The sequence below is a fragment of the Notamacropus eugenii genome, chromosome 5 (assembly GCF_028372415.1).
Source record: "Notamacropus eugenii isolate mMacEug1 chromosome 5, mMacEug1.pri_v2, whole genome shotgun sequence".
Classification (NCBI taxonomy): Eukaryota; Metazoa; Chordata; class Mammalia; order Diprotodontia; family Macropodidae; genus Notamacropus; species Notamacropus eugenii.
The window spans coordinates 84,922,041-84,994,129 of NC_092876.1; positions in this window are offsets into that span (position 1 = coordinate 84,922,041).

The following is a 72,089-nucleotide window of genomic DNA, read 5'->3' on the forward strand; positions in this document are numbered from 1 at the left end:
TGAGGCAGTGTTCATTCAGTGATTATAGATTAATAAAAATGAGGCAAAGAATGACCTCTTTAAAAAAATCTGTGAAGGGAAGACTCTCACGGTTTCTAGCTAGAACAGAATAACTCTTCATGCAGTTCACATTCTGCAGAACCCTTGGGCCCCCCAGAATATCTTTATACTCCCTGGCTATATCCTGTATTGTTGAAAATGCATTTTTGAACTCAAATATAGAATTTATATCATATTTTCTCAGAATCAATTGGTTTAATATTTTAGCTTGTAGAGATCTTTTGGGATCCTGACTTCATTACCCAATGTGTTCTCAGCATTGTGTCAATTCTGGACATGACAAGCATACTCTTTATCCTTTAATCTAAATCGTTGATAAAATTGTTGAACATCATACGGGGCTAAAGACTGATCTCTGAGGCACTCTACTGACGACATCCTTTCAAGTTGACATTGAGTAGTTATTGACAATTGTTTGGGTCTGGTTATCTCACTAGTTCCAAATCCCACTAACTGCACTCTCTTCTAACCCTTATCTCTCTATTTTGTCCACAAGAATAGCATGAGAGACTTTGCTGAATGCAATGATGAAATCTATATTTCTATAGAATTCTCCTGAAATGTCAGTTTAGTTTTATGGGTTTTTTGATCCAGAGTTAGGATTTCATTGTAGTGAACTCCATTAGAATGTGAGCTCCTTGGAAGAAGGGACTGGCTGTTTTTTCCACTTGTATCCCTAGTGTTTAGTATATTGCTTTGCATACAGAGGCACTTAAAAATATTGCATTTATTCATCCATCCATTTATTCATTCCTAGTTATGAAATCCTCTCTGTCAAAGCAGATTGACAATTGTTCTGCAACTCATAGTCTTGAAGAGTTGATTGGAGACCTTGAAAGACTGAGTGATTTTCCCAGGGTCACATGGTCAAAGGTGAGTATCTGACCAAGTCTTCCTTACTCCAAAGGCAACTCTCTTCCTCCTTGGTCATGCTGTCTAGTTATATAAGGAAATTAGGTCTAGAACTCTGCCTGTTCATCTTCGCCTGAAAGGGCTGGACTCTCTGTGGTCAGTCGCAAGCAGCCTCAGATGGATTTTGAGCTCAGCTTTTCAGGCACATGGATAAATAACCAGACTTTGGAAAATGCACAAGGACTGCTATCTGTGGCAGTCTTGGCCCTGTGGAGGCAAGTTATGCCCACTTATTCACGTGGAAGACAGTCTGTGCTGCTTCCAATGATGGCTGATAGCATTCTGGAGTGGTATACTCTGGGGTCTGCCATGGTCAGAGGCCAGGGAATCTAAAGTTGGGAGAGACTTTAGAGTTCATTTAGTCCATTTTGCCGCGGAACCCACTGAGGCCCAGAGAGGTGACATAATTTGCTGAAGGTCATATAGTGACAGAGTTGGGATTCTAGCTTGGTGATTTTTTTTCTGCTATAACATTTATGGCACATCACACAGAGGAAGTGGTGATGCAGGCTTGAAAAGAAAAGAAAAGAAAAAGCAAAATGAGGTTATATTACTGGAAGCAAAAAATCCAAAATGGCAGCATGGAATAATGGAAATAGCCCTTGCTTAGGAGAAATCAATCCATGGTTCACATGGTTGACCTTGGGTAAATCACTTTTTGGGCCTTGATTTTCTCATGTGTAAAATGATCAGTTTAGGCTAGACTGTCTCTACGGATCCCTTTTAGCTCTAAAATGCTATGAGTACCAAACACTGTGAAGACATTAATGAAACTGGGCATATTCAAAATTAACCTACTTGAACCTAGAGCTTGGGAGGACTGTCTGTCACAACTATGACCCAGGCTGTCTTATGGCTTCTCAAGGCCCCTATCCTTGGTGTGATCCCAGCTGTGTTCATTAACAGCACCAGACAATCTGCTCAGATGGAGCCATGCAGGCCAGGCTAACCTTTTTTTCCCCTTCCTTCTGGCTCCAACAGGCTCATGTTGTCTTTCCTCTGATTTCAAACCTCCATGAGAAGAGGACCATGGGCGGATGGAGTTTGTCAGAGCCTGCTAATTTGGCCATACCTGCTCTGCCATGGAACTGCACTGTGACCACCTGGTAGAGAGGGTCTAATCAACCTGGAGACTTGTTGGGGGAACAAGAGCCTTCATAGAAGTCTGATTTCTTATCCTTTGCCTCATTCCTGTAAAAGCGAAACAAAAACTTCTCATGTTTGCAAAGAATTGGAAACAAAATGAATGCCCCTTGATTGGGAGATGGCTAAACAAATGGTGATACATAAATGTGAGAAAATGCATTGGAATGATGGAATGATAAAGAAAGCATTGATGAATATCAAGAATTCAGAGAAACAAGGGAAGACCTGGAGGAATTGAGAAAGAGAACAGTAAATAGAAACAGTAGAACTATATATGCAAACATAGGGAGCATTTATATAGTGCCTTAATATTTGCAAAATACTTCATTAACTTTTCTTTATTTAATCTTTACAATAACTCTGGGAGATAGGTGCTATTATAATCCCCACCTTGCAGATGATGAAATGGAGGCAAACAGAGGTTAAGTGACTTGTCTAAGGTCATACAGCCAAAGAGCGAGACTGGATTTGAACTCAGATCTCCTTGACTTCAGTTTCACATTTATGTTATGACAATAACCTAAACAAAAAGAACTCTAAAAGGAAATCTGAGTAATTGTAATGAGTAATCTTGGTGTCAGAGAACAGATAATAGACGTGGACTACATGGGAAGAATGTTGCCTGCTGCATGTGATATCAGATGGCTTCACTCACAAGTTTTCATTTCACTTTTTTTTCTTCTATTACAAGGGAGAGTCAATGCTGAGAGAAGGAGGAGGGGTGGGAGAGGGTGGATGCAGAATAAATATATCCGGAAAAGACTGTCATGTAATACATAAAAAGCAGTTGTTCCATGTCATGGAAGAAACAAAAGTATAGGGTATTCAAAAAAAAATTTAGAGCATTTTTAGTCATTAAAACTTAAGAGTTTTGGAAGTAAGATTCTAAACTAAGATTTTTGGACCGCCTGCATAACTTTCTTTTTAAATGGAGAAAAAAATACTTAAAAAATTGACAATTCACTGGATACATGCAGACATAAGCATACATACAGGCACATGGACAAATTTACCCAGAGATGCGTGTATTTACACAGAAAGACAGACACAGACACAGACATACAAAGAGCACCCCCCTCCCTTCTCTCTAGCTCAGTTCTCATGTTTCCTTTCAGCAGAGATCATTTGGTCAGATTTTGAGAAAGGAATGAGAGAAAGCCTAGGGGTTGAAGAGGCTCCTGCAAGGTCCTCCTGCTTTCCCAGGGAGCCCCCATAGTTCTCTTAAAAGCCCTGAACTCATTTCAGTTTTCACTAGTCAGTAGGCCCAGGGCCTTTCTTCAGTGCTGCCCAGGGACTGTGTCTGTCCCTGGTGAGGGCGGCAGTGACAGGACGTGCCATATCTGTATGCAGGGATGACAGCTGACAGCTGAGAGCTTGCTTTGCATCCTTCTTTGTAAACCAGGAGCAGTAAGAGACAACTGAGATGTTGGTGGAGGGGGTGGATTCTGGGAATTCCAGAGGGCTGTGACCTCTCCAACCTTGTCTCCCTTACAGATTGGAGGTTCTCAGAGTGTAGGGGCTGCATCTCCCCATCAGACTGGGGACTCCCAAAGGCAATGACTCTGGCTGTCTTTCAGACCTGGAGCTATCTGTGGACAAGGCTGTGTCTCCCACCTCAGAGCAGGGCATCTCTGAGGGACAGCGGCCAGGGTTTTCATAGGTCAGGGGCTAGTCTATTACTCACATGCCCCTTCCTGTCTGTCATCTCCATCCTTAGTGTCTAGCACAGGGCTCTAACTCTAGGAGTTTCCAGTCAAGATTGCTGAATGGAAGACAACTGACTTCTCTCAACATCTTTACCCTGGAGGCACTGACTGTGGAGCTTAGGTGAGGAAATGGCAGATTCCTGGTTTCTCTTCTCCAGGACTTTGAATTCTGTTGTAATGATTCACAGGCCTACCTCAATACATCAGGTGAGGATGTAGGTAAGTCTTTACCTAGTCTTGCTGTGTAAACAGCTCTGTGCTTCATAGTATGAGAGAGAGAGAGAGAGAGAGAGAGAGAGAGAGAGAGAGAGAGAGAGAGAGAGAGAGAGACAGACAGACAGACAGACAGACAGACAGACAGACAGAGACAGACAGAGAGAGACAGAGAGAGAGACAGGGAGACAGAGAGAGAGACAGAGAGACAGAGACAAAGACAGAGAGATGGAGACAGAGACAGATATATAGAGGGAGAGACAGAGACACAGAGAGAGACAGAGATGGAGACAGAAAGACAGAGAGAGACAGAGACAGAGAGAAAGGGAGAGAGAGATAGACAGAGACACAGACATAGAGAGGGAGAGACAGAGATACAGAGACAGCCCCACAGAGAGAGACAGAGACAGAAAGACAGAGAGAAACAGTGACAGAAAGACACAGAGAGAGAAACATGTAGAGAGAAAGAAACACAGAGAGATAGAGAGACAGAGACACACATACAGAGACAGAGAGACATAGAGACATACAGAGAGACAGAGACACACAGAGATAGAGGGAGATAGAGACACAGAGAGAGACAGAGAAGAAAGAGAGATACACAGAGACACACACAGAGGCTTGGAATCTAGAAGTTTTGATTCAAATTTTGTCATAAATATAGACTAGCTGTATGAATGAACTTGGGCAAGTTACTTAATTTCTTTCAGCTTCAGTTTCCTCAATTGCAAAAGTGAAGAGGTTGAACTCTGTGACTCCTTTCCAGTTCTAAATCTATGATCCTAAAATCCATGACCGAAGAAACAGATGAGGTTTCTGATGTTAGTGAGATAATAGAGATAATGACAATAACTCCCAATTCGATAGGACTTTAGAGTTTCTAAGAAGGAGGCAGCGCAGTGTATTTAGCAGCCTGCCTTAGAGCTAGAAAGGCCTTCCCAGCTAGACAATGCTGGCTGTCAAGTCAACAAGTATTTATTAAGCACTTATTATGTATCAGACACAGTGCCAGGAGCAGGGGGATACAAAGAGAGAAATATATTGAATGAGTCAAACTCTATCTTTCTAATTCCCAAGACTAGGGGCCTTTTTGCTATGTCATATGGCTGCTCTGGGGCAGAAAGGTGGTGCAGTGAATAAAATGCCAGTTGAGGACCTGAGTTCAAATACAGTCTCAGACTTCCTAGCTGTGTGACCCTGGGCAAGTCACTTACTTCTGTTTGCCTCAGTTTCCTCATCTGTAAAATGAGCTGGAGAAGGAAACCTCAGATAGAGTCCAGAGTTGGACAGGACTGAACCGACTATGCAACAATAATGAAAGGGTTTAGGGGAGGTTATACACAGAAGAGATGATAGAATCTAAGATTGAGTTAGAAGGGACTTCAGAGATCATCAGATGCCAATTCTTCCTATTACAGATGAGGAAATTGAGACACAGACAGTTTAAATAACTTTCCCATGTAGCTAGTAAGAATTTAAGCCTGGGTCTTCCTGATTCCAAGGCCAGTGCTCTAACCACTACACCACACTGCCTCTAAAGATGTTTCTCAGACACATAAATTCAGAGTTGGAAGAGACTTTAGCAATTACTCTCCTCGTCCAAATTCCCCAATCCAATCCAATCTAGTCTAATCCAGTTCAGTCCAATCTAATCCAGTCCCATCCATCCAATCCTATTTAATCCAAGCTAAGCCAAGCCAGCAAGCATTTTTTAAGCTTTTATTAAGTGCAAAACAATGTAAATGAAAAGACAAAAGGGAAAAAAAAGATCCTGCCTTCAAAGAGCCTTTTACTGGATGGATCCAAGAGGCAAACAGACAAAAATGTACTTTGAGGAGGGACAGAAAGCTAACAAGAGGGAAGATATGGAAAAGTTTCCCATGGGAGGTGATACCTGATTTGAAACTTGAAGGAAGCTTGGGAGGGGGTAGGGGGTAGGGCGGACAGCCTATGCAAAGGCTCAGGTGATGGGGAGCTCTACCTTAGAAACTGTGCATTCCTGAGAGTTCCGCTTTTAATTTGTACTCTTTAGGTTCCAGAGGAAATACGATCCTTTCTGTTTGGGCCCAAGGTCGACCCCTTCATCACAAATTGAAATTGATCTCCTCTAACTTACCTTAACTCAGAGTCGGAAGTGCCCCTGATTCTGCCTTCTTCTTGAAGGTAAGGATTCTTTTTCTTTTTAATAGTATTTTATTTTTTCCAATTCCTTTCCTTTCCTTCCCTTCCCTTTCCTCAGCTGATCCTTCTATGAAATGGTCTTCATTCCTTTCCCCACGCTGGCTTTCCTCTTCTGGAACTCTTCAATTTGTTTATATCCTTTCTCAAATATGCCCTCCAGAAGTAGATGTAATCCACCAGAAGTGATCTTACTAGGGAAGAGTCTAGTAGGCCTACTGTCCCCTTCATTACATTCACTTTATACAGAAATTACATTAGTCTTACGCAGTGGCATGCTGGTAAATATTTAATAGCCACCTCAGAATAAAATGTATACAGATACCCTTTAAAGTTTAATATTCATTATTAACATTTTCTGCATCACCTTCTTAAGTCACACAACACTAAGATAAATACTGACTTGTAGCTTTTGTTGATTCACAAGGTGTAAATGCTTACACTGAAAATTTAATGATTGGTTCTGGAAAGCCCATTAGAGTTTATTTTAAGGCATATCTGGCTTTATGCCTCATCCACATTGTTCCATTTTAACTGAAAAAATATTTATTAAGCAACGGATAGAGTGTTGGGCCTGGAGTCAGGAAAACTCATCATCCTAAGTTCAAATCTGACCTCAGACACTTAACTAGCTAGGCAATTGACTTAACCCTGTTTGCCTCAGTTTCCTCATCTGTAAAATGAGCTGGGGAAAGGAATGACATTCTAGTGTCTTTGCCAAGAAAACCTCAAATGAGGTCATGAAGTATCAGATATGACGAAAAAAGACTGAAATAACAGCAAAGTAAAGCTGTAAACACCAAAACCAAAGTGAAATAGTCCCTGCCTTCAAAGAGTTTGCATTATTTTTTTTCTCCCCTGGGAGCAGGGGGGTGAGGGGAAGGGATACAATGCCCAGTCACAAGATCATCAGATAACAAGATAATTTGAGGTCAAGAGCAATTGGAGGAAGCTGAGGATTCTAAGAGGGGAAGGTGAGGAAGGAATACATATCAAGCACAGATGATGGCTTGTGAAAAAGAGTGATGAAAGGAGATGGGATGTCAAGTGTAGGGAAGAGTCAGTAGGCTGGGTCGACTAGAATACAGAATATGAAGAGAAGAGAGGTGCAACAAAGCTGGAAAGGTAGGCTGGAGCCAGGTTGTGAAGGCATTTAAATGGCAATCTGAGTAGTTTGTATTTTACTCCAGAAGAAACAGGATTTAAGAGATATCATAGATGGAGAATCAATACATTTAGAAACTAATTGGATCTGGAAGGTGAGAAGGAGAGTGGAGTTTTAAGGATAATTCCAAAGCTAAGATCTTGGGTGACTTGAAAGATGCTGGAACCCTTGACAGAAATAGGAGTTTAGATGAGGAGTGGGTTAAGTGGGGAAGATAATGAGTCCTGTTTTGGACACACTGAGTTTGTGAGCCTGATGAAACATTTAGGTGGATGGCTCCAGCATGCAGTTGGTGATGCCAGACTAGAATTCAGGGGAGATCAGGAGTAGATCTGTAAATCTGGGTCTAATCTTTGTAGATATAGAGGCAAGGATATGGCACAGTAGGCAGAGCACTTAGCCTGGAATCAGGAAGACCTGAATTCAAAACCAGTCTCAGATACTTACTAACTGTTTGACACCTTGGGCAAGTCACTTAACTTCTTCCTATCTCAGTTTCCTCATCTGTAAAATGGGGGAATAATAAGGTACCAACTTCCCCCCGGTTTTTGTGAGGATCAAATGAGACAATACTTATAAAATGCTTTGTAAAACTTAAAGTCCTATACAAATGATAGTGATTGATGATGAGGTAGCAGTGGTGTTGGTTAGACTGAGCTGATGCAGTCAGGTAAAGTGGAACTCTTCTAGCTTACTTTTCCCTACTTTTATGTGACCCAGGCTCCCTCCTTTCTCTTTAACCATTCCTTGGCACCTCCTTCCTATAGGAGTGGTTTTCCTTTGAAACCAGGCCATAGTAATGGTTAATGCCTGCTCCCATGCCAGCTCAACCAATTATGTGGCCAGGCACTGCTGCTAGCTCATTCGTCCAGAGGGATTGTAATAAATGCACTCTCTTTGCCCTGGAAAATTGTGAAAATAAAAAGAAAAAGAAAGGAAAGGAAAAAATAAATCAATACCCTTTCTGCCCCCCCCCCCCTTTCCCCCAAGCTCTGAACCCCCAGTCAGAAATCTCACTTTGGCAAAATACAGCAGCTTTCAATCTATCTTTCTTCCCTTCCAGGTAATTCCCAACCACTCCACTCAACATTTCGTGAAAGCAATAGCACACACAATTTAGCAGATCTTGATCTATTGCTTCACCACATTTGCCTAAGAAAAAAGTAAACAAACACCTAAGGGTAAACCAACTTTTAAGAAACAAGGATACAGTCTCTTATGCCCTAGGGAGACATCACTCAAAAAGTACACTCACCTTCTCAGGGAGAGGGAAAGAGGAGGGGAGAAATGAAAAATCTCTGGCCCCTGACTTCAACCCAAAGGGATTTCAGGGATGCATGATTCATCCTGATGGAGCTTTTGCAGGATTTCTCGGTACCACTTTGGTTCTGGATTCCCAGTTCTGGGGAGTTCTTGGCAGCAAGTCTTCTGTGGCCTCCACCTCTTCTGGATAACTGAGCTTCTGCTCTTTTCTTTTCCATGAATGCAGCAGCAAGTTTGTGAGACTGAGTCAGCCCCTCTACCAGTCCCAAGGGCAGGGCAAAACTTGCCCTGTGGAGTGAGGCTGAGGAAGAGGAGACTGAGAAATATCTATCCAACCAATGGGCATCCAACTCTAATATTCTGATTCTCTGGATAAAGCCTAATGCAGGTGTGGCCTAGTCAGGGTTTCATTCAGATAATGAATGAATCAATGTGTTTTGATAGGATAGAGAAAGGAAGAGGAAATAAAGAACATGGGCTCAAATGCTGACTTTGCCATGCTACTTGTGTTGCTTTGATAAGTCACTTTGGACCCAGATTTCATCATCCATAAAATCAGCAAGCAGATAGCCTTCCCCTTTCCCCCTCCCACTTAACAGTATTTTATTATTTTCCAATTACATGTAAAAAATAGTTTTCAAAATTCACTTTTATGAGATTTTGTTTCACATTTTCTCCCTCTCTCCACTTTTCCTCCTTCCCCCTCCCCAAGATAGCAAGCACTGTGATGTAGCTTATACATGTATAATCATATCGAACATATTTCCATATTAATCATGTTGTGAAAGAAGAATCAGAACAAAAGGGAAAAACCATGAGAAAGGGAAAAAAACGGTAAAAAAAGTGAAAATATGTATGAATACATGTAACCAAAAAATATATGAAAAGTATGCTTTGATTTGCATTCAGACTCCACAGTTCTTTCTCTACATGTAGATAGTATTTTCCAGGTAGATGACTTTCCATGGTCTCTCTTCCAGTTCCAAATCTAAGTATGATTCTTAGAGAAGGTCCAGGATAGAGTCTCAGCTTCGCAGTTCACTGGAATCCCCAGATATTTTTCAGTTTAGCTGACCTGCTTTGTGCTTTGTGATAAGACTAAGAGAGCTTTGGATTTGCCAACTCTCAGTCTGTCAAGAAATTATCCCTTTTAGCTATCTTAAGAGTAACTCCTGTTTACAGTGTCTGTCAACAGTTACCAAATTAGGGCAAGTGGGTAGATAGAGGCCTATTAATATAACCACAGAGACCTAGATTAGATTGCCTCTCTTGCCTCTAATTTTTTAAATTTAAATTTAAATTTTGAATTTAATTTAATTTTACTTTCAGTTCCAGATTCTCCATCGATGGGGTACTAGTGTACTTATGTTTTTCTGTATCCCTTCCAGCATTTGTTATTTTTCCTTTCTGTCATCTTAGCCAATCTGATAGGTGTGAGGTGGTCCTTTAGAGTTATTGTAATTTTTATTTCTCTAATAATTAGTAATTTGGATTACTTTTTTTTCATGTGATTATTGATAGCTTTGATTACTTCCTCTGTCTGTTCATATCCTTTGACCATTTATCAGTTGGGAAATGGCTCTTATTCTTATAAATTTGATTGAGTTCCATACATATATTAGAAGTGTGACCTTTATCATAGAAACTTGTTGCAAAAATTCCCCTCCTCCAGTTTCTCGCTTTTCTTCTAATTTTAGTTGCATTGGCTTGTCCTCAAGCAGCTTAAGCTCTAATAGGACAGACAGTATTACTAGGAGAGTGGTAGCCCTATCATGGAGCTGTAGTTTGGTTTGGAAAATTATAGGAATGGTGAGTGGAGCCATAGGGGAGTATCTATTCTGATACTAGGATCAATGACATAATTGATTTGATTATGTTTCTGGAACTAGTAAGTAATATGGGAAGTGGTGATGGGGTGGGGGGGGGTTGGTCTGGTAACAAGGTGATTGGAGAGATGTAGATGGTGGGGTCAGGTAGCGAAGCAAAGCATGGCTGGAATTGGACCTCAATGTCTTGGGGCCCATGATCTGCATAGCATCTGTGTGGCACAGTTGGGACTGGAGTCAGGAAAACTTGATTTAAAATCTAGTCTTGAACACATTCTAGCTGCATGACTCTGAGCAAGTCATTTCATGTCTGTCTACTTCAGTTTCTTCAGCTGTAAAATGGGGATAATAATAGTACCTACCTCCCAGGGTTGTGAACATCAAATAAGGTATTATTTGTAAAATGTTTAGCATGGTTCCTGGTGGGATATAAGTCTTAATACATGTTTATTTCCTTCCCTGGATAGATACTCTGTACACATGTGCTCCACAACATGTACATTCACATACATGGGCTCCTCCCACTTCCTGCTGTATCCAGAAGAAGGCAAAGTCTCCTGTGTCATTTCCTACACTTGTCTCCAGACTTTTTTCCTCCTAGGTCTCACATTTTCCATCTTTAAAGCTCCAAAAAAAATGTAACTGTCTGAAACTTTGAGGGGTTTTTCAGTTCTGACAAGTATTGCAGATGGAATAGATCAAGCCAGCCATCTGGACTTAATTCCCTTAAGAGTTTGTAAAAAACACCGTCTGGTCTGTCCCGTGTGACCAATAAAGACGCAAGAGATTGCTTGGGTGGTAGCTGTGATGAGCTGCCAGGAGCTTGGGTCAGGAGAGGAAGATGACAGACAGAGGGGCTACTCCTCCTTGCTTAGATCTTTTGGGAGAGAGGGACAGACAGGGAGGGCTCAGGGATAGGGCAAGAGCTTAGGTTAGGGGCAGGTTCAAGATTAGGGTTAAACACAGGGTCAGGGCTGAGCTGTCACTGGTATTTTTGGGTCCTGAGACAAACCTTGTGAAATATGTCCCTCAAATGGATTTTATAATGAAAATTAAGGAGAGATAGACTCTAGGACACTGTCCAAGGGGGAAAACAATGGGGCATTATGAGGATGCTGCTGGGGGCCATGAAAGGTGGGGCCTAAGGCCAAGGAAAGCTCATCTGTGGTTCAGTTTTGGTAGTGGTGTGGTCAGGAAGGGACCATATCATCTGGTAGCTTCCTTTTTTAAACAAATTGCTTTGCTGAGCCATAAACTTAGTTGTCCATACATTGTTGAAGTAGAGTAAATGCTTTCTCTGTTCTCAAAATTGAGTACCCTAGAGGCAAAGCCCTGGTTGCCCTGACCTAGTTATAGCTCTGGGCTTGAGTTAGGTTAGAATTAGTAAGGTCAAATTAAGAGTTAAACTTTAGTTTAGAGTTAAAGGTAGGACCAGGATTAGGGTTAAGAATGGGTTAAATTTAGGATTAAACTTGGGAGACCAAGAATAACAAAGTGATGCCGATTTAGACTATTATCTTCTGTCTTCAAACACTCTTTGGGTTTGGGGTTGGGGCCTGCAGCAGGAGCTGACCTCGGTGTCTGTGAATGTCTGCATTTCTGTGACACTCTCATGTCTATTTATACCTTTCTTTCTATCTATATATACCATTTGAGGGGGTGAGCTGGAGCCTCAGCCCCTGGGCCCTTTCCCGAGGGTGAGCTGACTCACACATATCAGCAGAAAGGGGAGAAGTTAGACATGTTATTCATCCATCCCCTTTCCAGTCCTGTCCCCTCTTTTTCCATGTCCCTCAGGTGCCATTTCAGGTCACAAGGGACTGGTGGACCATGTGTTCTGACAATGGGTACAGTCCTTGGTAAAAAGGAAATATAGAGAGCTGTGTGTGTGTGTGTGTGTGTGTGTGTGTGTGTGTGTGTGTGTAGGTGATCCATGGTGGGGGGAGGTGGTCCAGAAATACTATCTATCACATAACACCTACCATCTGTGGGGCTATCTCTGGGCGGCTCTGCTGGATACTCTGGGCATTGGAGCTCTTGGGAGAATAAGGGTCCTGGAGAAAGGAGGTAAGAAAGGAGAGGTAGAAGAAAGGCATTAGTCAGTCTGGATCAAAGGAAGAATTCTAAGAGTTCCAGGAAAGGACAAGAGGAGACACAATAATCCTTTCCTCAGTCTTCCCGTGCCTTCAGAGATTCCACGTGTTCTGCATTTCTTTGTCCCTGCTCTGCTGTGACATTTCTTCTCTACCAGCCCTGTTTTCTTGGTCAATGGAGAAGAAGGAAGGGGATAGTTGAATTGTTCTCCCTCCATGAAACTTACATATGTAGATTTGTTTAAGGAAACCAAATATGGATTTTGCCAGAAGGAATTTTCACTGTTAATGGACAAATGAGACAGATTTCCCTGATTCTTCTTAGAGATACAGAAGAGTTCTGTGTATCAGATACCAATAGGAAAGGGGAAGAGAATAAGCATTTATGAAGCATCTTGTATGTGCCAGGCACTGTTTTTGTTGTTTGATCTTCCTTCTGAAGAAGGCCAATGACATCGTAGGTGATGTCTTGATTTTCACATAAATTGGATTTAAGTGAGGCAGAGTTGTATAAAGTCATCAACCTCACTCTCTCTTCCAGAGTCATCAGTTCAGGGGCAAGACAAAGTCAAGATGGCGGGCGATGGTCTAGGATGCAGTAGATGACCTAGATATCTTCTATGTCTGACCAAGCTCTAAGAGCTCCACTGTGCCTCCTTTATAACTGTTGGAACAAATTGTTCTCATCTGTCCATTTTACTGGGGGAAGTCTGAATGTTTGGGGTAGATATCCCCCTAACCTGCCAATGGATGAGGCTGACAGATACTCTCAACCTGGTTCAGCTAGTCTGTACTAAATGTTTTACAAATATCTTATTTGATTTTTACCCCAAACCTGTAAGGTGAATAACTATTATTATCCCTATTTTACAGCTGAGAAAACTGTGTCAGACAGAGGTGTTAAGTGACTTGCTCAGGATCACAAGGCTAGGAAGTATCTGATGCCAGATTTGAACTCAGGTCTTCCTGATTCCTGGAAGGTGCCACCTATCTACCTCAACTATTTAATAAAAAAATTAAAAGGGAGTATAGGTGGGATATTTAGGCTGGAGAACAGAAGACTTAGGAGGTAGACTATAGCTGCTTTTAAGTATTGGAAGGGCTCTCACATGGAAAAGAAATTAGTCTTATTTTGCTGGATCCCAGAGAGCAGAAGGTGGAAGCTGTAAAGAGGAGAAATTTAGCTTTGATGTAAGAAAAATACTTCTAAACAATTGGAGCCTTGGGAGGTAGTGGCTTTCTTTTCATTCTAGGTCTTTCACTGCAGTCAGGATGACCACTTGCATAATATGTTGGGGAAGGAGTGGGGATTCCTTTTTAGATATAAATTAAATTCGGTGGTCTCTGAGGTCCCTCCTGACTCTGAGATTCTATTTTTCTGTGAGGGGATGTGCTGAGGGAGACAGAAGACTGAGTCAGCATAGGATAAATTGAGGATTAGCCAAGACCTATTGTGTGAAAGTTGGGGATGAAAAGCCTTTAGAGGGATTCCTCAGGTGACCTGAACTGAGGGAACAAAGAGGATGAAATCTGGGATTCCTTGGAGAGCCAAGAAGGGAAAGACTTGCACTTAGGGACCTGGACATGGAGTAGTAGTTTTCTGTAGAAGAAAGAGGTGCAGATTTGGAGCCAGAATATCCTAGTTCAAATTCTATTCTGCTACTTCCTCCTTTTCTGATGTAGGACACATCATTTACCCTCCCTGGGTTTCAGTTTCTTCCTGTGTAGAATGAGGGGGGCCAGGCTAGATGCCTAAAGTTCCTTCTAACTCAATCCCACAATGTATGTCAATATTTTCATTATTTTCCTCACCACCCAACAACTAACAGACACTGCATGTCATACAATCAGAGTTTCAGATCTGGAATTAGACTCAGAAGGAACCACTCTTCCCCATTTTGACCCCTAAGAGTTCAAATCCAACCTTAGACTTCCTAGCTGTGTGACCCAGGGCAAAATTTTCTGCCTCCGTTTCATCAATTGTTAAATGGCACTTAGAGAGTTATGGTGAGGATCGAAGGAGATAATATTTGTTAAGCATTTAGCACAGTGCCTGACATATTGCAGGGGCTTAATAAATGTTTATTCTCTTTTCCCTTTCCTTTAATGAGCCAGTTCAACTCTATACTGCCCTCTTCTCTTGAACTCCTTGCCCCCTTATCTTATTGCTGAACTTGCCCTGCTAACCCCTCAACCATGGATCACTCCACCATCCATTGACTTTACTTCTACTTTGCTGCTGAAATGAAAAATGAGAAAATTATAAAACTACCCATTAGATCCACCACAAATTTATGTTGCATAATTTCAATTGGGCTCTCTCTGCAACAAGGCAATTTTTTTACACCTCCCTAATTGAATCACTATTCCACTCACCACAGTAGTTTTTCCAAGTCTTCTCATCCCTCTTTAGATGTACCATGACTCTCCCTCTCCTCCCTTCAGCTGAGAGCCTTTCCCCATGTTTCTCTGAAGAAAAGAAGGCCATTCACTGAATGCTTCCTCTGGTAAACACTTTACCAAATGCCTTCTGCCCCTCTGTCCTGTCTTTGCTCCTGTCTCACATGAAGAGGAGGTGTCAATGTCAGCCCCTCTTGATGTACAAGTGATTCCATTCTATTCCATCTTCTTCAAAAGATTTCCCTCTGTATCATCCCCATTCTTTCACTTATCTTCAATCTCTCCCTGTCTACTGTTTTCACACCCTACTACCTACAAACATGCCCAGATCTTCCTTACCCTCAAAAAACTCACTTGACCCATTTATCATTAATTGGTGTTGTTCCATATCGTTGTGGGGCATCTAGGTGGCACAGTATATAGAGCACTGGACTTGAAATCAGGAAGACTCACCATCATGAGTTCAAATCTAGCCTCAGACACGTGGGCAAATCCCTTCACCCTGTTTGCCTCAGTTTCCTCATCTGTCAATGAGCTGGAGAAGGAAATGGCAAACCATTCCAGTATCTTTGCTAAGAAAACCCCAAATGGGGTCATGGAGAGCTAGACACAACCAAAAATGATAATAACAACAATGACATATCTTTCCTGCCTTTTGTAGCTAAACTTCCTGAGAAAGCAGTCTACCATAGTTGCTCCCATTTCCTTTCCTCTCACTCTTGTTCTCTACAATCTGACTTCTGACCTCATCATTCCACTGAAACTCTCCAGAGTTACTAAAGATCTTTTAATTACTAAATCTAGTGACCTTTTCTCAGTCCTTATCCTTGACCTCTCTGTAGCCCTTGGCCCTGTTGATTACCTTTTCCTTAATACTCTCTTCTCTCCATGTTTTCAGGACATCACTCTCTCTTGTTTCTCTTTCTATCCATCTGACAGGTCCTTCTAAGTTTCTTTTGCTGAATGTTCATCCGAGTCACAACTGGTAATAGCGAGGGTCCCATGTGGCTCTTCTCTTCTCCTTCTATATTATTTCACTTGGTGATCTCATCAGCTCCCATCAGTTCAATTATCATCCCTGCTGATGATTCTCAAATCTACCTATCCTGGCCCAAACCCTCTGCTGACCTCTGCCTTGTATCTCCAGCTTCTTTTTGGACATCTCAAATGGCATCCCAGAGAAATTTTAAACTCAACAAGTCCAAAACAAAACTCATTATCTTTCCCCTCCCAAACCCTCTCCTCTTCCTAATTTCCCTATAGGCTATTACCATCTTTTCAGTCACCCAGGTTGGCAACCTAGGTGTCATAGTCAACTCTTCACTTACCCTCTCCCATCATCCCCTCCAATCTGTTACCAAGGCCTATTGATTTGCATAAAACCCCTTACTTCTCTGACCCTGCCACCACTCTGGTTCAGGCCTTCCTCACCTTGTGCCTGTTGGTCTCTTTGCTACAAGCCTCTCCCAACTAAAGTCCATCCTTCACTCAGTTGTCAAAGTAATCTTCCTAAAGTTCAAGTCTGACACTTCCTACCCCCACTCCATATACTCCAGGGGTTGGTTCCCTATTATTTCCCAGATCAAATATAGAATCTTCTGTTTGGCATTTTCTACGCTTTACAACCTGCCCCCTTCCTATCTTTCCAGTCTTTCTACCCCTTATACACTGCCCCATTCCCTACTCTGCAAGCCAAGGACATAAGTCTCCTTTCTGTACCTCTGGACATTTTCACTGACTGTACCTCATCCCTGGAATTCTCCTCATCTCCATTTCCTGGAGTCCTTGGCTTCTCATCTTCTATGAGAATCCTTTTCCTAGATGCCTTAATTCTAGTGAGTTCCCTCTGCATTTTATCTTCAACTTGTCGTGTATATATCTTCTTTGTACAAGTCATTTCCATGCTCACCCATCTCACACAGAAGACTGTGTGCTCCTTGAGAGCAGGACTATCTTTTGTCTTAGTATCCCTAGCACTTAATACCATGCTACCACATTTTGTTGTTTAATTGTTTTAGTTGTGTTTGATTCTTTGTGACCTCCATTTGGGGTTTTCTTGGCAAAGATACTGAAGTAGTTGATCATTTCCTTCTATAGTTCTTTTTACAGAAACTGAGGCAAACAAGAGTAAGTGAGTTGTCCAGGGTCACACAGTAATAAGTATCTGAGGTCGGATTTGAACTCAGGAAGATGTCTTCTTGATTCCAGGCCCACTGTGTCACCTAGCTACACATGCCTAGCATGTTTAATAAGTATTTATTGATTCACTAGCTGAGATAGGAGATAGAATGTAGAGAGCAAAGAAAAGTAAGAAGGTCAATTCAGCTGGATTGTAGAATGTGTAAAGGGAACCAATGGTTAAGGCTAGAAAGCGGGTTGGAGCTCATTTACTAAAGGCCTTAAATGACAACTAAAGGACTTGATTCTAGAGTGACTAGGGAGCCACTAGGGTTTATTAAGCAGCAGAGTGACATGGTCATCTTGGAGTTTTAGGAAAAGCACTTTGACAGATATGTGGAGAATGAGTTACTGAAACCCCAAGGTGTTTTTTTTTAAAGTTAACTGCTGTCTAGCTATATCTCCCCGTGCCATGTTTTATACTAGAGAGCAGGACTTGGGGGAGTGGGTAGGGTGGAGGACAGAAGTTAAATGAGAGATAGGAGGGTGATAAGGAGAAATATTGCTGACCACCATGTTGCTGCCCAAGAGAAAGGCCTGTTTTATAGCTGTTCACTGTACTCCCTGGACCTCATCCTTCTTATCAGCTGAAGTTTCAAATTTCTGTTCTCATTTTTCCTGTCCTGCTCCCCTTCCTTCCCATGCTCCCAACTATCTCCATCTCCATCCTACTCTTCTGGCCTGCATCCCAGTCTCTGCATCAGAATCAGTCAGTCAGCCTGTAAATGTTTGTTACAGCCTGTAGTGCCAGATTCCACCAGGGGAGGAAATAGAAGGAGCTGCTCGTTCCAGTCCTTGCCCTCAAGAATCTCACAGTTTGACCAGGAGCCTCTTCTGGCTTGTCAAACACTTCACATCCCAGATAGGTTCCAGGGCTGAGCTGTGAGTACAGGCTCAGAATCTTGGGAGTTCCCTCCCTTTTGACACATTGGAGGGCCAGTATGTGTATCTACATCTGTAGAACATCTCTGGTTGAAGCCAGGGGTCCCATTGCACAGTCAAAGCAATGGTTATGACAGTTACTCTAACCAGAGCTCCAACCACACAGTCTGACCCCCTTCCTTCCTCTTTTCTCCCTTCCCTGTTTCCCCCTCCTCCTACCATAGTCCCTCCTGGATTTTTTAATGCTATGGATTAAAAAAAAAGATACATTGCAAATCTTTTTGTTATTCTGGGCTTGATAAGAAACTCCAACTAACATAAGCATTTCTATATACAAAGATCAGGAAAAAAAGTTCATGAAATTATGAATTGCTATTGTATTCACCTTAAAAAAGAGTATACTTTGAGTTGAATAGTTAGTTCCAAAAGTGTGCTGTGCTGTTTATCTATGTCTTCCCTCACTTTCCCATCTTTCAATCAAATCAAGGGTTCTTAACCTTTTGGTGTCATGGACCCCTTTTGCATTCTAAATCCTAAGGACCCCTTCATAGAATAATATTTTTAAAAGTAAATTTTATTTTTTTCAATCATTAAGCATTTATGTTTTTACCCTTTCCTTCCTCCCCAAAGAAAAATAAAACTCTTGTAAGAAATATGTAGTCTAGCAAAACAAAGGTTCACATTAGCCATGTCCAAAAATGTATGTCTCATTCTGCATATTTAATCTCTTGTCTTTCTGTCAGGAGTCTTCTTCATCATTAGAACTCTGAAATCACAGTTGATCATCGGATTGATGAGATTTTTTTATTAATTTATTTTAAACTTAAATACACAATAATAAAAGAAAAAAGACATATAAACTTAAATACAATATAGGAAAAGAAAAAAAGACATTGCTCTGTGCACAATAGAATGTAAGAGAGGATTCAGAATATACAGCAGTAAGTTTCCATTTCGAGAAAGTCCATATAATAAATACGACACATTTTGTTCAGAGCTGTCCATCTTTTTTTTGCTTCCTTGCAAGTTTTCTTTTATTCTCTGCTATGCATTTTTTCCTTTGTTCCCCCCTTCCCCATTTCTTCCCCACCTAAGAAGGCTACAATTAAGTGTGTATATATACATATATATATACACACACACATAGCATATATATGTATATACACACACACATACACAGACATACACACAAACACCCATGCACAGACACACATACATAGAGATGAGGAAACTGAGCAAATAGGGGTAAGTGACTTACCCAGGCTCACACAACTAGTAAGCATCTGAGGTCAGATTTGAAGTCGGATTTTGTACCCCACTCTGCACATCGATAAGCACAAGTATAATATATATGTATACGTATGCATATATACACATACACATGCACATCTATACATATACTTACATACACATGTGTATACTTAGATATCTATAATCATACTCTGACATGTACATTCATATACATCTTTGTAAGGCAGTACTATATTTGTCCTCTGTTTCTCTGAGGGTGGATAGCATCTCTTTTGCTAAGACCAAGTCTTTCCATATTTTTCTAAATCTTTCAGCTCCTCATTTCTGACACTACAGCGATATTCCAACCTTATACTGTCTAGTTATTTTAAATATTCTAAAACGATTTTGATTAATATGGCTAACATAGAGTGTAGTATTCCTGTTTTTCTCATTTGATTACATCTATTTTAGCTTTAACTTTGTCTGAGATCATAATTATGACCCCTGTTCTTTTTTTCCTGATCTTTGTATTATGTTTATGTGTATCTCTTATTTCCTATCCCTTCTGACTCCTTTACTTTACTTCTACCTGCTATGTTGCCCTTCAATTATTTAACCTAATTCCCTCCAAAGATCCCTCCCTTATCCACTCCCCCCTCTCTTTCCCCTTACCCTCTTCTTTTTATCTGAATTTAGAAGTCTTATATAGCCTTCCAAATATATGTTATTCCCTCTTTACTTCATTTCTATTAATGTATAATTCTTCTTATGTATGCTGCTATATCCCCACCTATTCCCTCACCTTCTTATTTCTTTATAAATTTAGAAGACTTTTATTCCCTTCTAAATGTATATATTGTTCTGTCTTTAACCCAAATCTGGTGTGAGTAAGGTTCCCTCTAAAAATCTATACTTCTTTTCTCTCCCTATGTGCTTTGTCTTCTTTCTTTCTGAATTTCATATGTATTGTTTCCTCTTTAACCCATTCCTGGTGAGAGTAGGGTTCCAGAACTACCAGCTCTCCTCCTCCATCGATCAGAACTTTTAAGTCTTTCAAAACTGTTAGTTTTTACAATGGCGTTATAGTAAAAATTGTTCTCCTGGTTCTCCTCACTTCACTCTATGCATCAGTTCATACAAGTCTTCCCAGGTTTCTCTGAAACGGTATCTTTCATCATTCCTGATAATACAGTAGCATTCCATGACATTTACATACCATAATTTGTTTAGCTGTTCCCTAATTGATGGATATCTCCTTAGCTTCCATCTCTTTGCCATTGTAAAGAGAGCTGCTACAAATATTTTTGCGCATATAGACCCTTTCTTTTTGTGATCTCTTAGGGGTAGGTCTGAGTCAAAGGTATGCATAGTTTAACTTTTGGGGCACAGTTTGGAATTGTTCCAAAATAGCTATATCCATCCACAGCACCTTTGGCAACGTCGACGTGCCTGTTTTCTTATTTTCTTCTCTGATATTTGTCATTATCTATTTTTGTTTACTTGGGTGTGAGGTGGAACGTCAGAATTGCTTTAATTTGTGCTCATATTTATTTAATGTTTTGGAATATTTTTGTTTCATTTAGCTATAGATAGCTTAGATTTTAGGGTAGATGGTACAGTGGATAGAGTGCCTGGCTTGGAGTCAGGAGTTCAAATCCAGAATCAGACACCTCTCCACTCCACAAGTCACCCCACTCCTGTCTACCTCACTTTCCTCATCTGTAAAATGGGGATAACAATCCCAGATTTGTTGTGAGGATACAACGCAATAAAACTTGTAAAAGGCTTTGCAAACTTTAAGGCACTTTTAAAAAGCTATTATTATTAACATTATCATTATTATGACTATTTCTCTTGAGAACTATCTGTTCATAGTCTTGGATCATTTATCAACTGGGGAACAGAATGCTTTTAAATGCATAAAATAAAATAGATAAGATTACAAAAGAAGCCATTTATATGGAAACAGTTATCAAAATATTTTCCCATCCAAGTTTGTAGACTCTCAGAAATCTATCCATGGACCCAGGACCCGCAGAATAAGAACTTTTGATCCAAATTTTCTGGGGGGAATATATAAGCAAATAATTTTACCCCCATCTCCCTTCAAAGGGGTGAGAGGGAATGAATGGATGAACGATAAAGCATTTATTAAATGCTAGATAATGCTAAGTGCTGTGTATACACATGAGAAAGCCAGACATAGTATTTTCCCTCCAGGTGTTTATATTATAATGAGGGAAGAAAATGCATAAATGCAAGCTAGAAAGAGGGGAAGGGGATACTTGCTAGAAAGTAATGTGGTTCGGGGGAACAGAAAGCAGAATCTCTTTGTCAGAACCCAGGGTCTTAGTGGAAGATTCCAGGTTCTAGTGGACGAAGAGTGATAATGGATGGAATACAAGTGGCATGGTTAGGAAACAGATCCTGTGACCAGAAGAGAAAGACACCCCAGACCTTGATCCATGCTCCTTAGGATATGCAGATGTGTTTCCTCTTTGGATGACCCGGAGCCCAGGTCTGGCCCTGTGGTCAAATCATCTGCTGGACCTTTCTTCCTGAGTCCCGGTCACGGAAAAGGGTGTTGTAACACTTAGGCCCAGCTGTGCCTCCCCTGAAAAAGGTCCCCAGGGCAGGTCTCCCTGTTCCGGGTGAGGTAGCACCCTCCATGAGGGTAGCCCTAACCTAAAGTCCAGCCAATTAAGCCATCAGATGTTAGAACTGGACCTTGGAAATTGTCCAGTCTAATCCTCTCATTTTATAGATAAGAACTCTGAGGTCCAGAGAGAGGAAGGGATTCACCCAAGGTCACTCAGTGAAGAGGTACTTGAAGCCAGGACTTGAACCCAGGCTACCTGGCTTCTAACCTACAGCCCTGTTCACTGCCCCATACTCTCTCTCACATGTTATGGTGTGAATTGCTCTTCTCAGCATCTGCTCCTTCCTTCCAAAACTCTTGTGATGTGCCAAGGAGGCAAATATCATTACATTTAACCTCTTCTTGGGGCTGTTAAAAATGGTTCCTTCGCATTTCCCAAATGCCTCTAAGTCAGTAGAAGCAAATGGGCTGTTTAATCCTCACTGGAGCTTTAGGGCAGCAGGTTCTGCCTTCTGAATAGGCTGAGGCCAGCGGTGGGGTCAAATGGTTTTCTGATATGCTGACCCAGCCACCGTTTATCTCTAGGATGAGAGAGAAATATTTCCTGAGGTTGCATTTTCCCCAGAGCCCGAGGACAGTGAACTGAGAAGCAGCCAGCATTTCTAATTGTGCTGTGCACTGGGCAGGCAATCTCCTGGCTCTCTCCTTTTCCACAGAGAGCTGGAAGAGACCTTAGAGGTGGTCAGATCTGATTCTTACAGTTGGGGAAACCGAGGTCCAGAGAGGTAAAAGGAGTTTATGTCTGAGGTCATACATCTATATTATAACAACTCACACACAGCCACACACACACACACACACACACACACACACACACACACACACACACACACACTTTTGGGTTTGTAAAGTAGCTGAGACCCACCTCAAAGACAAGGCCTTTGACTCCATATCCAATGCTCTTTCCATTAGATCATATTGCCTGGGGGTTTCTCCCTTTCATTATTCCTCTTGATTCTCCAAATTATGAATAAAACATTTCTACAGGGCCCTGGGGTCCTGGCACTGGAGATGGGTGGGGCCTGGCTGGCTCTCCATAAAGTAGCTATGGGCGATTTCTTACAAGTCAGTGGTAGAGATATTCAGGACCTATCTGACCCGGGATCACTCCCTCACTGGCCTCCTGTGGCATGACCCTTCTTTCTAGCCTGTTCTGAAAGCCCAACTGTGAGACTTGGGAGACAGAACTGTTTTTAGAAAAGACACATTTCTATGGAAACCTGTGGGTTCTTTCTCATTTGCACATAAATGAACAGGAGAAAGTGTGGCCTAGTGGAAGGGACACTGGGCCTACAGAATTGCTATCTAACTTCAAATGTTGCTGCCCAAAGGTTGCTTTTTATTCATTTCTTGTTGACCCCTTTATCACACTCCCCTCACAGGTGGTTCCAAATCTAGGCAGCTGGGTGGTCCAGCGGATAGAGTGCTGAGCCTGGAGGTTAGATAGATCTGGCCTCTGACACTTACTAGCTGTGTGATCTTGCCCAAGTCACTTAACCTCTATCTGCCTCCTTTCCTCATCTGTAGAATGGGGATAATAACAGCACCTGCTTCTCAGGATTACTGTGAGGCTCAAAAGAGACAATAATTGTAAAGCATTTAGCCCTGGGCCTGGAACATTCTATGTAAATGTTAGCCCTTGTTTTCCCCTCTTCTCAAACTCCCAACTTTCAACCTCTCATTTTCAACAAGTTTTTATTTGTTGCTGTAATGAATAGAACTCATCTGATTCGAGCTTCTTCAGCTCCCTTCCTACGTATTTAAAACCATTCTATGTGCTCACTTCTCTTTACCCTATGAGACATGGAAGATGGGGAAAAGGAGAGGTAAAGATATAGAAAGATTGTTGAAATCTAAATCACCGATCCACAGGTGTGCCCTGTCCATGTGCATTCTCTCTGTGTTTGTCCCTTCTTGTTGATCCCTTCTATGAGTTCCAAATGTGCGTGACACCCATGTGTCATTTGCACATCTATCTGATATATACACTATATTGATGATGTATATATCTGTGGAAGAGTGGACCCCAGGCTTGTGGTGGGGGTGGGGGATGGGGATGGTGGGGAGAAAGTAATGAATGCTCCATGACTACTTTTTTCTGCATCTTCTTGATGACTTGTAAAAATAAACACATTGATGGGGCCTCTTGAGTTACAGCTTTGAGTAGAAATACTCTGAACTCAGGATCACTTTTCTGGTGACCCCAGATGCTACATTTGTGTCAACAAAGCTGAACACAGTGAACATCATAGGGTCTTAATGAAGCATTTATTGATTTGAATAGAATTGAAAACCCAGAATTGGAGTCCAAGGTCTGCCAATTACTCCTCATTTTACAGAGTAAGAAATAGATGGCCCAGAGATGTTAAGTACTTTGAGAAAATCATCAACTACCTGGGGTTCCTCATCTATAAAATGGGAGAGATGATACTTGTACTTCCTATCTCACAGAGTTGTGAGGATTAAATTGACTCAGATTTTAACTTGGACCTTAAAAATCATCAGTCCAAACAGGAGGCCTGGTGCTGTTAGTGATTTGTTCAAGGTTGCTCTGGCTAAGTGGATGAGTTCAAGTTTTGAACTCTGACACCAGATCTAACACTTTCCTCACTGTGTCATGCTTCTTTCCAATGTATAGGATGATAGATGGGAAAGCTGGTTGGAATCATAAATCCTGTATACACGGAAGGAAAGAAGGTTGTCTTTTCAGAGATGTGAGTTCATGGCATAGTTAGTACCATTTCTACTACTTCCTTTTGGGGGAGGCCCTAGATATGAGACAAGACTTTAGCCTGAAGAAGAATTGGGGGATGTTGGGGTGGGAGATTAACAAGTCAGAGTATGAGGAAAGGAGTCTGACCCAGGCTCACCTAAGACTGGACTGATCAGAACTGCACAGATGCAGAGTAGAAGGGTCTAGGAGTAGAGAAGGGAGTGAGGGCAGTACCTTAGGCTTCCTGGGCTCAGCAGGGAGGAGGAGGAGGATGGTTATTAGCATATGATCCTATATCTTAAAGAAACCATGACAAATCTATTGAGGTCACTGAGTCCAGAGAGGCTGAATGTACAGAATAAAAGCAGCATTTGTAGGGCATGGGGAAGAGAAGGTATAAGTGCTGGTGGTGGATTCAGTTTAAAGAACAGGACACCAAAGCCTGAACTTAGTGAGTCTGTGTAGCATAGTTGCTATAGATTCTGGTAGCCTCAGTTCCTTCCAAGTCAGGATGGGATTGAGGTTGAGGCAGAAGGAGTTGAAGTTAGATGCAGAAGAAAATTTCCAGGGTCAAAGTATTTGAAACCTCAGGATTAGAATTTCTGAAGTGTCTTTGTGAATGCCTTGGTTCAGCAAGTTCCTATTGTGTAAGCATATTCATGGTTGGTTGGCATAAGTTTTATTAAAAGATACATAGATATAGAGAGATATTAGCATTCTCTAGATGGCCCTAACCAGCCAGACCTGTCCGTCATAGTGTCTCTGCCCCAGAAATGGCTGAACTACCTGGGATGATCTGGCTGGCATAAGAAGTTTGCCTTGTGGTAATCAATGTATCTGTAAAGAGATGAAAAGGATGACCTCTTTGGAGGGAGTTATGGCTTAAATAAGGTTTCTAGGCAAAGGATCCAGATTCAAAGGGGATTTGCCTTGAATTCAACCTGGCACAGTGGCATTTATCCGAAAGAGTATTTTTTTTTTTTTTTACCTTGGGGTCAAGTACTGGGCATTTTCCCAGAATTGCCCCAGATCTAAAAAACAATAATGACTCCAAGCCTGGGCCTACATAAGAGCTCTTTCTCCCTTGGTCTTCTTAGGGAAGCTGAACAGATTGATTCTTTAAATTAAAATCAATTATAATCCTGGCTCTTTGCAAGGCTGATTGAGAAATGGGTCCTCTGAAATGTTAAGAGACTTCCTGGGAGGTAAGGTTGGTCTAGTGAGCTAAAGAGAAGGTAATTGACTAATATGATGTGAGAAGTGATCCCTAAAGATTCTCAGACTTCCCTGTTACCTGCCTCCCATCAGTATCTAAAATTTCACTTTTGGGACTAGGCTAGAGAGACCTTGATAACACAGACCTTCTGAGTGGTGGGGAAGATCCTCAGCCAGTTACCCTCTAATAGGATGAGAATCTGAGATTCTCAGATTTGGTCCAGTCCCTATGAATCAAATGAAAGTTAGTGTGTTTTCAGGGTAGAGAGCAGGGTAAGAGTCTGGAAAAAAGCTAGGGTATGAGGATGTCTGTAATAGTCAGATGTGCCAATACAATCAATATGTTAAAACACTGCATTGTCCCTGACAGACTGGGCTGTTATACTAATTTGTTGAGTGTAAAGTGTAGACAACATATGCTTTAGAAGGTCTCAGAAGGAAGAGGGCAGTCCCTGAAGGTTGGGGTCATTTGGGGAGGCTTCCTGGAGGTGGCGAGAGTTGAATTGGTCTTTGAAGGATGGATAGAAGATCATTCTGAGCTCCCAAATTAGCAGGTCTATTTTGGTTTTCTCATTCTCAGTGTGACATCTTTTATAAAACTCTTGGGTGCCTCTCTCTGAATTCAGATATATCACTTGTTTAACTTGCAGAATGAAGTAATTAATACTGTGAGCCCGCCTACTATTAATACATATGTAATGCTTTGGAGTCTACATCTTAGACCTCCAGGCGGTTCAGAAGATTGATTTAATTCATTCCAAGGTTATGGGAAGATGATGAGTAACTCCAGAATCTCATGATGCTCACTTAGAACAATTAACTGCTTGGGCTCAGGGGACACAGCAAGGGATCACTTAGGGATTAATGTGGTCATAGAAATGTGCTAGCTAACTCTGTTCTGGTGTATGTGTGCAGCATTCCAAGAATATTTCTGGTTGCCTGTCCATGGACAGGCTACATTGCCATCCTCCTCTCCTAGTATCCCCAACTCTGTCTCTGCCATGTCTCCTATCTACCTCCTCATTTCTTTGTTATTTCCCCCCATCCCCCATCCCCAGTAGGATCTTTGGGTGTCTGTTCAGGGTGATCCTTCCAGACACCATCCCTGAAGTCAATCTTGGCAACAGAGCAAGAACACATCCCCTCCAGCTTCTGTTGCTCATTTACCTCTTATACTCTCATCCTCTGTCCCAGACCATGGAGAAAACAACCAATTCTTGGTTTGGGAGGGAAGAAAGAACCTCTTCCTTCTCTTCCACTCTCTCTGTGTCCTTTCTTCTCCTCTCTTTCCATCTAAATTCTACCCCTCTGTCCAAGCCTAGTAGTTCAAATTCCACCCTATTCAGAAAACTTCCAATAGAATGATGCTTTTTGATAAACGATTAGTCAGAGTATATGGGAAGTTCAGGAAGCACTAGCACCTTTGATGTGAAGGCTTGCCAAATCCTTTTCAGACCTGCTCATCTACCTTTGGTGTCTACCTTCACCCAGCTCTCACTTGTGACTCTAAGAAGCTATAGCATGCCCAGTGGCCATACTTGGATAAACTATCTTGGCAGACAGGTTAAATCAGGCTGAGGGTAACTGACAGACCTCAAATCTGTCAGTGAGTTATGGGGCTGTTTACCCCAAATATACGAAGATTTCCCCCAGCAGGAATGGGTGGATGAGAATAATTTGTTCCAATGGCCATGAAGATGCTAGAGCAGGCTCTGTGGAGCTCTTAGACCTTAGCCATTAAAAATGCCAAGGCCATTCATTGCATTTCTGTTGTCCTAACTTTTGTACTGTCACTGGACTTCTGGGACTGGAAGAGAGAGTAAGGCTGACAACTTTGTGCAACTCTGCCTCACTTAAGTCCAATTCACACTCAAGTCAAGATATCACCCGATAATGTCATTGGTCCTCTTTGAAAATGAAGGACATACAACAGTAATTAACCAGTTAACTCATTTCTGTGAATTGTCTTCTTAACTAGACTCTAAACTCCTCAAGGACAAGTATTTAACTTTTACCCCAGTGCCTAGCATAGGACTGGCTCAGAAAATATTTTACACTTTTTCATGATTAAGAAGGGGTTAGGGAGGGGACTCAGAGACCTCCTTGTTTTCCCAGGAGCTACTAGAATTCTGGACTTCTGGGATATTGTCTTTATTTTCCCTCCATTTCTTAGTGTCCTAGGTGAGATATCCCATCAGGGAGACAAGTCTCAATACCCTATGTGTCCTCCTTAATCTGAATGCCTTCCTCCTGAGATTACCTACTGTCTTCCCCATTAATCTGTGAGCTTCGAGAGCAGGGACTGTTTTTTGCCTTTCTTTGTATCTCCAGAAGTTAGCACACAGTAGACTCTTCATTCTCACTAATTGACTGACTAACCCTACGTGACCTAATATAACCACCCTTCAGTCTTGTTTGTTGATGAAATTTCAGCATTTGAGGGGGAATTGGTCTGAATGATCTCTAAGGACCTTATTGGCTCTGTAGGGTTCTGTGACTCTGAAATACCTCCTGATGCCAGGCTGTCTGTGACTTCTAAGGTGACCCACGAAGAACATGATAAATCGATCTTTGTTACTGTGAGAGGGTAAAATATCTAAGGCTCTCCATCTTTTCCGAGTTAACAGGAGGAGACTGCTTTTAACTGGGGTACAATGCTTCAGAACTTCCATTCATGCTGGGGCTAGAAAGGGCATTGTACTGTATGTATTTGGTTTCTGAAGACCTGAATTCAAGTCCCAATTCTCCCACTTATTAACTATGTGATTCTGGGCAAGTCATTTCCAGTCTTTGAGGTGTCAGTGCCTTAATAACACTGAGATAGTAATTCTGGTATTACCAGGACTGTTGTGAAGAAAATAGTTGTAAACCATAGGGTAGCATTGAAATGTGAGCTGTTTATGTAAAGCCAAAGGAATTACTCAAAGGATGAGGTTGTCAGGGAGTCAGAGTGAGAGGCCTTTGGCGAGAGAAGTCTTTGGGAAGCCTCATACTTTGCTATGCGTAAGGTCCTCCTTTACCAAATCTGTTATATTTCTAAGACATTAGTCTTATTTCTTTAGGCCACCCTCTGCCATATTCTTAGCTGCTTCATCTTTTCCTTTCTCCATTTCTGCTAATGCCTTGAAGTTTTCTCAGGTTAACGTGTCAAGTGTCCAAGTGTAAAGTCGATGTGTGACTTGATGTGGCTTAACAGCAGCTTGTGAAGAAAAAAAAAAAGTGTGTGGAGGGTCCTAGTTGCCCCCAAGCTCACATATACCAACAGTATAAGTGACTGATAAAACAGCTAATATGGGTTTAGGTTACATTAGAAGTCGTGTTGATTTAATGGGGGAAGTGCAAGGAATGTGGAAGCAAAAGGAAACAAATAGAATGTACCATGCTTTTAGGCAATAATGAGGTTCCACTGAACAAAGAAAGGCTCCTGGGAAATTGTGCCACCATGATGTCAACTGATAGATAAATAGGTAGACACAGAGATAACACATTTACTTAGCTTACTGCGGGTTTTATGCTAAGTGCTGGTGATTCAAATATAAGCAAGCAGAACAGTTCCTTCTCTCAAGCTGCTAACATTTTAATAGAGGAGAATAACAGATAAAAGATGAGCTAGAAAGGATGGGTAGAAACTAGGCTTATTGTAGATTAGCATGGAGATGATTGGAAAATGATTCTGAACAAGACAAGGTGAAACCTCATTTGTTAGAGCCTAATATCCTAGTAATGGAGTCCTGGATTCTAGAATGATGGGCCAGCCAATGACCAGAGTACTTGTACCTGGAGCACCTGTATGTTTCCTTGAGGTCCAGGTATCTAGGAGGTACATAGAGGGAGGGGGCCTGGGATGATGAGACCTGCCCTGGGGTCACGGGATGCTGAGTCTCTGAGTGTCTCTCTTACCTTGTATGGATGCCTGCGTTGGCTTTTGAGGGCTCTTGACAATGAATAGCCTAAGTGGCTCTGGTGTTCTGTCTTGGTCAGACATCACCTAAGTACTATTGAGTTCGGTTTTGTGTGCTAAATTTTAGGAGGGACTTTCATAAATTAGAGAAGATCTGGAGAAGGTCAATCAGGACAATGATGAAGGCGATAATGTTGAGTAATAATGGTAACTTGTGCCTTATAGCTTTGAAAGTGCTTTCTCTCCATCATCTCTTTTAATCACCACATCAACCCTGTGAAGTAGATGTAGGAGGCACAGTGGTTGTTGGTGGGAAGTTTTCTTTTCCCAACTTAGTCCCTGTGATTTATATGGAACATGAGACACATGGTGGCAACTTAGGACTCATCACCCCAGCTTTATTCAGCTCCACTGCAAAGCAGAGTCCCTCTGAGGGATTTGACTGGACCACAGGTTTGAGCAGAATGCATAGGAATTTTCCAGCCATAACTCAGATAAGAACTTGACTAGGACAGTGCAAAGGACAGAGGGAGAAGAGTTAGCAAAAAAAGTCAAATTTAAAGACTGTTGAAGACTTCTCTACCTAGCTGGTTGTGGGAAACTAGATGCACTTTATACTGTAAAAGAGCTAAAGAAGGTCCCTGGGGCGAAAGATCTGGCACATCCCTCTTCCTAAAGGGGAAAAGGTAACCTTGTTTGGGCAGATGGCAGCACAGTAGCAGCAGTGGTAGAGATACCCTGCAGAATAAGTGCAACCGAAGCCCAGATTAGTGGAAGTGTCTAGCTGGGAGCAGCTACAATAGAAAAAGAGGCAGTAAACGATCCAGCTCAGTGGAGATCTCTCCAAGGGACCTTGACAACTCTGCAGCCATTGAAGCATGACTTGCAGGAGGAACACATGAACCCCAGCCATATGTTTGACTTACATATGTGTGATGTGGTTGACATCGTGTTGTATGGTGTGTGTGGGGGGGAGATATTCCTTGTAGTTTACTTGTGCTAGTTGCACTGGCGGGGTTGATTGGTATTTTCTCAGTCAAGTCATCCTACCAATTTAAAGTAAGTGACTGGATGCTCAATCAATCAATCAATCAATCTGAATCACAGATTTTGGATTGTGTGAAAGAAGTCTTTGAAAACCGTTGGGTAAGTGAAGTGATGACAGACAGGAAGTCTATTCCAGCTGGCTCCTGTATTTCATCATGACCTCTTGATCCTCTGTAAAAGCATCTACAATTAGCCCTTTCACAAGGAGGTAGGCACCCCTGTGATCTGGAAAATCCACATAAAATTTTTTGGCTCTCTCTTTATACCAGAGAAGAAACCTGAATTATCATATTAAAAGATAAATTATGTTGATATCATACAATGTTATACATATATTTTATGCATTTCTGAGTTTCTAAACTTTTACTGTGTTGTTTCATGGTTTTTACGTGCTGTCTGTGCCTCAAAACTCCCCCCAATTCCATTTAATTTCTTATGCTGACTCGTGATATATAGAAACTGTGATGAGGAAAGTAGTGATGTGGAAGGGATAACTGTAATTGGTTGGAATTAGGGAGTTCTATTGTTTGGTCATTTCAGTTGTGTCTGACTCTGTGGTGCCATTTGGGGTTTTCTTGGCAAAGATACTGGAGTGGTTTGTCATTTCCTTCTCTAGCTTATTTTACAGATAAGGAAACTGAGGCAAATAAGGTCCAGGGTCACACAGCTAGTAAGTATCTGAGAGTGTATTTGAACTCAAGAAGATGTTTTCCTGACTTTAGGACCAGCACTCTATCCACTGACTTACTGAGCTTTCCAGTGTTACCTACCAGCCCTCAAACCAGAAGGGAGTTCTAGCAAACTCCTGAGGAAGACTCTCCTGGGATGGGGGAAGGAGATACTTCAGTTTAGGCTTTGGTGGAGATTTTCTAAGCCCCTCTGCCATCTTAGTTGGAAGAAGCTTTGAAGGGTCTGGAGGATGTCGGACTTCTTATATTCCCATAGGTGCCCTAGCAGTATCTCTGGGTCAGATCATTACAATGTCTTTATCAGAAGCCAAGAACAGACTGGGTATGGATTTATGGCTCCACAAAGAGCCCACCAAAGAAACTACACTATACCTGAAGGCAACTTCCTGAGCCCCCCATAAACGTGAGAAAAGGAACCAGCAACCAGGAGTTGTGAGCTTTGTGTGATAACTGGATGGCACAGTGGATAGATAGGGTCCTGGGTCTGGAGTCAGGGAGACCTGAGTTCAAATCTGGCCTTAGACCCTTGTTAACTCTGTGACCCTGGGCAAGTCACTTAACCTTTGTTTGCCTACATTGGCTCATCTGTAAAATGGCAATAATCATAGCACCGACCTCCCAGGGTTGTTGTGAGATCAAATGAGATGATAATTCTAAAGTGCTTAGCACAGTACCTGGCACATAGTAGGTACTATATGAATGTTAGAAATAATAATAATTATTGCTATCATTAATATTGTTGTTTTGGGGAACAGTTTTGTACCAACCTTCTTATAATATCATCTTAGTAAATATCTCTTTCTAAAAGCTGTTTGAAGTTGGAGAAAGAAATGGAAAGCCACTCGAGTATAAAAATACTAAGAAAACTCAAAATGGGGTCATAGAGTCAGACATGACTGAAAAATGACTGAACAACAACAAATTTAAAGTTGATAAAGATAATTTTCATCTCGGGGGCAAGCATACAAGTGGGGGCTTGAGTTGATGACATTAGGGAATCTTGAGGAGAGGAGATGTAGCCTTACTTTAGTACCTGAAACTCATTTATGAAAGAAGAAATCAGGAGAAGGCTCTTCTGAGCTTGTATGGGTTACACTATTTAATTAAATATATTTTGTTGTGAATGAACATTTCCTTTAGTTGGTGGGTAAAGAAATGCTGGCCAATGGAGGCTCAAAACTCTGATTTTGAGTGAACATTGACCCATACTTGTATTGTACCCAGAACATGGGGTCACATTGGGGAAGGTTCCATGTGTGTGCAGACCTGGATGCCACATAGATAGTATAGATATCATTGCCCCTCTTTTTGATTATGAAATGGAGAATCTCAGATAATAACTCACTTTAAGTCTTTCAACTAGTAAGCAGAAGTGGCAGGATTTGATCTCAGGTCTTCAGATCCCAAATGCAATATTCTTCCCATTCTATCATGGCTAGAAAGCAAATTTTGATACAGAAACCATAATTTAGAAGGATTAAAGGAACTTTGGAGGAAGAGAAGATGAGGAGAGGGGAGCCTAATAGCTGTCTTCAAAGATTTGAAGGATTGTTGTATAGCAGAGGCGGTCTAGGTGGCTGCACAAAAGAAATCTAGAAGCAATAGCTGGAAGTTATAGAGGGGCATGTATTAACAACACAGGGGAGAATTTTATGACAATGAAAAGCACTCAACCTTGGAACAGGTCTCTTCACATGTCTGAGGAGGTCTTAAAGCAGAAGGTGGATGAGTCTTCTATAAGAGGTACTGTAGAGGGGATTCCCTTCACTGGATGGGAAATTCTTCAGGTGCTAGGAACAGGACTGGATAGTCTCTGGTGACTGGTCAGAGAACCAAGATCTCTCTAAGTAAGAGTAATCTCTTAAGCCAACACAACTAGACTCAACATTTCCTTTCTGCCTCCTTAATTTGTTCCTGGGATAGAGCCTATGCCTGATCCAATCTCACACTTGTAATGAAGGGACTTTGTTGGCCTCAGCAAGACTTGAGAGCTGCCAGTCTGTGGTGGATGGGACACAAGACACCAGGGTGGGTGATAGGATGACTTCCTGGAGACCAGGGTCTCTGAGGTTGGGTACGGCAGAAGTAGAGGAGACAATGGGGAGTGGAGGAGTTTAAGCAGATCTCTCTTTAGATGCAGCATTGTCCTGGAGTTGTTCTGGGGCTCCCGGTAGCTGGGAAGCTTCTGCTTCAGAAGAGAGGAGTGAGCTTTAGCTGGGCTATGTCCTGGACGCCCTCCTTCCTTTGGGGGTCAGGACCTCACACATTAACATATCATTGCAAATGCTATGCTTATTCTTAAAGGACTGGTTTTAGGGGCAATAGACAATGATAATTGCTCATCTTTTAAAAGAGAGCTTTTAAACAGTTAGAAATTTGGATTTGGGCTCTGCATGTACATATATTATATATTATTTCCCATGATTAATTCAAGAGCTCATGCCAAGGTCTAGACTAATTTTGGCTGGTATTAGAGTAAAAGAATATGGAGGTTGGGTGTGACATTTCAGGACCCTTTGGCCTTTAAAAAATTTTTTTTTGACCCTGACTCCATTTCACTGAGTCCTTCAACAGGGTCTACTCCTGGGAAGTCTCAGTTGTTACTGCCCAAGAACGGAAGAGATTCCCTCTTTTTAGACAGGTCTTAGTTTTCTTATCTTTTCACACCTTGTGAAAGAGGCCTTTCCAATGCACCCACTTCTCTCTGATTCCCCATTGCTAGCGCCTGAGATTACCTACTATTTACCTCCTGTAAATATCTTGCATATACGTAACTCTTTGCAGGTTGTCTTTCTCATTAGAATGTGAGCTCCTTGAGAACATGTATCATGATTTTGACTATCTTTGTATCCCCGGTCCTTAGCACAGCGCATGGAACATAATAATCACTTAGTAATTGCTTGTGGACTGAATATTGTTTTCTATGCTCAAGACAGGACTGAGATGTAAGTATAGATAAAGTCCGTGGCTTTCATGTGGGAAGACCAGAAGCTGAAGATGGTGTAGGGTGGGGAGTTGGCTAAAACTCTGGAGATCAGTTTCAGGATTCAAAAAGTTCTCAATAGATCTTAGGTCTTGTAATCCCCAGCTCCCTCCAAGGTTTAATTCAAGGACCTCTAGAAAGAAGCCTTTCTCAATTCTCCCAAATGTTAGTGTCTGACTCAAACTACTTTGCATTTACATTTTCTTTCTATTATTTATTTTTATGTACATACATGTTTGTTTCTGTTTCTGCATCCTCACAGCATAGTTGTTGGTACATAGACTCATTAAATCATCAATTTAGAGCTAGAAGAAACTTTAGAGACTTGCCCAAAGGTCACACAGCTAGTGAATGTCAAGTGGTTGAGGTGAGATTTGAACTCAGGTCCTCCTGACTCCTGCACTGGTGCTCTATCTACTGCAACACCTAGCTGACCAACCCATACATTGTATAGATTCAGAAACTGAGGCCTAGAGAAGTTAAGCAAGTAACTTGTCCAAGATCACATAAGTAACTTTTTCAATTGAATGGGACTCTAAAGAGGATGGGATTCTGGGCTATCTCTAAGAAGATCAAATGTAGGGATAAATGCAAAGTCTTATATGCAGGTTCAAAAAATAAACTACTTAGGTACAAGTTAAAGGAAATAACATCAATTTTACTACAAGAGACCTAGGGATGAATATTTAACAAATATCTACTACTACCATTACTTGGTTTATTTTCTTGGATAACGAGGGAAAAGGGAAAAGAACCTATATGTTCTAAAATGTTTATAGCAGTTCTCTTTGTGCTGGCAAAGAACTGGAAACTGCAGGAATGTCTATCAACTGGGGAATGGCTGAACAAGTTATGCTATATAATTGTGATAAAATACGATTGTGTTATAAGAAATGAAGAAGTCAGTGATTTTAGAAAAAAAAGGAAATACTTGCTTGAAATCATGAAGACTGAAATGTGTAGAATCAGGGGAACGTTGTATATAGTAACAGCAATATTGTTTTAAGAAGAACTTTGAGTGCATAAGTTATTTTGACTATTATAAATACTCAAATTAACTATAAAGGACATATGAAGAAAGACACTATCTGCAACCAGCGAAAGAACTGATAAATAGAAGGATGTATAGAATAATTTTACATATATATATATACCTATTTGTGTCTAATGGTAGCCATTTCTAGGGTGGGGAAGGGGGAAGGGGGAAGGAGGGAGGTTAAAAAAAGAAATTTACATGATAATTTTGTTGTAGATTTGAAAGGAGTAGAAAGTTGAGTATAGCAGATTTTGCAGTTTTATGTGCAATCATTTTTTATTGTATTATGTTATGGAAATGCTTGTTTTATTTCATAAATAAAAAAAGCCCCAAACATTTATAACTATGTTACTTAGATGTTAAAAAAAAACACAACTAAATCTTATGTTGTATGAATGAAAGTATGGTGTTTAGAATAATTCAACAATGATGGCAATTCAATAAACATTATTAAGTACCTAATGTGTGCAGATTTCTGCGGAAGGCACTGAAATATAGGGGGGAGGGAGGAAGAAATGGGAATGAGAATTTATTAAATGCCTACTATGTGCCAGGCACTATGTTAAGTGCTTCACAAATATCTTGTTTGACCATTTGATTGATATGCAGAAATAAATAAGACAGTCCCTCCTCTTATGGAGATTATGTACTGCGACTGTTCACTGCTGAAGTATTGTGTCTATTTCTGAATATTAATTTCTGAACATTTACTAATAACTTTTCTTTTTTATAGCACATTTGTTTTCCAGTATATTCACCCCTGCCCTCCTTTGTAACAAAGAAAAATAATGAAGCAAAACTGACCAACAGGGCAATGTAATTTAACAGTATATATGGCATTGTCTACAGAGGGTAGGGAGGTGTGTTTCATCAATATCCAGGCAACAGATTTTCAGAGGGATAGTAGCAAAGTGGTGAACATACAGGAGAGGCCAACTGGCATGTGGAGATAGGATGAAAGTCGGTTGAAGGAACTGGTGAAGAGAAGAGAAGAAAAAGGAAGGGAAGGGAAAGAAAGGAAAGGGAAGAAAAAAAGGAAAGGAAAGAGGGAAGAAGGAAGAAGGAAGGGAAAAGAAGAGAGGGGAGGAGTCAATACAAGATAAGACTTGTCAGGAGGGAAAAAAAAGACATGTCAGGAGGCATGATTCCTATCTCTAATTATTTGAAGGGCTATCACACTGGAAGAGTTATTCATTTTCTTCTTGTTCTCTGAGGGCAGAATTAGGAGAAATGGATGGAGATTCCATAAAAGCTGATTTAGGTTCAATCAATCAATACATATTTATTATTCAGTGCCTATGAGCTAGGGACAGTGTTGGGCCCTGGGAATACAAAAAGAAGCAAAAGGCAGACCTTGCCCTCAAAGAACTCACAATCTAACTATGGAGACAACAATGAAAGTACAGGTAAGCTCTACACAGTATAAATGAGAGACAGTTAACAGAGGGAAGGCATTAGAATTAGGTTGGATTGGAAAGACTTCTTGTAGAAGATGGGCTTTTAGCTGGGACTTAAAGGAATCCAGAAGGCACAATTGAGGAGGCAGAATGTTAGAGAATGGGGGAATGCTAGAGAAAATGTCTGGAGTCAAGAGATGGAGGATGGATAACATCATCTGAAGGATGTTGTATCCAATCGATGATGTTGTATGATTTCAGCGGAAATTTGGAGTTGGAAGAGCTGACTCTCCTACTTACTAATTGTGTCTCCTTAGGCCAATCACACAGTCTCAGTTTCTTTATCTGTAAAATAAAGAGGACAAACTAGAAAATCATCTCTGACATTATGACCCCTGAGTTAGAGCTGTCCAAAAGCAATATGGGGCTCCTTGCAAGGCAGTGGGTTCTTGTCTTTGGAGGCATTTAAGCAGAGGCAAAATGAGCTCTAATGAAGGATATTAAAGAGGGGATCATATATTAGCTCTAAACCTGGACAAGAAGGTCTTCGTTCCAAGTCTAAAAGTCTAGGGATTACAACAAATTTAGTTAGCCATTGAAATGGCCAAATCTACTTAACTCTCCTGTAAGAAATCTTGAGCCCAAATTATATATAGGTACACAGCTTAGTCATAGATCTCACTGAACGTAGCTTAGAAAAATGGATTTCAAAGACTTTGTTGATAGTGCCTGGATATTAATTATTTGTTTATATTGCCCTCTTGCCCTGGGTGGTGAGAGGGCAAAGTGGGGAGGTCAGACACCTACTTTATGGTGCTGTCAGTCTTATGGGCTAGAGGTTTGAGGGAAATGAGCAGTTCTAGGAATCCCCTGGCTGAAAAGGAGGAAAAAAGTGAAAGTAGGAAAGAACAGCAGGGGAGAGAACTTGGAAAGTTGCCAGCCCTCAACATCTGGCTTTGTTGTATTTGTTCATTTTATTTGATTGTATTAATTTTTTAATTTAAACAATTGATTTCATGTTTCCTATGAGTCTGACCTTAGACCATAGGAAATGTTCCTTTGATTCCACCAGGGCTTGTGTTTGGGGGCAGACCAAGGGGCTTTTTCTGTGCCCAAGGAAAGGCAGAGAGGAGCTGGGCACAATGTTTGCTTTGGGGACCCTTTGGCCCCTTCTGAGGGAGTCCAGGCAAGCTCAGTAAAAGACTCCTTTCTGATTGTTCTCTTACGACGATGCTGCCCGATTTCGGCCTAAATATTCTCATCCAAGTAGAGCCAAAAAAATATTGAAATGCATCAGGAAATTTGGGTTCAAGATCTTGATCTATTACTACCTCGTGTCTGGAAAAATCTCTTGGCATACTAAACTTCAGTTTACTCACCTGTAAAATGGGTATACTGCCATTTCTACTGTGGACCTCACTGTGGATCTCTGTAATGAGGAAAGCATATTGGCATTATATAAACGTGAGCTTTCTTCTTGTTATTTTCCAACACCTCCACTGAGACCCTAAGCTGGGTCTTTTGTTGTCCTCTCAACTCTGTTCCTAGAAACTGTGGAATTCTCTTCTGAGAGCAGCCTAAATCCTAATTCCCAATAGGATGCCTTTATCCTAGTCTTTCTCAAGCTTTTATTTTATCACTTCTTAATTTCTCCTCCAAAGACTTAATCACCCACCTCCCATGAGGCATGGACATTCTTAGCTCATGTTTCTAGGCCTCTTCTCCAGGTACTTTTCTCGTGAGGCCCGTAGAGATTCTTATTCTCCAACCTATTGGCAGGGAGAGGACAGCTTGGGGGAAATACTTTTCAGTGCCAAGAAAGGCGATTTTTAATGGATTTATAAGACTGGGTTGCTTCTGCAATTTTCCTTTCTAGTTTCCTCTCATCTCTTTATTCTCCACCTTCCTCTCCCCCCCACCCTCCTGGAGTACCAGCCATGTCTTTGTCTCTGCCTCTTCTCATGGTCCTTTGCTGGCTCCTTTGGCTGAACTCAAAGGCTGCATAAATCTATATAATTCTTAGGGTTAGTCTGTATAAGTCTTAGAGGCCACATAATGAATATCTGTTGACTTGAATGAATGAATGAAAGGACAAGAATTTATTAAACACCTACTTTGCGTTAGGCACTAGGGATAGAAGTATAGTGAGGGGCTTACATTCAAATAGGGGATAAGAAACACACGTGGGAATGGAACCAGGAGAGAGAATTTTGGTCTGGAGGGTCCTTGGATTGGTGAGTGGAGCCAAAGGCAGTTGATTTGCCTGTCACACTCTTTACTGTAGCAGTGGCTGCATTGACATGATGATTGTTCCCAGAGCAAGGGAAAGAGTGGTTTTGTGAGCAGCAGTAGTGCAGTTGCTGAGGTGCTATATTGTATACAGTTCTGAATTTCCTGGTGGGTGGCAAAGATGTGAAATGTGGTCTGCAATAGAAGTAAGATTTTTAAGAGTATGGGCTTTAAAAGAAGAGAATGATTTAGACCATAAGAGAGGGAGGGCATTCTGGGTAAAGGGAAGATAACCAAATTGTGGAGGGAAGAATCTACTTCATGTACTTGGGGGACCTGAAGGAGACTAGGGGAAATGAAGGAAAGGGCCAATAGAAGGTAGCCTGGGGCTGGATGATGGGAGGTCAGAATGTCAGATTGAGTTGTGTGTATGTACTCGTCCTTCATTGCCAAAGAAGACCATGCCATCAGAAAAATGATGACATGACTTGCACTTGACTTTGTTTTGAGTGAGGGAGGGCTGTTCAGGTCACCAGCCTCACTTCTCCTCCAGAGCCATCTGAATCCAGTGACCAGGTATTCATCAGGATGACTGGAGATGACCCAGGATGAGGCAATTGGGGTTAAGTGACTTGCCCAAGGTCACACAGCTAGTGAGTGTCAGGTGTCTGAGGTGAGATTTGAACTCAGGTCCTCCTGACTCCTGCATTGGTGCTCTATCCACTGCACCATCTAGTGCCCCTCAGGTGGAGTTAGGACTTTATTCTATAGGCAATGGGGAGCCTTGGAGGGTTTTGAGTAGGAGAGTGATATAGCCAAAAGCATGGCATTAGGAAGACCACTCAGGTGACATGTACAGGATGGATTGCAGAGAAGAACTAGAGAGGTCAAGGTGTTAGTTAAGAAGTTGTTGCTTTAGGGCCTAGGTTATTGAGGAAATCTCAGAGTTGGGAGGGACCTTCTAGTTTATCTCATTTAACTGCTATCTGAATAAGAATTCTCTCTACAGCATCCCTGATGAGTGATACTCTAGCCTCCTCTTGAATACTTCCATTTATGGAGAGGTCACTATCTTAAGAGGCAGCCCATTTCTGTTTTGAATGGTTCCAAATGTGGGAAGCTGGCACAGTGGTTAGAGTATTGGGCCTGGAGTCAGGAAGATAAAGTTCAAATCTAGCCTCAGATAGTTGTGTGACCCTGGGCAAGTCACTTAACCCAGCTTGCTTCAGTTCTCTCTTCTGTAAGATGAGCTGGAAAGGAAACCGGCAAACCACTCCAGTATCTTTGCCAAGAAAACTCCAAATAGGGGCATGAGAAGTCGGATACCTTTAAAAAAGACTGAACAACAACCACAAAAATTATTAGGAAATTTTTTTTTTTTTTACATAGAACTGAACTCAGCCTCATTGTAACTTTCTCCCATTGCCTTTGGAGATCAAGCAAAGCACACAAGAAAGCCGTTTGAATAAATGAAAACAGCTCTCGAGTCCCTCCAAGTAGAGGTCATGCTAGGATGCATCCAGACACAGGCAAAGCCTTTCCTGTCCCTGCAGGTGGTTGGGGCAGGAGTCCCAACTTTGCACATTCATGTGAAAGGCAGGAACCTCACTTCAGAGCATCTTGGTCTAAGGAAGAATGGAGACCACCTTCTCTGCAGCCCTTTAAAGCTGTTTGAAATTGCTCTGGTGCTGTGAGCTGGGTGTTTATTTCACAGCTTTTAACCCTGCCAAATTGTACTTTGGAAATACTAATTACTTCTCCAGCTCTGGTGGTGGCAGCGACATCAACGCGTTTGAAAACTCTGACAGTTTTGCCTTCTTAGAATGTGCTCCTCGATGCTCAGAATTATTCCTGTTCTCCCCTTCCCCCAATGCTAAATGGTAATCACTTGGAGCCCCACTCCTTCCCTGAGACAGGTCCAAGCTCATGATGACTGGGATTGGGGGTGTAATTAACCAGGATATAAGAAAATCCTGGAATGGGCAGGTGGCTAGACTCTGAGCCTTGTCAGCTCTTAGCAGTGTTTGACACACAGTAGGTGCTTAATAAATACTCATTGATTGATTGATTGTGAATATTTATTGACTTATTGGTTGGGTCCCTGAAAGGCTGGGGAAGTCGTCTTAAATAAATGGCTCACCTGGTGGGTCTGACTTGTCTGGGGTGGGGAATTGCGACTTTCCTTCTGCCCTCCACCTCCACCCCAAGCTCTTGCCTCTGTCCCATGGGAAGTCAGAAGCTTTGTGAGCCCTGGGCTTGCAGACCAAAGACCCAGCTCTGACATTCTGATATTAGTTGTGAGACCTTGGTAAGTGCCTTCTCTTCCTCTGTCTCTCAGTTTCCTCATCCATATGATGAAGGGGGTCCAAATATTCGGTGAGGCTGATAGTGAAAGGAGGGCAGTGCTTGAAGGCAGAAAATGTGGGTTCCAACCATAGCTGCAATTAATTATGAGACCTCATGAAAGCCAGTGGACCTCTCTGAGCCTTAATTGCCTCATCTGTAAAATGGGAATACTAACAACTGTTCTGCTTCCCTGCTCATTTCCTACAAGGATCTGGTGTAGATGAAATGAGACAATGTTTGCGAAAGGAAGTTATCTTTGTAACACATTGTAGATAGAAGCATAAGCTGGGATTATGATAAGCCCATGGGGCAAAGATGGGGTGGGCTGACCACTTGACTCCTAGTGTTTTGGCACAGGAGGTACAAAATCCTTGCTTTTAGAAAATGCTCAGGATGGGGCTGACTTTCATTCTCTATGGACAGAATAAGTTATAAATTCAATTACAGTCGCGTGTGCCAGGGCAGCGTTCACAATGTTTGGGCGATTAGTTGCACAAATTATCTCCCAAAGAAAACAGCTTTGGGAAAAGGGAGAGGGGGGAGAAAGAGGGTGATACTGCACCCAATGCCCTTGGGTAAGGAGAAAGCTGGCAGCATCAATGAATAGACTCATAGTCAGGGTGGCTGAGGATGAGGGAGCTGAGAGGAAGGTAAGGAAAGGCCAGAAGAAATCACAGGTCCTAGATCCTACAAAGAGTCCCTGGGCAGTGCCCAGCCTGTCCCCTGGACTCCTGACCATAAGAAGGCCACTTCACTGTCCCCATCAGCTGGCATGCCTCTGCCCAGCCTCTAAGGGCAAAGAATCTCTTGAAGAAACAAAGGTTTCTCCCCCAAATAGCCCTTTATTTCTGCAGATTCTAGCAGCTTTGGCCCCCCATCCCCCACCTCAAATCTCATCTTATTTCCCTTTCTTGTCACCATATATGTGAGTGGGGCTGAGGTAGGGGCACTTTAGGGAGATAGGTAAGAGATAGTCTTATCTGAGAAAGATCGTCAGAAAATGAACACACAGGGAGCCAAACAGAACCAGGGGCCAACACCAACAGAGCAGTTTCAAGTATTTGTGAAGCAAGGGCCAATATATTTTGGGAATGGAGAGTAGGGGAAAGAGTTCACACATATAGACAAAGTGGTACTTGGAGAAGCCATCAGCTTACTTGAGATAAATTTGGAAAGACTTTCTTTAAGGAAAAAAAACCCAAAGTTTTATTTATAATTTATTCTTATAAATTTCCCTTTTCCACTCCTAAAGAACTAACCTTATAACAAGAATTTGAAAAAAGGCATAGAAGAAAGAAAAAAGTCAGTAAAACTGATCAATATACTGAAAAAAAATGTGACATTATATGCAACGTTCCACACGCATAGATCTTCCCCTCTCCCCATCTATCCAAAGGAGCAGAGGGAAGGGTCTTCTATTGTTTCCTAGAAGAGGGGGCAGATCCATTTTCAACTCCTGGGGAAGCTTCCAGAGACTAAGCAAAAGTTTAGTTCTCATGCACCAGAGAGTTTTGCTTACCTTCTGGCTAGAGCAGACCCTAAAATGAAGGAATAATCAATCCTGAACGTCCTGGTCATCCATTTGGAACTGGCTGAACCACCTTGAGATAAAAAAGTTGAAAGTAAAAAGTCTTTGTGGTGTACTCTAAAGAGGGCTGACTGAAGTCTGAGGGGATGGGTTCAAATTGTGCATGCATTTATTAAGCTCCTACTATGTATGCCAGTTAGTTCAGTAAGTGTTGAGGGTATGAAAGCAAAAATAGTCTTTGCAGAGCTCACATTCTAATAGGAGAGACAACATGCAAATCATTTCATACATATAAGATATATATATATATATATATATATATATATATATATATATATATATATATATACATATATATATAGCATTGATAGAAAATAATCTTAGCAGGGATGAAGTAGACCCATAGAGGCATGGGGGAAGATGGGACATGAGCTGGGTCTTAAAGAAAGCCAGGGGAGACAGGAGCCAAAGTTAAGTCTGGCATCAGGAGAACTGGATTTAACTCCTGGGTCCATTACTTACTGTGAGATCCTGCACAGGTCTGCTCCCAGGGTGCTGATTGGGTTGGTGGGGGAAGCAGTTTGGGAAGAAAGTTCATCTCACTTCAGCCTCCCTGCTTATCTCCCTCCCCAAGCCCATGAATATTTCATCCCTTTTCTCCCAGAGATAAATGAATCCAGCCTGCTAGATGTTACTGCAGAATGCTGCTGCCATACTCCATCAGGCTAATAGGGCCTGGCCCCACTCCCCGTTGCTGGTCTGAGACTAGATTCCTGCTGTCTGAGGAAGGAAGGTCGTATGTGTCAATGTAATAGGGAGAATGGGGTGCTCCAGGGTGGGGAGGGGAGAGGACACAGAAAATGTCTTCTCCTAAGTAGAGGATTCCAAGGAGAAGCCCCCACACAGAGTCAGGGCTAAAGGAAATAGCTATAGCAAACAGTAGCTGATCATGCCCATGTTTAAGCTGGGGGTTTAGAGAAAGCCAAGTGGTGGGAAGGCAACCTGTGTATCTTGGATCCAATGGGTGTGCCTACGTGTGGTGGTGAGAATGGATGGATGGGATAGATGCAGGAGAGGGGCTGTACTGTGCATGGTGTCTGGTCCAGGATTATTTTCCACCTTTCCTTCTGACTCATTTTGCTACAGGGCAGTATTCACAGGGGTCTGTCTGAGTCTTGGCTTCTGCCTCCTATCTCCCTAAGAGCATACTTCATCTCCTGCCTTGCAGTTAGGAAAGTCACTGAAGATGATACTGTATTTCATCCAGTCTGGCGCTGCCTCTCTGAATGAGACTGTCTTCACATCATGCTGATCTCCCATCCCCAGGGATCCCAGATCTAGAGCTGAAAGATGGCCTCAGAGGCCACCTAGCTCAACTTTGGTAAAGAATATGAGACATACAAAGGTTACCAATAAAGAGGGAGTAATCATCAAGGTGTGTGATTTGAACCCAGGGCCTCTGACTCCAGAACCAGAGTCCATTACACTTGAAGGAGCTAGGTGGCACAGTGGATAGAATGCTCAGAAAGACCCAAGTTCGAATCCTGTCTCAGACTATTGTTAGCTGTGTGACCCTGGGTAAGTCTCTTAACCACTCTCAGTCTTAATTTCATCATCTGTAAAATGGGCATAATAATAGCTCCTAAGACATAGGGTTGTTAGGGGGATAAAGATGATGCATAAAGCTCTTTGCAAATCTTAAAGCACTGTATAAATGCAAGCTGGTGTATCTGTTATTGTCTCAGATCAGTTAGGTAATGGGCAGATACGACCGTGGGATGGAATCTCAGCTTTCAGTAAGGACAAGATTCTTCTCTGATTCCCTTTAGGTCAATAAGAAGATACATGGGCCTTGCTTTATTCACAAAGTGGGGAGGGGCACAGAAATCAAAGTGTTACAGGGAAAATGGTGTCTTCCCTGGGACCAGGACCTGTTTCTCTTTTGCCCCTTCATGAAGGCCATTAGTTTTTCTCTGACCTCTGAACCTTGGGATCTGTCTTTCTAACTCTATGGTACCTATCCCAACCCTCACTGATGGAACTGATTTCTTCTGAGTGGTAAGAACACAATGAGTAAGCTCATCCCTCTGGAACAGAGTTGAAAACCAGGAAGAACAAGGCAAAGTCCTCTGTGTGGCAAATGGTAGTCACAAAGCACAGGCACCTTTCTTTGCAGGTAAGGTAGAATCTTTCTTCACGTGGGAGAATGAGGAGTAACTACACACTGGGGAGGAGAACAGGGAAAGTAAAAGGACTGACTGTGTTGGATGAAGAGTCCTTTGTATCTCAATAGCCATTGGTCCTTTTATTATGGCCCAAAGCAATTATTAATGTTCATAATACTGACCCCGAGTCAGGAAAAATAGGTTAAATTTTATTCATAGGACTTAGAGCTGGAAAGGACACAGGAGACCATCTTGTCTAATCCCCTCATTTTATTGGTGAGGAAACTGAGGTCAAGGGGAGACTGAGTGATTTGTCCGTGGGGATTAAGTGGCAGAGACAGGTGCAATGACTTGAAATCCTATATTCTTTCTATTATTCTAGGCTGTTGAGCATACCTTGTTGAAAAAGTCAACAAAGTGTAGGATACATCTTTGAAAGATCTTGATCAAAATGCTGAAAATAAGAATTTTTTGGCCCTTAAAGTAATGAGCTTCAAGTATCCAGAAAGTTCATCTGGGTGGAATAGCTCATTCTCTGACAATGTTGGATGAGGAAGGCTTTGCTGCATGTAGATAATTTGGGCCAGCAGCCCACTTTTGGGCAACACATGAGAAGAAACCTGCTGCTATGTAACATATGCAAATATATTCATACAATTTGCATAGGATCACAGATGAGTGGTTTCATCATTGGCTGGAAGCAAAAGATTTACCCACATCTTCTCTCCTGAAGACCCAGAAAGCAACAGGAGGGGAAAATGAACTACTTAGGGCCCTGCATGTGGGGTGGTTTGGACAGAACCTACCTGGAGGCAGGGGGATGGCCTAGATGACTCATGGCAAGCCTTCTGAGCCAGGGAAGGCTTTGGCTCCAGAGAGATCCATTACCCATCCAGAAGAGAGACAAAGTACAGAGCCAACAGTAGAAAGAGACATAGCATGGTACAGTGTGGAAGAAAAAGGGCTTTGTTACTTTCTGTACAACTTGGGCCAAGTCCCTTTTGTCAGAGCCTCAGTTTCCTCATATATAAAATGAGACAGTTGGACTTCTCATTGACAATCTCCCTTTTAATTCTTCGGATCAGAAACAAGTCACACACAGTCTTTCTACTCTTTGTCCCCCAGGCTGTCCATCATACTTTGACTCCTCCTCTGGAGTCAACACACTAATAAGAAAAAATTCCTTTTGGGGGACCAGGATCTAAGCTTTTTTTTTTTTCTAAGAGAGACATTTAATAAGTTTCACTCAGGAAGTTTCTGTTCCCAATAAAGACTTAACAAAGTTAATTAGACCAAACAGTCATTATCGTGTCTCTTCATTGTTCAATTATCTTGCTGAACTGGTGTTTCCTGATTAATTTTCTGATTAAAATGTATTAAATTGAAAGGAGCTGCAATCATGAGGCTGACAGGTTCTTAGAGATGGAGGAAGGCTTCCAGAATTTGGACACTTGATGGGCAGTGCTTGGAGTGGAGAAGGTGGCCCACTCTTTTCTCTTGGCCAAAGGAGTCATCCAAGCAGAATCATGAAATCTAGTTCTGAAAGGATCCATTGTCTTTTCTGAACTTCACTGTACGGATGGGAAAAGAGGGAGCACGTGACTTGCCGAAGGTCACACAGGCTCTAAGCCTGAGAAGTTTGTGGGCAGAGGCTTTTGTGTGTGAAAGGCAAGACTGCACCTGGAGGAGCTATTCATTTGTGTGGAAGGTCTAGCCAAGAGGATCTGAGTGTGGGTCTGGCTACCAGGCAGCCTATCTTTCATATGTAAATGTGAAGCTCCCCAGGCTTCAAGGCTTTCCAGGTTGGCAGCAAGCTGCATCGCTGGACTGGATCCAAGGTCTTGTCTCCCATAAAATGGTTTTTCCCCCATACTACACTATACTGCTTCTTAATATTAGTTCTATTTTCACAGATGTGGAAACTGAGGTTTTGGGACTTTTATATATGACTTGCACAAGATCACATGACTAATAAGGGGCAGAGCTGGAACTAGAACTCCTGGCTGGGCTTCTAGGTCTGGATACTTCTCTTTGCCTCATCACTTTCCTACACAGTAGGGGTAGGAGCGTTCCTGGATGGAGAAAGAAGGGGCTTCGGGCACGGCAGATTATGGTGCTGATCAATTACATCAATTCAGGAGCAGGATGAGATCTCTAGAGATCACCTGCTCCAACCCCTCCCTTTTATGGATGAAGAAACTCAGGTTCAGAGATGCTGAAAGTGTCTGAGGTCACACAGGTGTAACCATGCCAGTCATTGATTGGCATGAACCTGGGTTTTCTAAATCTGCTTCTCATTTGAACTTTAGAGGGTGGTGGGTAAGGACAATGATTGGGTATTCTGGGTAAAACTTCTTGGAGTCCTGGTGCTTGGTAGAGCTAGGAAGACAAAGACCTGCTTATAGACTCGGGGGAAAAAGGAGGGATCTACTTACTAAATTCTGGAGGAGCTAAGAGAAGGGAGAGATTACTCTGGGCTAGAGTGGTCAGAGTGGGTTCAAATCCTGCCATAAGTACGTAATGATGATGATGATGGCTAACATTATATAGCACTTGCAATATGCCAGGCTAAGGGCTTCATAATTGTGATCTCATGGATTTTTCACAACAACCCGGGGAGGTAGGTGCTGTTATTATCCCTATTTTACAGATAAGGAAACAGAGGCAGAAAGGGGTTAAGTGACTTGCTCAGGGTCACACAGCTAGTAAGGGCAAAAACTTAGTTGTTGTGTGATATTGGGCAAATCACTTATGAATGGACCAATGAAGGTGCAGCCCTTAGAACATACTCCAATTGGTCCTTCATGGTGGGTAATATAGCAGATACACAGATAATTCCCTGATTCTAGTCCATACATGGGAACTTTGGGGCACTGGCTATATAGGTGAGGGGTTATTACTGTGCAATGATTAAAAGACTTCAAATTGATTGTATAACAGAAAGAACCAAGTAAGATTGACTTAGTAAATTCCGAAAAGGATTTGAGTTTGTATTAGAAGGGATTAGCTACAGTCTTTATTTTTTTCTGGCAGCAAGTGATGCAGAACTGCCAAGAGTTGCTCTCCAGGGAAAGGCAGGTGGTTGTCTTATCTCCCACCCAGCTGCCGTGTATCCAAGGACACACAGCACCTCTGTTATTATTGTATTAATTTTTCCTGATTTTAGGTGAATTGTTATCACAAGAGGAGAGTGCACAAGTGACCATGAGAGTTCTGGAAAGCCTGTGCTCTCATTTAGAAGTCCCCCTGGTGACTGCAAATGGTAGGCATGCCTGCTAGAGCATTAGTGGGTGAGCACAGAGTAAACTCCTGTAGATGGTTATGGAAAGACAGTTACTCAGGACACCCTCCTCAAATATGGGGCAGCAAGCTGAACCCTGAACCCAAATACCCCATTTCTCCTGTTCTAGACCTTATGTTTCTGTTACAGAACTATAAATTTGCATGAACTGTTTTGGCTGTCCCATCACCATCTGTCCCCTCATGAAAGAAGAGCTAGTTATAAACTGTTGAAAAGTACCGATCTTCAGAGACCAGCAGAGAACTACATCTATGGGGAACTTTATGAGGACTGCATCAAAGGAGTAAAGGTTTCCAAGGAACAAAGGTCTCAGTCCCAGCTTGGTCTCTAGATATCAACCCTTTGTTGTTCATTCATTTCAGTCATGCCTGACTCTTCATGATCCCACTTGGGGTTTTCTTGGTAGAGATACTGAAGTGGTTGTCATTTCCTTCTCCAGTTCATTTTACAGATGAGAAAACTGAGTCAAACAGAATTAAGTGACTTCTCCAAAGTCACATAGTCAGTAAGTGTCTGAGGCTGGATTTGAACTCAGGGTGATGTCTTTCTGACTCCAGGTCAGGCACTCTATCCCTTGTGCCATCTAGCTGCCCAGATACCTGGTTAACTACCTTCTAGCCTTTGGGAACTTCTTCTTCATGTGCTTCTCCTGTGCTATCTCCTACAGACCACATGCTTCCTGAGCTCTGTCCTTTTCCTGTTTTCCTTCTCATGTAAGAATGGACTGCAGCATAGTTCGTCAACGTCCCTCCTCAAATGCAGCTCTGAGACTGAATACAGTACAACAGATGTGGTCTGACCAGAGCACAGAACGATACATAGCTCAATTACCTCCCTCCTTCTAAACTTCATGCTTTTGGTATTGTACTTTATGGTGCATTACCATTTTTGACTGTCCCTTCCCAAACCCATATTGAGCTTGTAGTCTCTAAAACCCTATGGCCTTTTCCACATAAACCATTTCTGAGCCACAGTTTTCCCCAGAATTGTGACCCAGTGACTTCTGGTTGTCAGCATGCCCCTTCCTGGCAGGTAGGCATACTCAGAAGCCTAGGAAGCTGTTAAGATTGCAGCTGGTGCTGATCTTGTGAAAATATTTTGTCTCTGCCCAAGACTCTTGGAGTATGCTGTACCCTAAGACCTCCAGCAGCTTCCAGTATAATTCCTACCCCAAGACTCCTCAGGGAAACATAATACAGGAGAACACAGACATAGACACAAGGAAAGCCATGCAGGTGAGCAGCCTCACAAAGGCTGCATTGATTTGCCCTATAATAGTCTCACCTGGCCTGCTTGTTCTTCCTCCTGACAGGATAGGTTGCTCATCAGTAAAAGTGGCTCAGGAGCCTGGTCTCCTTCTGCTCTTGTAGGCTGGCTATGAGTAGCCAAAGACAGTGAGCTGCATGGCAGGCACTGATCTGCATTAATAGAAAATACCTTCTTACCCTGGGAGTTCTCTACATCGTAAAATCATAGGTCTGGGGCAAAAAACCTAAAAGGAACAGCCTTGGCAAGGGAGAGAGGCTGGTCCGCTCATCAGAGTTACTGACAATAGCTGCTGTCTTCCAGCTCCACATGGTTTTTGCTCTGCCCTCCTGAGGCTGTTATCACCGTGTGAGATGTTTTCAGTTGTTTTTTGGGACTTGAATGCAAGACTTTGGATCTCATCCTGTTTAGTCAGATCTGTTTCTTCCTATCATGGGAACAAACACACACTTAGAATGGAAAGGAACCTACAGGCTATCTTGTCCAACCTCCTCATGTTACAGATGGGGAAACTGAGGCAAAAGAGGTCTGCTCAAGGTTGCACAGTCACAAGTGTTAGAGTTTACATTTAAACCTTGGTACTCTGATTTTAGAACCAATATTTCCTCCCTCCCACCCCTCCACTGTGCCATGCTGTCTCAAAAGCATTTTTTAAGGCTTTGTATTCTATCATCCAAAGCATTAGCTATCCCTCTAAGGCTTATGCCATCCTCAGATTTGATAAACATGCTTTCTACACTTTTATCCGAGTCAGTGATGAACTTGTTGAGTGGAGAAGAACAAATTCAGAAGAGAGTGCTGTTGTACTCCCCCAGAGACCTCTCTTTGGGTTAACACTCAAATACCCTAAAATAACAATAACCATCTTAAAGTTAATTTCAAGATGATATTGATATAATACATTAAGCTTTTGCAAAGCCTTTCATAGGTTTATATAATAGGATTTAGGGTTTGAAGGGATCTTAGAGATGAACTAATCCAACCCTTGCCTTTTATACAGAAGGAGAAGCCAACTCTTTCTTTGGGGAGGGCGTAAGGGTGAGGGAATAGGGAAGACCCTGTACTTTCTGCAAGAAGGGGAGACAGAGAATGACAGAATGGAAGCATCTACCCCATAGTGAGGTTTAGAGCAGAAAGAAAGGATCATTTGGAGCAGAGGAAAAAATGGAAGGATCACAGAATTGGAAAGGACATTGGAGGGCCCTTGGTCCAACCCCTGCCTGATCAAGAGTCCTATCTACATCATGACCAGCAAGAGGCCACCTTTTTAATACTTCCCATCAAAGGATCATCCTCTACTTGACACCCTTCAACTTGTCTTTGTATTTCTTAATATGGCACCTAGGCAGGGGTACGTTGGTAAATGTTCAACAACTGACTCTGAAAAAAAATGTGTAGTTTAGATTGCATTATTAACATTTTTTCCATCACTTTCTTAAGTCTAGACAATCAATAAAACAGTAAATCAAGCCCTGATTTATAATTTAGTTGATTTTGAGGTGTAAATGCTCACACTGAAAATTTAACTTTTGGTGGGAGAGCTGTTAGAAGCTGACTCAATACACCCTCCAACCTGAGGCACCCATGTGGGGTCCATCCCCCCACCCCTGAATAGTTTCTCTATGTTTAAGGTGATCTGTGGTTCCACATGCGCTCAAAACCATAGCTCATGAGCCTCCCACTGATGAGTTTACTTTTTCTCCAGTCAATCAGAGGACATGATTAATGCAAAACAAAGGCATTGAAATAAAATGACATGGTAAGGAGAGTCACAATAGATTTCCCTTATAAATCTGGTACATGCTCTCCCAGAAATAAACCATTAGTGTGGAGAATGGGTAGGCATAGCAATCGTGCGTGAAGGGCACATGTGGTTAACACCACAGTACTGCTGGTGTCTTCTAATGATGTTACTGTACTGGTCTCAGTGGAACTGCTCCCTTTTTTCTGGGCATTTTTTGCCGCTAAACAGCTGACCATTGCACTGACGATCCAAGATTGTCTTGTGGTGGTCAACGGTTGCTAGGAGCTGACTGTGTTGTCTGTGTTGAGACTTGTTTGATGATGCCAACTTCTGTCTTTATATCTTCAGGGCCATCTTCCTGATGAAAGAACAGTAATAGTTTGTTAGTCACATAAACTTCACCCCCAGAATCTTTCTTTTTCCATGGGTTTGGTTGGGAAATCATAGACCTCTGTTGCAGATAATGATTTAACCTAAGGTTAGAGATTCCCAAGTTTCTCTTTGCTTTAGCATACAAGCAAATTTGAGCCGGAATAAAAGGTAAACTAAACAGTTAACACCTTTTTTCTCTATCCACTTACCCTTTATCATTTTAATATATATTGTATTTTCCCCTCAATGACACATTAAAACAATTTTAAAACATTTTTTTGTCTTATACGTAATGCCTTTATTGTTTCTTAACTCTTCTAGAGCACTCCTATTTTCTCAGTTGAGGATCTTGCCTCATACTTCACTGGAAAAGATGATGCCACTCACTGAGAACTCCCTCTTCTCTTTCTCATCTGTGGTCACGCAGACACCTTGAACTATTTCCTCCATCACCCCTGCTTCACACGAAGAGGTAGCCTTCCCCCTAATCAAAGCAAACTCTTATATCTTCCTTCATACCACTCCTTCCTATTTTTTCCAGCAAATTGTCCCTGCTGTCTATCGGTCTCTCTAATTTTCAGTTTTTCCCTGTTTCCTCTATTACCAATGAACATGTCCATGTCTCCTCCATCCTTAAAACTCAATCATTGGAGCTAGCTCTCATTCAATACCTCTCCACCCTTTATCAGACAAACTCTTGGAGAAAGGTCTATACTAGATACATGATTTGGCTCCTTTTCCTGGCTTCTGACCTCATTATTCAACTGAAATAACTTTTCCCAAAGTTATCAATAATCTCTTAATTGCCAAGTTAAATAGACATCTCAATCCTTATCCTTTTAGAGGATGAGTAGCCTCTGAATATTCTTTTCATTTTAGATTTTTAGGACACTTCTCTCTCCTGGTTCTCCTCCTGCTAGGTTTCCTCTGCTTATTCTTTGTCCAGGTCACAGTCCCTAACAGTGGGTATTCTCTAAGATTTTGTCCTACACTCTTCTTTTTCTCAATTAGTAATATCTGTCAGTGATCTCTTCTGCTCCTATGGGTTCCATGACTATTTCTACACAGATGATGCCCAGTTCTAAATATGCAGCCCTAGCATCTGTCTTGAGTCTCACATTATCAACTACATTTTGGACATCTTGAATTGGATGCCTCATTGATACCTCGAAGTCAACACATACTAAATAAAACTCATTATAGTTACCCCCAAATGCTCCCTTCTTTCCAATTTCTCTATTACTGTTGAGGGCACTATCTTCTTAGTTAACCAGACGCACACCTTTGGTGCTTCCTCAACTCTTCACTCTCACTCACTCTACATATGTAGTCTGTTCTGATATTATTGTTTCTTTCTTCACAACACTCTCTGTTTCACTATCTTCCTTCCTGGTGCTATCATATATAAGGCCTATTTGTACTTTGGTTGTCTCCCCTGTTAGACTATAAGCTCATTGAGGTCAAGCACTGTCTCTTGTCTCTTTTCATGTCCTTTTTGCTTAGCACAGGGCCTGGCATATAGTAGGCACTTAATAAATATTAATTGATTAATTGGTTGGTGCATGCCCTTATCACCTCATACCTGGATTATTGCAATAGCTTTCAGTTTGGTCTCCCTGCCTCAAGTATCTCCATACCCCAATCTGTTCTCTATTCAGCTGCCAAAATGATTTTTCTAAAGTGCAGGTTTTTGATCATGTCATCCTTAATCAATGTTTACTCAGTGGCTCCCCATACCTTCCAGATTAAATAAAAATGCTTTGTTTGTTGTTCAAGGTCCTTCACTACCTGTCCGCTTCCTAGCTTTTCAGGCTTCCTACACTTTACTACCCTTAACACACTCAAAAATCCAACCTTGTTAGCCTACCTATAGTTACTCAAGCACAACATTCATCTCTACCCTGTGCTTTGTAACGTTGTCCCTCATTGCTGGAATTCTTTCCGTCCTCAGCTGCATTCCTGGCTTCTCTGGCTTCCTTCAAGGCTTGGCTCAAATCCCACCTTCTTCATGAGGACTTTCCTGGTCCTCCCCCCTCCCCCACACTGCTAGTGCCCTCCCTCTTACGTGTACATAGTTGTTTGCGTTCTGTCTCTGCCATTAGAACATGACCTCTTTGAAGGCAGGGGCCATGTTTTTTCCCTTCTTTGTCTGGTGCTTAGTCCAGTGCCTGGAACATATTAGGTGTTTAATGAGTGCTTATTGACTCACTGAATGATATCTGTGTGGAAAGAAAATCCTTCTTGCTTTGGTGCTGTGCCAAGACTCCCACGTCTTCCTCCATTAAAATATGGTATCCACAATGGAATCCACTATTCTAGAGGTGGTCTGAACAAGGCAAAGTACATAGCGGGAAGATCCTGTTTCCTCATCTGGCTGCTATGCCTCTTTGCCTTAGTCCAGTCTTGGACATTAAGATACAGAGTCAGAGCTTCATTCTTTTTTGATCTAATTATGGGATTTTATTGATTCAATTGGATTCAATTTAGTTCAATTCTATTCCATTCCATTCTAATCCCAATTCAGTTCAATTCAATTCCAAATCTATTTCTAATTCCATTCAGTTTTTCAAATCTTTTTTAAGTATCTACCACATACAAGTCACTATAGTAAAACTTGGGAAAATAAAGACAAAACCCCAAAAGTCACTGCCCTTGAGGAGCTCACAAGAGATACATCAGTAAATACAAAGATACCTGTACAATAATATAAAATATTTAACCAAGGGAGAAAATGCTAGTGACTGAGGGTGGAAGGGAAGTGTCAGGTAAGGTTTCATATAGGAAGTAACACTTAAGCCAAGCTTTGAAAGAGACCAGGGATTCTCTAAGAGGGCAATGAGGAAGGAGTGCATTCTTGGTGTGGGGACCATTTATGTTGAAGCTCAGAGGCCTATGTATTATCACTTTGATAATATATAAATTTATTTTTTTTTATTTTGTGGACAAAAGACACTAAAGATGTATGTTTCACTAAATCTCTGCTATGGGTATGGAGTGAAATATACTGCTATAGGTCTTAATATTGGTTTGATTTCTGAGAGATGAAGGAACTAATGATAATAATGATAATAGCTAGCATCTATATAGGACCTACTATGTGCTAGGCACTGTGCTAAACATTCCACAAATATCTCATTTGATATGAGAGTATGATATGTTGTCATTTTAGTCATGTCTGACTATTTAGGGTCATGAAGAGTCAGATATAACTGAAACAATTGAACACATGATGATATGTTGTCTTCACAGCCATTCTGTGAAGTAGGTTCTGTTACAACCCCTATTCTATAATCGAGGAAACTAAGGCATACAGAGGTCATATAGAGTGAATCACCCAGGATTTCTTACTAGTAAGGGTCTATGACTAGATTTGAAATCAGGTTTTCCTCTATCCACTCATATCTAGCTTTCCTACTGGCACAAACCCAATGGTTTAGTTCTGTTTAGCCTGGGTAGGTTAGGCTCTGTGAAGATTTATACTGAGCAAGACAAAGGAAACTAGAACCCTTTACAAATGTACCCATAAAGGGTAATAATATCAGCTGATGCTATTATAGCACTTAACATACCTTATCCCATTTGGATCTCACAACAACCCAGTGAAGTTGGTAGGATGGAGATAGGGACTGGACCTGTGATTTCATTGATTCAGGGAGGTCCTTGATAGGGAAACTCTACCAATGTAAGACAGCATCTTCTCTTCAATTTATAATCTTAGAGAGTTGTCTATAGCATGGAATGGTTAAGTGACATGCCCATGGTCACATGGAAAATGTCAGAGGTGGTACTTGTCCTTGGGTCTTCCTGACTCCAAGTCCAACACGCTACTACACCATGAAATTTCAAGCCATCTTGGAATGCACTAATCATGAGTAGACTGGGGGTGGAAGAATTTCTGGATGTCAGGAGCTATACTTAGGAGTGACTCATGAATGACTCATCAGTCATTCTAACCATTTTTGTCTATGTGTCCCTGTCACTGGGAGAAAGACTTTTGGCTAGCCAGGTTGCACCATAATCTTAATGCGACTTGCATAACATTAGTAATTTTTGGCTTCCATATCACACTGCAGGTTCACACAGTACCGAGCTTTCCATTCTCTAAAACCCTCAGATCTTTATCACAATACTAGTTGTCCAGCCATATCTCCCCCATGGTGTACCTGTGAGGTTGATTTTTCCTCAATTATATTCTATCTTATTCAGTTCTATTCTGTTCTGCCAAGGTCTTTTGGATCCTCACTCTTTCATTAAACATTTAAGCTCTCTCTTTCAGTTTCATGTCATCTAAAGACTTGACAAGTATGCCACCTAAGGCTTCATCCAAATCTCTGATAAAAATGTTGAACAACACAAGGACAAGGGCAGATTCCATGAGCCATCCACCCTTCCTCTTCAGGTTCAGGCATTCAAACAATTTCAGATCCATGTAATTATATTATCATCTAGTCCTCATGCCTTCATCTTGTCTATAAGGACAGCATGGTCGAGTTTGTTAAATGTTTGGTTGAAATCTAAGTATACTATGACTAGAGTATAATTTTCTGATCTATTAAAGGAAATATGGTTAGCTTGAGGTGGCCTTTTATTGATGAATCTATACTGGCTTTTTGTAATTCATCACTGTTTTCCCTTCTATGTATTCATGAACCCATCTCTAGGCATCCTTATGGCTATCTGGTCACTGGACCCAGATGGCTCAGGAGGAGAAAGTGAGGCTGGTGACCTGCACAGCTCTCTCTCACTGAAAACAAAGTCAAGTTCAAGCAATGTCATCATTTCTCTGATGTCATTGTCTTCTTTGAAAATGAAGGACAAACACAATTCATGAACCAACCTTTTAATAATATGTTCTAGAATTTTCACTGACTTGAGAGTTGGAATGGATCTCATTGAACAGCTAATCTAGCTCATGCCCTAAAGAAGTCTCTTCTACAATCTAACTTTCCAAGGCAGTCCATTCCACTTTTATACTACTGTAATCATTAGGGCAGTTGGTGGCACCATGGATAGAGCACCGCGCCTGGAGTCAGAAAGCCCTGAGTTCGAATCTAACTTCACATACTATTTGTGTGATCCTGGGTAAGTCCTTTAATCCTGTTTGCCTCAGGTCCTCATCTGTAAAATGAGCTGGAGAAGGAAATGGGAAACCACTCTAGTGTCTTTGCCAAGAAAACCCAAATGGGATCATGAAAGGTCAACCATGATGGAAATGGCTGAACCACCACCACAACAATCATTAGGAACTTCCCCTGACTTTGAGACTAAATTTTCCTCATTTCTATTTCTGTACCTTGTTCCTACTTCAGACAAAACACACCTAATCACTTTTCTACATGGCAGCTGTTCAAATACTTGAAGACAGCTTCATATACTTGAGGATCAGTGAGGTAGAGTGAATAGGTCACTAGGTGTAGAGTCAGGAAGTCCTGAGTTCGCATCCAATTTCAGTCACTCCCTAGTTGTGTGACTCTGAACAAGTAACTTGGACTCAGTTTCTTCATTTGCAAAATGAGGGAGTTGGCCTCAATTACCTTTAAGGAGCTTTTCATCTTTAAATCTATGATCCTATCAGGTTCTCCTTGTGTATTCTTCTCTAGGAAACCATTCCCAGTTCTTTTGGCTCATCCAAGGCCCTTGTCAACCAGGGATCTTGCCAGAAATAGAAATCAAGCTCACTGGCTTATATTTTGCAAAGTTCTGCTCTCTGTTTTTGTATATTAGGACAATTGATTTACTCATTTTTAGGCATGCTTCGCTTCTCTTATTCCTTGAGATGTTTCAAGGATCAATGACAGTGTCTCAGCAATTGTACCTTTAGTTCTTTCAGAAATCTTGAGAGTGATTCATCCAGGTCTAATGACTTCAATTCACAGAGGGCAGCTAAATGCTTCCTGATCACCTTTTCATTTACCTTGTGTTTCCCGTTCCAAAGATCCTTCTCATCACTCAGAGTTGTAAACAAGCAAAATAAAAATTTCATATTTCAGACTTCTCACCATCCATTATCATCATCACATGATGGTCCTATATCTTATCTAACATCCCTCATTCCTCAGATACTCAAATAGACCTGTAGTCTCTTCAGCTATGCAGATTGCAGCCCATGAATGCCAGTCCGTTCTGTGCAACTCTTATCTATGTTTTCGCATAAATTTGCCATTGTCAGACTACCCCACGTTCCAAAGTCCTTCCTTGCTTTCTCCTGACATCATTAGGGTGCTAGTGGAGGACTCTGGCTGCCCATCTGTCATTCCTTGCCCTCACTACACAACTAGTTCAATCTCTTTTCCTGTCATAAAACTCCTTGATGGTATCTTTTATCTTGTCCTTGGAATCTCCTCATTGATTGTATATCATTGCCTACTCTCTTTCTCCATGTATCTTTTCATCGTCCTTTGTGTCTGTCACATTTGAATTTTAACAAAAAGGTAAACTGGCAATTCTCCAAGCCAGATAACATTTATTAGCAGTGGCATGCTGCCTGTCAATAAATGGGTCAATGGATTGTGTCCATTAATGTGAAAGATCCAAGCAAAAGGACAATTCCCCTTTTATAGGTTTTGGGGAGTATAGAACAAAGAACAAAATAGGATAGATAACACTATGGGACTGGGGACAACATGATTCATTACAAAGCTGAGGTGCAAGGAATAACATGATTGGTTGGAAACTTTGGTAATGGGGGCTAGCTATAACTTCCTTCTCCTTTTCTTTTATGAGATTAAGTGCTTATAGTTTGAATGCAGGTGTGAGTGAGTGGTCCAGGCTCTTGGATAGCAAACTAGACATCCTTGAAGAGTAGCTTGGTGGTGTTAAGATATCAGGCCCCATTCCTTTCCATTTACACATATTTTCTAAGGTCAGTTAAATTTCTTCAGACAAGAATAGATTAGTGATTAGCAGGAGATGGGATTTCTAACCTTAACACATTACAGGCCAGTTGAATCTCTGAACCAAGGTCAGAGACAAAGGGCCATGATTTATGCGGTTATAACACCAAATCAATTAATTATGAATTGGATCAATAAGAAAATGATGCAGGATCAATTCAATCTTCTCGTGTCTAATCTTTGGAGCCCTTTGTATTTTATGGTTCACTGCTATGCACTAACATCAGTAGAATGTTGGTATTAAAAAGATGAGCCTTAAAGACCTGGAAATTGAGGGGATGCCCATCAGTTGGGGAATGGCTGAATAAGTTGTGGTGTATGAATAACTATACTATATTTGCTATAAGATATGAGAAGTAGGCTGATTTCAGAAAAACCTGGAAAGACTTATACATGCATGTCACAATCTGGGCAATAGATATTCTTTATCTGTTTGATCTTTCCTTTGTAGATGATCAGGTTAAAGTTTTGAGGGAGATTACAGATCTGGATGAAATCAGCACAATGTCACCCATAATGAGGAGCATCTGGAGGACTTCAGTTATTACTGAGAATCCCTCTTCAATCTGGACTCTGTTGGATCTCCTCCATCACAGTGATGAACAAACACCTTTGGTAAGCATACAACTCCCTTTTTTCATGTCTTGCTTGATTTTTTATGATTAGAAGGTTACTGAACAGGGCTAATGCTTTTATATCTTTCAAGGAATCTGGAGTGATTTTAATAGGTGGATGGGAGAAACTTTATTGGAAAAGAACCCATAAGGCAGTTTTTGTTCTACTAAATCAAATGCTTTTTTGGCAGTCCACAAACACATTGGAAATTTATTATTTTTTCCTACATCTTTTCATCAATTGTGAAATTGTATGGATGTGATTTCTTGTTGAATAACACTCATGACTGTCTTCTTGTCCCGTACTAGTATACTCCTTGGGGTGCCCTCCATTCAGATACAGACAACATTCATATTGATTTTATATAAATGGAAGAATAGACATATCTGTTGGTAGTTATTGATGTTCTCTCAGTTGCTCTTTTAAAAAATTAATAAGGTTCAAGATTTATTTGATGCTTTGGATATCTTCTCCTCCTTCAGATGCTCCATGTACCAATCCCTCAATGCCTTCACAATTGAGTCATTTTCTAAAAGGACCATGTTTATGTAGTCTTGTTCCCATCTGACTGCATTTCTTCTTTTTCTTTCCCTTATCAAAAGAGATGCTATTTGTAAAACACTTGGTATAGTGCCTGGTACATAGTAGGCACTTAAATGCTTGTTCCTTTCCTGTTCCCCCTTCTTTAGTACCATTCCTAGCTCCTCTACAAGTACCATCAAGACAGTCTTGTTAAGGTTCAAGTTTGATGGCTTTGTTGTTCTTGATTGATAGTTTATTGTGTGTGGGGAAGGAATAGTGTTCTCTTATCACAATCATTTTTATGAATGCTTTCTATGAGAGAGAAATTATTTGCAACATAGCAAAAAAAACCTATCCCCAAACCAAAAACCTAAACCCAATTTTCTCTTTTTTTTTTATTGTCATTAACATTCTTTACTAGCAAAAGCTCATTCTGAATAAAGGAGGAAGTCACCACTATGATGATCATGTACACTACAAATTTGTATTACCTAATCTTAATTGGGCACTCACAGCAATTGGTGCATTGTTTTGTTCCCTACAAAAGATATTTCAAACTTTCTATCCTCTAGCCTACCCAGTGCCCTCCACCTCCCACCTTCTCAGCTGAAGACCTTGCCTCTTTCTTTACAAGAAAATTAAGGTAATTTGCTATGAACTCCCTTTTCTTCCCTTCTTTTCATCTCAAAATCCCTTGACCACATCCTCTACTCTTTCTTCCTTTTCTTCAGAGGTTCCCAAACTGAGTGATACTGGCCCCTGGGGGGGGCACTGGAATAATCCAGGCAGGGTGATAGTAGCCTCGAGTGCAATTGGGGGAAGCATTGAATAAAAGTAAATGGGCAGTGGAAACATAAGGAAAGATTACCTTTTACCTACCCCAATTTTGGAAAAACATTTGTTCATGTTTTATCTGTTGTGTAGCAGAGTTAAAGTCATAGTGATTACAATATTTTCCAAATAAACATATAAAATGAAAGTTATAACCCATCAGTGGTCAAGTCCTCAGACAGGTCTTAACAAGCAAGTGTTGGCAGGTGAGCAGGTTGTGCATTTTCAGGAAGTTCAGCATACATTGGCAGGGATACGTGAATATTACGATTTGTTTTCAATATGATATTATATAGTTATATGATGTAATGTTGCATCATCAAAATTTTAATAGAGGAAAATTCTCACAAATTTACAATAAATTATTAAATTTAAGGTGCATCATTAAAAATATTTTATATTTTTTGAAATGATGCAAATTGAAAAGAAACAAAAAGGGTTAAGGAAAGTAGATTTCCAGGGGGAAACTGAGTAATTTTTTTTGAAAAGAGGGTGGTAGACCAAATAGTTAGGGAACCTCTGCTCTAGTCTCTGCTCATGAAGTGTCATTGCCCAGATTACCCCTCTACATTTGGTCTTTTTGTTTCTTCCTCAGTGGATTGTTCCCTCAATCATCACCCCAATATTCAGTCTTTCCTGATGTAGTGCCTCCTTCCCTATTGCTTTCAAAATTCTAAAGTCTCCTCAAACCTTAAAAAAATCTTCACTAGACCCTACCATCCCCTCACGCCATTGTATTTTATATCCTCTGCATTTTTCAGTTAAATTTGCAGACATTGCTTCTCACATTCACTCACAACCTATTGCACTTTGGTTTGTAACCTTATCATTCAATGGAAACTCTTCTTTCTAAATTTACCAATGATTTCTTAATTGTAAAACCTAATGGTATTTTCTAAGTCCTCATCTTTCTTGACCTTTTTGCTATATTTGAAACAGTTGACCAACCACTCTTTCCTCCTGGACACTTATCTCTCTGAGATTTCATGATGCTACCCTCTCTTGGTTCTCCTCTTACCTATCTGATTTCCATCTCCTTCATAGACTCATATTTTGTATCATGTTCCTTGATTGCTTCACATGCACCATTGATTCCATCTCCCAATTTCTGCAGTAGATTGTTCCATCAAACATCTCTATTTCCTTTTAATCTTCAGTCTCTTCCCATATGCTGACTTTTTCCTTTCTGCCTACAAACATGACCATGTCTCCCTCATCTTTAAAAGATCCTCCCTCAATCCTTCTATCTTCCGGCTTCTCTCCTCTTTGTGGTTAAATTCTTTGAGAAAGTCATATAAAATCAGAGCCTCTATTTCTTCTCCTCTCATACTTTTCAAAACCCTTTGTAGTTCTGCATCTAATCTCATTCTTCAATTGAAATACCTTCTCCAAAGTTACCAAATGGCTTTTTATTTGCCAAATCTAGGTCTTTTCTCAATTCTCATCCTTGATGAGGATTTGACACTTTCAATCATCTTCTCCTTCTCATCTCTCTAATTTCTCTGTTTGATTCTTGGTCTTCTTTGCTGGTTCTTAATCCATTATCATGCCTACTGTGATATTCTTCTAAGGCACAGTCCTGAGCCCTCTTCTCTTTTCTCTCTATACTGACTCACTTGATGACATCATCAGCTCTCATGAATTCTGTTATTAGCTTTCTGCAGATAATTCTCAGATATGTTCGTGCAGATTTAACCTCTCTTTTGACCCCCCCTCCCCAAGTCTCATATTCTCCTTCTGACTATTGGACATCTATAATTTTATGCCCAATAGAGATCTCAAACTCTATTTCTAAAACAGAAATCATTATCTTTTACCTACCCCAAGCCCTCCCCTCCCTTCTTCTGAACTTCCTTATTTAGCAGGCAGAAGGAGATAAGAATGAGGCTTCAAGATGAAATTCAATTATCTAATGAGTTCTATCTATCTCATTTCACCTTGCTATTGATGTCCAGATAGATTCCTTTTCTTGTGTTTTGTTAAGGGTACCACCATCTTCCTGATACCCAGGCTTGCAACCTTATCCTTGACTCCCTCTCATGCATTTCACATATCAAATATTTTCCCAAGTCTTGTCATTTCTACTTCCACAGTATTTCTCTTACATGTCTCTTTCTCTCTACTCGCACAGCCACCATCTTGGTGCAGGCCTTTATCACTTTGATCCAAGGATTATTGAAGTAACTTGATTAGTTTTCCTTCCTCAAATCACTCGCCACTCCAGTCACTCTCCTCAGTACCAGAGAGGAAGATGGAGACAGAGGGAAAGAGGAGGAGAGAAAGAGGGAAGAAGAACACATTTGGATAGTTGCAGTCCCTCATCAGTATCATGTCATGCTTCTATGTCAGCTTTTTTGATCCTTTGTTTCCCATGCTCCCCTCCAAATTCCTTTTTCTGTCCAGGTGGTCTGTAGCACACTCCCCACAGCACTACTGTTTTCCTTCCTCATTGTGATGATCCTCACTCAAATGGTGTCTGTCATTTCTAGAACATTCTACCATGTTCTATGCTTTCCTCTCTCTGGTTCCTGGATTTCCTTACATGAGTGTAACTTGTTAATATGTAATACTACTCTAGGTCCCTTTTTATCTCTTCCTTTCCTCTTGAATAAAGTATACCTTTCCAGAACCATCTTAACATTGTGGATCTCATCCCACCAAATCTTGGTGATACTTATGAAGCCCAGTTTGCTTCCTTATCTTCGGATCTCTAACTTATCCTGTTTATTACCCATACTTTTTGCATCAGTATGTAGACATCTGAAGCCATTTGTTTTATTACTGGCTTCTTCTTGAGTATTGTTTTATCCAAGAGAAGACATTATTGATCTTCTTCAACTATTGGTGCTCTTCTACTATTCTTCTTTCTATGTTCTTCTCTTCACAGTAGCAGGTCACTACTCCAAGTGAATAGTTTTCTCCTTCTCTCTGTCTTTTCAGTTTAAAGTCCTTTAATTAAAATTTTAAGATCAAATGAATATTTTTAGCATTCCTTCTTAGGAAAACTTTATCCTGGCTAAGAACTCATCTTTCCTCTATTTTACGGCTTGGTCCAGAAATCCAGATTTCATTTTCAGACACTACTTCCTTAGCTAGCTGTTCACTTCTGAAGTCTGCCTTTCCTGTCTGAATCCCCTACCCTCAATTGGCAGTAGTAATGAAAATACCACCTGTGCCCCTAAGCTTTTCAGATTTTTGCCCCAAAGCCCCCAAACTTCCTCAGAAATGCTTAGTTCTTCCTGGTAATGTGCTTCCTTCCTGACCCTTCCATGAATCGTTAAAAGAAGGTAGTGGCTGCCAGGTTTGACAGTTCCCAGCAGTTCTCTATGATACAGTACAGATACAAGCCCAGACAGGACAGCAGATCTTTCTTCTGTTGTTGATGTCAGGTAGACAAAAAGCTGTCTTGGTTCTCCTCAGCAGGGTCAATTGCTGGACCTCCATTATCAGTGAATTCTTCCTCTGACTATTACTGGATGGTCTCTTCTTTGACCAGCACTCAGCACTCATGGTTTCATTTGGGAGGGCACAAGATACCACTTCTTCCTGAAATGGTCCAGGTCTCCCCTCTAGAGGAAGAGCCTCATGATAATTAGATAACACTGAATGTCTAATGGACCTTCTCTTCATTTCCTGAGTCATTATTTTGCCCTCCAACCCTTTCACTATTGACAGCTGAAAGTTTTCTTTCCTGTTAATTTCCCCCTTTGTTTATCCTTCGAATCATTTCGATTCTTTCAAGGAACACTTCATTTAAAAATCATAGATGCTTTTTGTCTTTAAAATCAGTCATTTCTTCATACATACTGCCCACCCCCCATATCTTCTCTAATTCTCCCCCTCCCTCATCTTTGTAAAAGAGAAAAATACTTAAACCAAACTGATAGGCAAGCTGAGCATATATGGATCCCCGTGCATCATTCTAGACTAGAGTGTTAGTTCTCTACCTCTTCAGCAAGAGCAAAGGACTACATTCCACCATCTGTTCTCCAAGACCAGGATTTCTCATTGCAACTAGTCTGAGTTCAATTACCTCTTAACATTCATTGTTGCTGTTGTACATTGTTTCAGTTATGTCTGATCCTTTGTGACTCCATTTGGGGTTTTCTTAGCACTCCATTTTTTGGAGTGGTTTGTCCTTTCCTTCTCCAGCTCATTTTATAGACGAGGAAACCGAGACAAATGGGATTAAGTGACTTACTCTGAGTCATACAGATACTAAGTATTTTAGACCAGGTTTGAGCTCAGGTCTTCCTGACTTCAGGTCTGGCACTTTATCTATCTTTAGTATATGTCTAGCTGCCCCTTCTTAACATTTAGGTGATTATGATCATCGTATGTGGTTTTCTCCTAGTTCTGCTTTCTTTGCTTGGCACCTGCTCATGTAAAACTTCTTATTCAAAAAACACTTTATTCTCTTGAGGACTTGGAGAATAGAGATGGATTTCTCTGGTCCTTTCCACTTTTTCCTTTAGGACTGGGACCAACTTGGATTTTGTGCAAATATAAATGTTACTTCATGCTAGTGGAACCAGGAACATGGACTGAGGCTTAATTCATTTAGCAGGCAGAAGGAAACAATACCCAAGCAAGCAAAAAAACCCCACAAGAACTCAAGACAAAATTCAGTTATTCAGTTATTATATAAGATCTGCCTGATTTGTTTGACTTTGTATCCACAGGTAGCTCCCTCTACTTCCCTAATGGCTAAGCACTCTATCCTCCCCTGTGGGGTAAGGCTTATTTGATTTAGGGTACAGAAAGAGATAAAATACAAAAACACAAGATAAAATCCATTTACCTTTTGAGATCTACCCATCTCATTTTATCTTGCTAGTGATCTCCAGATAGACTCCTTTTCTTCCCTGAAGGCTAGACTTTCTGTTCAAGGGACAGAGAAACATGTGCTCTTGGGGAAAGGTGAAAGAGACATCACCCCATGTTTCACTGGTCTTTTTCAAAAATGAACAAACAACAATAGTATGTTTGTGTGGGGACGTTAAAGAATCAATTGAGTCACAGAAACAGAATCTCAGTAGTGGGTGCAGCCTTAGTGGCCATCTAGCATAACCCACACCTGTACAAGATTCCTCCTGACATTCCCAATGAGTGCTTATCTAATTTCTGCTTGAAGACCTCCAGTGATGGGGAACACACTTCCTTTGGAGGCATCCCATTTCATTTTTGGACAGCTTTATTACTTATGAAGTTTTTCTCCCCAATTCCAAGACTAAATTCACATCTCTGCAACTTCCACTCACAGTTCTTAGTACTTCTTTCAGAGGCCAAAAAGAACAAGATGATTTTCTCTTCCAGGTGACAGTTCATCAAATATATGAAGACAGCTATCATGTCAATCATGTCCCCAATTTTCTCTTTTCTAGGTTAAACATCTCCAGTTCTTTCAAATAATCTTCAAGTGACATAACCTTGAGGATCTTCATCATCTTGGGTGACCTCTTTGTTGCCCTCTCCAGATTATCAACAACTTTCCTAAAATATGACTCCTAGAGCTGAACACAATGACCTAGATGTGGCCTGACTTGGGTAGAGAATGGTAAGCACATCTGATCTCTTATTTAAGGCTGTTCAAGACACCTGTCCTCTTGCCTGGGAGAACCTGTTGACTCATGTTGAGTCAATGTAGCTTGCACTAAAGCCCCATGATTGTTTTTTTTTTTTTTTTTTAGGACTCATCTGGCTATGCCTTGTTTATCTTGATTTTTGAATCCAAGTTTGCATTGACTGTATATTTTTCCCTATCAAAATTTTATCTTACTCTATTTGACTCAAGCTTATATCAAGATCTTATTGAAACATCCCTCTTCCTCCCAATATATTAGCTTTCCCTCCTATTTTTGCACCATCTATAAATGAGATATTTGTAAAGTACTTAACACAGAGCCTGACACATAGTAGGTACTTAGTAACTACTTATTTAAACAAAATTTATGAGCATACTACCTGCATCTTTATTCAAATTGCTAATTAACAGAACAAAACAAAACAAATCCAAGATCTACAGGCCCCTAGTCTATCCTGTGGTCTTTTCTTTTGGGGGTAGGCTCATGGTAGGGCCATGGGCAAAAGACTGTCCCTACTTTCCAAGATTGAGTTCAGACTCTCACTTTGAAGAACGGTTTTGGGATGATGCGTTAGAATGACAAAACATCACAACCAGAAAATTATAGATTATTAGAGCTGCCAGGGACCTTTGTAAACACTGAACCACAAACTCACATCACGTCAGAAGTAGAAATGACCATAAAAATCTGTTTCGCTCACTTTTCAGAGGGGCAAATTGAATGACAGAAAGGGGCAATGCCCAACTTGTAAGGTAGAGGCTAAGTTTCATCATTATTCCAAAAGTTATGAAAAGCTTCCAGGTGCTCCATCCATGGGCAGAACATTTTATCCCTCCACTCCAGAGTCCCTGCTTAGTTTGGTTATTTAGATCACTGAGTATTTAGCTCAGTCCCCAGGATCATTTGCATACTTTCCTCCTTCAGACAAGAGCCCAGAATAAACAGGGCAAGCACATGTCCCCCCTTTCCCTTGGTAGTCATGGGTGGCCAGGAAGAAGTAAACAGCTTCTTTGTTTCCCTCCTCAAATCCATGTGATTAGACGGGAGACTTATTGTGACTTATTAAAAGGCCCCGCTGCGCTGAGACGATTTCTCCCTTTTCGAGACTTGTAAGTTTTGATTAATTCTAGGCCAATGGGAGTCTGAGAGAATGGCAGCAGCCCATGGGGGCTGTGTGTGATTAAGGCCAGACCTGGGGGCTTCACCTCAGTGGAATATTCAGTTTTGTGTCCCCAGTTGCTTCCCTGAGGTTCCGGCAGACACTTCAGGACACAGTAGGGAGGTGAAGTTTTTGTTCCTGGAGAACATTGACAAGAGTGCCTGTGGCTATTGTGAGAACTTGGTTTCTTGGTAGTGGCATTTTAATTTTTAACTTGATTTGATTTTTCCTTGTACTCAGAGATGAACCTTGGTTCCTGCTGGCTGGGTAGAGAGAACTGAGAAATCAAGGGTGAAGGGGAAGGAGCCCTTGAGTGGGAGCTCAGAGGGTTCTAGTCCCAACCCTGACACTAACTGGATATCTAGATCCTAAACCAATCCTTTGCCCCTATGGGTCTCAATTTTCCCTTCTGTGAAATGAGGATGTGATTAGGAAGGCATTCCCAATCCGCCTGGTGAGATTATAAGGCACTCCATTCTACTCTTTGATAGCTCTCACTGTTAGAAAATATTCCCTTACATTAAGGCAAAATCAGCCTCCTGGTAAGGTTCTCCCATTGTCCCTAGGTATTATTGGTGACCAAGCAGATCAAGTCTAACCCCATTATCCCATAGGAGTCTTCTCAGAGATTTGCAGATAGGAATCACATAGTCTCAAAGTCTTTTTTCTCCCCTGAGGGCAAACATCTCCAAGTTCTTTCACCCAATCCTTGTATAGCATGGTCTCTAGTCCCTTTATCATCCTTGAAGTTTTCCTCTTGGCATACTAACTAACATGCTGTTCTGACAGGCTGGAGCATGGGCTAAATCTTTTTTTTTTTGAGAGTCAAACAGGGTTAAGAGACCAGGGTCACATAGCTAGTATCTACGTGCAGATTTGAACTCAGGTCATCCTGATTCCATGGTCTGTCAGTGACTTTGCTAAAGTCTGGTGCCCAGTACAAAATGTAATACTCCAGAAGTGGTCTGTCAAAGGCACAAGTACAGGAGGAGAGCTGAAATTGAAGTGAGAGGATGTGAGTTTGGATCTTGTCTCTGTTACTTTCTGCCCATGTGCCCTTGGGTACCTGCCTGGATCTCATTTACTTCCTGCATATGATGAAGGATTTGGACTGGATGATCTTTAGGACCCTCCAGTGTGAAGTCCTTTGATCTGATGAGCTGTGTCATTCTCTTCTCTCCTTCCCTTTCCAGAGGGACTGGAAGCCTTTGCTGCCTCTAGCTATGTCTTCTTCTGAAGACAAAGCCTAAGTAGCTCATTGAACCATTCAATTTCAGCATCACCAGCATATATGGGGTTGAACTGGAGATATCCCATGGCATAAACATGGAGCTGAGCTGAGCTTCTTGGGAAGAAGGCATTTATTAAACACCTACCATGTAGTAGGCATGGTCAGGCACTGTGCTAAGTACCTTACAAGTATTTTGTCATTTGATACTTACAAGAAGCCTGGGAGGGAGGTGCTATTATTATCACCCCCATTTTACATTTGAAGAAACTGAGGTAGACAGAGGTTAAGTGACTTGATCAGGGTCACACAGCTAGTAAAAGTCTAAGGACTGATTTGAACTCAGGTCTTTCTGACTTCAGTCCACTGCTACCTAATTGCCTCTGTGTGCTGGGCCCCAGTTTCCAGGAACATAGTCAGTCATTCGGCACTGAAGGAAGTTGGGATGAATGAGCATTCTCTTAGTCTTCCAACTCGAGCAGAAGGAAAAGTGTGGGGGCAGCAAGAAACAATTAATTATTGATCCAGGAAGAGTAATCTAATCAAGAGATCTTAAAAGGATTGACTCTGCTCTCTGACAATCTCTTGGAGTAGTGTGGAGTGACCCTGTAGGAGATCTCTTGGATTTCTGCAGTGTGGGGAAAGGGATCCCTCTCCCCATGGTAACTGAAGTGGCTGCTTCCACAGGACATTAGCTTTATGTATTGGTGGTTCCCGGGCTACCTTTTTCACTTGTATTTCTTTCCTTTAGTATAGGTGACTGAATAGTAATCCTGAGATGGCCATTCTAGCCTTGGAGGCCACCTTGTGAGTTCAGGAGGTCAGAAATTCCTGAGTCGCTCAGCTGGAATTGACTGGCAGCAGGAAGTTGTCTACAATGAACACCCTTCTAAGAAAAGATGCCCATTGACAAGAGGATGAACCCAAGACATAAACTCATTTTCCAGAAGATTTGAACTTTGAGGGAAATGTTTGTTTAGTGAACAGCTGACATGAGCCAAATCAATGTTTTAACTCATTTCTCCATCGGCTCCAGGGAAGGGGTGTAGAGAGAGACACAATGAGACAAAGAGTCTGACTCTTTTCTTTAGAGATTAGGCTCCCCCCTCCCAAGACTGGACCTGATCACTGCTTGAGCTCAGCACTTGGGCCCCCTCTTAGGAAAGGGCCTCCCTAGTTGCTCCTGTGTTGGCAGCAGGTTCTCTTGTTATCCTCTGGAGCAGAGAAAGCTTGGTGTTGGACTTGCGTTTTTGGAGAGATCATAGACACCAGCAACCCTACAGATCCTTTTAATAAATGGACCTATACATTTGGTAAATAAATGAATCCACAGTTATTAAACTGGGCAGAGTCAATTTTCATTATGTTCCCTGATCTGAAATGGAGGAGAAGCATAACTGGGGGCTTCTCTCCAGAGAGAGACACTATGGTACAGCAGAAGGAATGCCTGATTTAGAAGTCACGGATGTAGTTTCAAATCCTGGCTCTGTTTCTCACTGGTTGTATCACCCTGGGAAAGTACTTAGCTTCTCTGGATCTCAGTTTCTTCACATGTAAAATAACACATTCTACCTAGAAATCTATGCTTGAATGATTCAGCATTGCATTTCTTACTTTAAAATTTAAAAAAAATTTTTTTTGTTAAGTATTTCTCAATTACATGTAAAAACTAATATTCCTTTTTTAATAATTTTGAGTTCCCTCCCTCCTGTCACTCCCCCCTCCTCAAAAAAGGCAAGCAAGGGGAAGCTAGGTGGCACAGTGGATAGAGTGTCAGTCCTGGAGTCAGGAAGACTTGGTTTCAAATTTGGCTTCAGACACTTACTAGCTGTGTGATCCTGGACATTTACTTCACCCTATTTGCCTCAATTTCCTCATCTGTAAAATGAGCTGGAAAAAGAAATGTCAAACCACTTCAGAATGATTGTCAAGAAAACCCCAAATGGGGTTAGAAGAGTTGGACATGACTGAACAATAATAAGAAAATACAGTGAAGTGATCAGCATTGCAATGTTTGTTTTTTTTTTTTTAAAGATGGAAGCCTCTGTCTGGATGACACTATTAGCTGTGCACTATTGTCTGTGTCCTGAATTAACCACCAGAAGTGGTCCAGAGCTTCAGGGAGCTGGTGGATTCTCCAGGGAAGATGATAAGAGGCTCTTTTGATCAGGGTGGGAGATGAGATTAAAAATAGGCCCGAGAGTACTATTGGTTTCTTTTGTAATCCAATGTGTTTTATTTGATGCATTTGAAAATATGATTCTGCAAAGGAATCCAGAGACTCCACGGGGATGACCAAGGGGTCCACGGCACAAAAAGTTAAATTATGGTGCACTAGATGGCCTCTAAGGCCTCGTCTGGCTGGAAATCCTGTGACATATGTGACCCAGAACAGCGTTTGGAATTGCTCTTCACTGGGCAGTTTATGTTTGCTCCCCTTCTCATTTCTGTTGGAATCAGGCTGATACTAAAATGACTTTGTATTTCTAGTACTATGCCTTGGAGAATATCTGGGAACAGAGGGCGCAAGACAATGGGGATGGAGCAGGGTTAGCAGGATGGAGGAGCAGCTTTGAGGAAGAGAGGTCCTCCTCCCCTCTAAAACAAGTGAGAGCAGCGTCTGCACAGACTGTCGCTTTGGGGAGCGAGGGGGCTCTGGTGGGGGGTGGTGGTAAGAATAAATCAAGGCTCTCATTGAACTCAGCCTTGCATAAGGGCTGTCCTTGGCTCACAGACCTGTTGCCTGTCATCAGGATTAGAAAAGCCGAGAGACTGTTGTCTGCTTTAAAAGTTATAAAATGAAAGCATTTCCTGCCCCATCACGTTCCCTTACAAAATATGACTTGGTGAAGTTCTCTGTGACTGCTGGGAAGAACTTTAAAGAAGCTTTAGTGAGGTAGTGAGGAAAGGGGCGCAGGTCCTTGGGCAGAGGAGGGGCCAGACCAGGCATTGTTCCAGGCCAAAGGCTTTTCTAAGCTTCCCTGCTATTCAGAAATAAGATTTCCTTTTGGGAAGCTATGTGGTACAAAGGACAGAGTGCTGGGCCTGGAGTCAGGAAGACCTGAATTTAAATTCTGATCCAGACACTTACTGGCAGTGTGACCCTGGGCAAGTTAACTGATGCCTAGTATCTACTGAGACAAATAACCAATTATTAATTGAGATTTAGGTTTTCCCTATTTCCTCATTCGGAAATAAACCCCTATAGATTACTCAGCCTGTCTCTGAAAGACTTTGCTGATAGATGAGATTGCCCAGATTCTTGGGGTACGTGCTTTTTGATCTCAAGTGGGACCCCACCCAACTAGAAAACCTTACAAATAGAATCCAGTCTAGATGAGATCTTGCCCTTTGGAAATAAGCCCTTGTCCTTGCAGCATTCCATGAGAATTTAGGATGACTCAGCTTGT